This window comes from Seriola dumerili, unplaced genomic scaffold (assembly GCF_002260705.1).
Source record: "Seriola dumerili isolate Sdu_G_001 unplaced genomic scaffold, Sdu_1.0 BDQW01001845.1, whole genome shotgun sequence".
Taxonomy (NCBI): Eukaryota; Metazoa; Chordata; class Actinopteri; order Carangiformes; family Carangidae; genus Seriola; species Seriola dumerili.
In genome coordinates, this window is record NW_019176100.1 from 317881 (window position 1) to 388984 (window position 71104).

Here is a 71104-nt window from a genome sequence, read left to right on the forward strand (position 1 = left end):
GAGACATTGAAAGAGAGACATTGACATTGAACAAGTTATGGAAAGAGTTGGCACAACTGTAGATAATCATGTACCATCAGCTTAGAACATGTGAACTTTAAGTCACATTCTCTAGCAAATGTCATCTGTCATAAAGGAGCCTCAAAAGGTCTCTCACAACTCCTGTACCCATCACTTCATCACTAGCATCACAATTTAATGAACCTGAGATAAAGAAGTGTCCTGTCTTTTCACATCTACATTTGTAAATAAGATCAGATAGTCAAATGCATTGTACTTTTCCTGTTCCTTCTTGATGTGTTTTGGTGAGAGTTTTTATATGAAGAAATATTTAACATTTCACAGTGATACTTGCATGAATTATTTCAAAATAATAGCAATGATCTGTTTACTTCATTTTAAAAGCACTTCTCTGGAGAATATTAAATATTTTCAGGTTTTAGACCAAACAAGACATTTACTGAGGTCTCACTGGGCTCAAGGAAAATGTGAAGGACATGTTTCAGAGTTTTCTGATGTTTCATGGACCGAAAAATTAATCACTAGATTAGTTTGTGATGAAAATAATCATTAGTTGTAACGTAGTCACTAACCATCTAACTCCAAACGTCACTGGTTCGAGTCCAGCTTTGTTGTCTCTACCTCTCACTCTCCACTCATTTCCTGTCACCTCTTCACTGTTACTATCAAATAAAAGTACCAGAAAAATACCAGAAATAACACTTGCCTATTTACTGGGATATGGGTTTGGTATAAGATCTTGTTTATAAATGTATTCTATTTGAGTTAATTAATTTTAAGGATTTTATTTCATATTTATTGCCAGTTTTACTAGTCCTGTTGTTAACTGAATCACACTAAATCAGTCAGTTTAGAATGATATATGATAAAGAAACACAGCAAATCCTCCTATTTGAATTAGAAAATTTTTGGCATTGCTTTCACGATTTTTGCTGAACTGAATGTGAAAACTTCAAACGTCTTGTTTTATTCGACCAAAAGTCCATTAACCCCCAAAATATTTTTACAACGATATACGTCAAAGAAAAGCAGCAAATCCTCTCTTTTGAGAAAATGAAATCTCCACTTTTTTTGAATCGATTATCAAAATAACTGCCAATTATTTTTCCTACAATCAATGAGATCCATCCCTCAGTAAATTACTCGGATCTATATTTGGTGTTGTCAGCCAATAAAACAATGAACCGGTGTCAGGTGTCAGAATAAGACTTTTAATATGGGCTGTGTTCTCTCACTGTTGTGCGTAATGTGCTCACTAATAACTCCTGTCATCACACCTGAATTCCAGTGACAACAGTCAGTCACTACTGTCTGCCCAAAACATGTTTCTGTTTCCACTGAAAACACACTGACTGGAAATCCATCTCTGACCTGCTGGTCTCACCAGTGAAGAAGAAAATACTGCCTGGACACAGTTTTGTTCCAAGTGCCAAGTTTCAGGAGGACAGCTTGTTTACAATCTTCCATTATACAAGAATAGAAGCTGCAGTACTTGTCAGAACAGCCAAGCCTGTCTAGCTAATTACGGGGCAAGGGCACACATTGGACATGCTCCCTTTATGTGTCTGAGGAACCGACTGTTGACTGGATTATAACCATTGGCCTTGAGAATTACAGAGGATGTGCTTTACATGAGGAGGTAAGAAGCAGCAGCAGCACCCCCCCCCCCCCCCCCCCCCCCCCCCGCACCATGCTCCAACCACAATATGACAACAAACCAATCACATGCCACATCATCTGCTTTCATCTGGAGTAAGAACTAGGTCGCTCTTGATCAGGAGAATCGCCATATATCATTCTGCAGGTCCTGCTACATGCATTACATTACATTGCATTACATTACACAAGCCAAGTGGAGGAGCGATCATTTCTGACTGATGCTGATTTAAAGAGGTTTATCTCTCTCTCCCTTTGGCAGCACAAAAGTAATTATAACACTCTTTTTATGAACTGTATCTCCTCGTGGGACAGTCAGAAATACTACAATGCATATGTCTTGCTTCCCAAACACAATTTTAATCATATTGTACCAGAAATATACACAGTTTTGACCTGTTCTCAGTCATCAATTCACCAACAGTAGCCTACTTCATTACAGCCTAATCTTTTGGCTTCTGTAATCTAAAATGTCAGTGTATGGCGGCTGTGAGCGGACATAATGATGGACAGCTGCTGCTATCAGTAGTCCAGTGTTGTATCTTAGGCAGTTAAGTCTAGGCATTTTTATGTACTGCCAAGGTGACAAGGGATGACAGGAGTACTTCATACACTTAGCAATAGGTGGCTAGCTTTGGTACCCTGCTGAAATCAGCTGCTCAAAAAAACATACACCATAGAGTCAGTCATACCCTGACATGTTGAGTGAGAATCACAGCTTCAAATTTCACTGTACTGCAAGTTACATACCCCATTTTTGGTGAATTTAGTGGCTAAATTGGGTCGAAAATGCTCCTCTCGGTGGTCTCTTGAGGGCGGTGTGAACAGGCTGGAGGCTAGCTTCAGCTTTCTGATCCCCTCTCCCCTCCCCGAGTAGTAATAAGCCGCTCTGGTTGCTGTTGTGACTTCACGGCCGGCGGAGCCACGGTGCTGTTTTCAGTCCGACATGGCTTGGCTCGCTGTCGTCGTCGTTGTTGTTGTTATGCCCTTGGGTACATTTTGGTGGGGGTGTTGGCTTGGTTTCATCCGAGCAAACGTGTCGGTGCATGCATGATGACCGAGAACGGCACGGCAGCTCTTTAGTTGCTACCGTTAGCTAGCTAAATAAAACTCCTCAGTTATACCCAAGCGAGGATTAACGACCTAAACTCCGGCTGACAGGACAGGCAGTGTGATTTACGGCCAAATCAAACTCGGATTGGTGAAGCTGCCTTTTTTTTAAAGAAAAAAAAATTAAAATAAATAGAAAAACAAAGTTAAAATGTCAAAAGAGGCAAACGAAAGATAGCTTTAACGTTATCCATTCGTTGCTAACCTGCTGTCTGTTAACGGCTGCTGATGTGAGCTGTGAAATCTGACCGGATAAAGACGGTAAATGTACAGATACTTATCCTCAACCGAAAGGGAGGGAAACCGTTAACATTCACCCTTCAATCTCAATAAACCGACTGTTAATAAATCCCAGTTTCCGCTGGTCGCTGGATCGTCTTCATCGTCCGCTGTGCCATCAATTTCTCTCCCCTCCGACCAAGACCGTCCAAGATTAGCGAGTTTACCAGCCGCAAAATAAGTCCTTTACAGCGGACATCTTCTTGCAGGAGAGGGCTTCATCTCCTCTGCTTCTGGAGAAAATGCAGAGAACAGTCGGTGCATGCTCCAGGCTCCGGCATCACATCCTCCAAACAGATTATCTACCGACGGTTTACGTGCAAAATGTACGCCGGTTTCTCTCAGTCTTATTTCTCACTTGTAACGAAGCCTCAATTCGGATTCATGCGATGTCTGAATATGCTGCGGATGCTGATGCTCCCTCGGCCGGCTCATCCTCTCATCATCCCCAGCCTGTCTGGTCTCTGTCAGCCCCTCTCGGCTCTCATTCATCAGCTCCGTCCTCCGCCGCTCTCATGGGGTCGTTAATATAACGACGTCATCACGTTACCGGCTAACTTTTGACGTCATTGCCAATAAAGAGTGTCATCACATCCGGTGTGCAGCCAAGATAAAGTTGTATATTTTGCAACGAATCAGGAGTACAGGTCACTAAACTACACACATGGCCGGATTAACCTCCTAAGGGTCCCCAGGTTAAAAGTGGCTTGTTGCGCCCCCCCCACCCCCCACAACTGCAGCAAGATATAGATGGGACAGGTATCAAGCATAGAGACAAAATTACATCAAGAAAGTATTTTTACATTAAACAATATATACATTGTTAGTGTGTTTACATGAGGCATAATATTGCACTTCCTGTAGATGTACTGCTATGGCTTTCTTTAATTATATGGGTCATGGGTCACACCATCTATTATTGACAAACACTGCTAGCCCCCTTCCTTTCCTCTTACCAATCTCCTGCCGCAAACATTCCACCACATAAACACTAATGTAAAAATCTGGAAAGGTCTAGAAACGTTCATGAAACTTGAACTGTCACTGTGCACAGATTTCAAAGTTGAACACCAAAATGCCAAAAATGAAGGAAAGTTTCTGAACATGTTGAAGTTTGAATGGAGTTTCTACCTGAAAGTATGAATGAGTAGAAGGGGTTGAAAAATTCATGAAAAGTTGTGGGAAACTAGAGATTTTGAGAATTCTGTCTATTCATTTCAATGGGGAAAAATGTCAGAATAATTTTGGAAATTATGAAATATATCAAAAAACGGAATACATCTGATAATGTCCTAATTGAGCTGAACATTTTAAAGTTTGAATGGAGGTTTTATTTTGAAGCGTCTAGTAGGAGATATGAATCAAAAACCTGTTTGTGTCCAAAAGAACTGACAGCACAGGGTTAAAAGCAATGAAGCACAATCACACAATTAACATTAGCATAAATAAAAAATGTAACATAAAAAAAAAAGTAATGACTCAATCATTCTGGTTATTCTATTCATGAATCTATTGTCAAAATATGCCAGGCACTGGATGTCTGCCTGATGACAGCACAAAATTGAATCAGTATTGTTGATCAGCCACACAGGATCATGAAATGAGATTCTGTATGCCTGTTTATTTTTATTATGAACATGACAAATTTTCCATCCAAAGTCATCAGTCTGCTCCTCTATCAGCTGTCACAGAGTCCAATTTTGGAGTCAGGTACATAATGAATATAGATGTATAACTACAGATTCTGTGCAACTGATGATTGCCATCTTCTGGACAGTGGCTGATATGGCTGACTCACATGCACGGTTCAAATAGAAGCAAAATGGCAAGAAAGTGAACATTAATATTAAAGTTTGGATTTGTTGAATTAGCATAAGGAGACTTTACAGTAAAGATCTCAAATTTAGTAAATGTGCAAGAGAAGTTAAAAAAAATATTCGCAAACAATAAAGTGGATTTAAGGGAAACAAAACTGAAATTCAATGTGAATTTTGAAGTTAAATTTTAAATCTACAAGCTCATATATGTCATATGTTGTTGATATAAAATTTATATGTTAGATGTTTGTGGTAACTCCAGCTGACAAATACATCTAGTGGAGTAAAAGGTACAATATATTTCTCTGAATTGTAGTGTATTTAAGTAAATACTTAGTTATATTCCACCATTTAACTAAATTCTAAAGCAGAAATATGAGTGAATGACATTACAGATGCATTACAGATTTAATTGTTGTAACTGTTAAGGATTATCTATTTTAAGCTAATTAATTTATAATATTATGTTGAATTAATTGAAATTGAATTGAAGTCCACAAAGAATAAAGTGCATGTTTATTAGTCAAAGTCCATCACGTCCATTGAGCAGGGTTTTGATTTACAGACGGACTGTCAGACTGGTTTGCACGTGAGGACAACTTGTGCCCAGATACAACCTGTTGACTAAACCCTCCCCAACTCCTCCAGTCTTTCATTTCCCATGCAGCCTAGTATCCCTGTCACACTGCAAGACAGACACGAGCAGGTGTGAGGTTGACATTTTCATCGATGCGTGGCTCAGGAGCCAGGAAAACCAGATTTTTTTTTAGATGAAACATGCAGAAATTTAGAAAATGAAAGTAGCACATTAGCCCATAAGCATTTGTTTTTCAGGGGGAATAAAGGTAGAGGTGGTGGTGCTCACGCTTTGTTATTTATCTGTATTATTTCCTACAGGGACAACTGTTAATGCTTAATCAGGGATTTGTTTGATATTTTATCAGTTGTGAACAACTAAAGACCAAAGTGTACCAACTCTCTGCCTGTGACAGTCTTACAGACAACCTCTTGACACTGGATACGGTTGCCAGCAAAAAATTATATTTAGAACAAGACATTTACTTCATGCCGCTGCACTTCTTACAGTTAAAATTAGTCATCGGCTACGACTAATTAACCCAGATTAACCTGTTTTATTGTAAAAACCAAATGCAAGGGTTCAGCCGTCAGTGTGAACAGATGACAAATTAACCTCCGTACGTGTTGCAAATGCTTGAGGTGAAACACTGGAAGACTCGTTTTCTATTTCAAGATTACGCTGAGCATGAAAACTCAACTCGAGCACACTGGCTTAGAATGTGATCAACAGAGCAGCGCTGAGTTGTGGAAAGAGGCTGAAGCAAATTCATCGAGATATTACAACAATGGATGCTGTGACAGAAGACTTTGGACATTCAGACGCTGACGCTGAGATGAGAGTGCTGACACCTGAAGATATTACTGAGCCAAACCTTGATGCCAGCGATGACGTGGAGAACCTTCGTAACAGGTGCAAATCAGTAACTGTAATTCTTTATATCGTATATGACTGCAGCTCAGAGTCAAGGTTTTCTGTATAATAAGGTTTATTTTATAGTTTTCATGTCAGTAGTTGTTGAGCGAACTCTATTTACAAATAGCTCAGAGGCAACTATTTCACACACTGTAAAACTTAACAGCACGTCTTAATAAAAATCGTTAGTATGACTTGATCCTCAAAAAAAAATTTGGAGTCACTAATTTCCACTAATTTGACTTTAGTCAAAACTCAGTTGTTTTGTGTGTACTTACATTTTTGGAGCATTTTAAGTAATTCCAGTTTGTAGAGTTGACTTCAATATTGCTGCTAAAAATGACTTGCTGCTTTTTGTTTTTGTTTCAAGTTACAAAAACATTAGGATCTGTTCAAATAATTTCATGTTAAAAAAAATGACATTAATTACATTTTTAACAACTTAAGATAGTTGTAGTCTTGTCTATAATCAGTTGATCGATTTGCCAATCCACACAAAATTAATCAGCAAATATTTTCACATCTGTTTCTGTTTGTGGTCAGTTAATAAAAGACACTTAAAAAAAAAGGTCCCATTCACATTTATTCAAAGATTTAACAAAAATCCAATCACTGATTTGCAACATTGCTCCTAAAATCCTGACACAACAAGAGATTATTTTATGGTCACATGCCATGGTAGAAACAGTACAGAAAATTCATGTTGTCTTATAGAATCCTGTATATTTTACCAAACAATGAACAATATGTGTATCGATTGTCTTGTCTTTTTGACCCCTTTGACCCTTAATATTCAACCTCTCACACTGTGTAAGTGTCAACAGCACATACAAAGTCCATTTGCAAAGTATTAAAGTGTTACCTGTGCAGTATTTGTGTTTGTCTGTGCGGAGTGCAAGTAATTAAAATAATATTCTCTAGTTGATAGCCTGTAATACTTTGACCTATCTCTCAATTCTTTAACTTTCGCTGTGAATGAGATGACAATGAATGTCCTTTGAATCAAGCACCAAACTGTCCAACCAGTAACGCTCTTTTCTACTTCAATACAGCAAAATGTACAGTGCTGAATGTGGAAGACAGACAATCCAAAGCTGTTATATTTAAAAATGGATATGTTTTAATCTGAGCAATAAATCAGGCTGATCAGCCTTTAAAAATGCCATGAGTTTTACACAGACCAGTTAGCACTGACACCCATAAAGATGTTTTCACAAACAAGATCCATTTCATCGTGTGCACAAAATATATTGTTACTGCACCAGCCAGAGGAACCTGCAGCACATGCCAGCAAAAACACTGGAAAACATCAAGGCCAGTGGTGAGATCGGGAAGTTTTCAAAGGAAATGGTTGATAAAAATGTACAATCATCTGATGCCTGGCCAAACATATCAGGTCAGAGTCCCCTGAAACCAATGACAAGCACGCAAGTTGGCTTCAAGTGAATCTTCTCCTCTTTCCTCCTCCTCTCCTATACCAGAGGGAAACACCAACAAACTCATCACTGCTCTTCTCCTGAGGCTCTATAAACCTAAAAACTAGCTCAAACTGCTAAACTAGCTCATGTCAGTTTTAGCTAGATAAACTGCCAACTGACTGTAAATCAGATGAAGGCACACTGTGGCTGTGTGGAGGCTCTGTAGGTGTGCTTGTGCATAGGAATACAGTAGTTCAGCTATTGCTGTTTTCACAGGAAGATAAACCACTGAAAATATTCTACATGAAGTGTACATTAAAACGGATATTGGATTGTTTCAGTGGGTGTTTTTAAAAAGTGTCTAAATCACGTTTTTTCTCATGGCCCTGTGCACGATTAAAAAAATGAAGAAAACTTTAATTGTTTGAGTCAATTAACTTAAACCATTTAAGGCAATTAACTCATCAGGTTTTACAGTAAACGCAACAGCTCCCCATATAATGCAATACATTTCAACAGCACCACAAACTAGATTCTCCAAAATGATTGATTATGGCCTTCCTGCATGGGAACAATATCTGCGTAGTTTTATCTCACTGCCACATTGTTTGTGTGTTATTTTCAGTTTACGTGAGGCTGTCCACAATGACGATGTCCGACCTAAGATGCAGTGCCTGATGATGGACTCCTGCTTCTCCATGGTAACTATGCAAGGCGAGGACAGCGGGATCGCGTGGGAGACGACTCCTAGTCGCTGCAACACACCATGGGGATCTGAGGCTGGAAACTCAACAGCAGATCTCAGCTCTCCGGTTGTACTCCGGTCTGCAAAACCTGGGTCTGTTCCAGCAGGAAAGATAATCTTTGTCATGGATGAGGAGCTTATTTCAAGACGGAAGAAATCTAAAGAGCGGGTAACCAGTCAGAGGAGACAACGAGAAGTCCTTGTAGAAAGCTCGGAGAACATCTCAGGAAGGCCAGAATTAGTAGGATTCTCAGAGCCAAATGTGAAAACCGAAAGAGAGGGAGATGAAGAAGATCCAACTGAGCCTCTGGTAGATAAAGAACAACGGCTATTCAGATTAGTGTCTGAAGGCTCTGAAATCCTCAACATTGTTGTTCCTCCTAAACTGGCTACTGTGGATGAAGAGGAGAGCAAAGAAATGGTGGACAACTTATTTTATCTGGTGGAGAGCCCCGTCCCTAAAGCAAGTGAGGAGACCAATGATAACGAGCTGTGGATCTCAACAATTGCTCCAACGGTGTCAGTTGTAGCAGCAGATGAACAAATTAAGCATGTAATGGATCCACCAGGGGCGCCAGTGGCCAGACCTCCAGGCAGAGGAGCTACTGGAAATGTGGACTACTTTGAGGCGTTCGCCCTGATCGATGCCCAGGCTCCAGGAAGCCCTGCTGTGATCGCACAGGAACAAGTGGAACCCGAGGCAGAGAATACCGCCAGGAGCCAGGATACCGAGAGCCTGGTGCAGCCTACAGACGCCACCACCATAACAACTGTGGATAATGACAGGTCAGACACAGTCAGTCTAGAGGAAATCAACAGCGAGCTTCTAGATGAAGTCTTTTACGGTGGTACCGACAACTATGCCATGAAAAGTCTAGACACAGAGGTTAAAGGTGAAGTGGCTGAAGGTGTGCCCCTGAGGCTCCCTTCAAAACCAAGCGGCTCGACTTTATTTGGAAGCCAAGAGGACATCCTGACTCCGATCTTTCTACCTGACGGACCTCCCAAAATTATCGACCCCATTTTGCTGGAAGAGCCCAAAGCCATGGCCTTCCTTTACACCGACCTGTATGAGGAAGCAATCGGCAGTCGACAAAAAGAAGAGGATGCAGAAAGTATGACCTCTGAGAAGTCCTTCCACAGCAGGCATTCAGACCGGGAGGCCAGGGGATATTTAGAGAAATACGTCCTGATAGATGAGACACCCACGGTGGAGGTGGAAGCAAGGGATAAAGAAAAAGGCCAAGAGCAAGGTCTTCGGACATTACCTCAAGATTTGTATGATTTCGATTTACTGTCAAAGCCTGAAAAAGGTGAGATGCCAAACTCGGAGGAGGAAATCACAGACTTCTTCAGGTCCAGTGCCAATTCTTCTCCATGTGATGTGGAGCCTTTCCCTCGATCACCAGAAGAGGATAAAACACAGTCAGCAACAAAGAGTAAGAAGAGTAAGACAAAGAAAAGTGTCTCCATAAAGGTAAAAAAAGTGCCTGAAACCCCAGTAGATCCACTTAGCATCTCAAGCTTTGAGTTTCCATCAGAGGAATTAGACTGGGGAAGTACAGACGATCATCCAACAACCCTGGAAAAGAAAGATATAAGTGTGCATTCAGATCAGATACTGTGGGAACAAGATTCAGAAATGCAAAAGCCAGTTGCCCCTCCCAGAAGAAAAGCAACATCCTCTCCTAAGGCATGTCTGGACCTGACACCTCTGACTCCAGTTGATTTTATTACACAGGAAAAAGAAGAGGCTGGTGGAAAGGAGCAGAGGGAGGAGGAGAAGGAGACAGCGTCACCTGCAGAGACTGCCGACGAAGGAGATGGAGAAGAGACGATGCAGTCGTCCTCCAAAGTTTCCGAGGACGCGTTGGCTGCAAAAGAAGCCGAGTCGCCACAAACTGAAAGTGTAAAAGAAAGCAATGAAATAACAGCCAGAGACACAAAACCAGCTGAAGCTGAGGAGAGAGACGCTAAAACAGTAGAAGAAGAAGAAAGAAGTGAAACAGCTACAAAACAAAGTGAATCAGAAGACGTAGATATTAAATCATCAGAACCGGCTGAAACAGAGGTTAATCCGGAGAAACAAGGAGACAGTCCAGCTGCCTTACCAACTGAACCAGCTAAAGACAAAGTACAGTGTATAATACTTTAGAGTAGCTACAGTATTTTCAATAATTTTGATGTCAAGTGCCTTGCTGATGTGTCTTAAAAATCACATTAGAATTACCCTGCATTCAACTGAGGTTAAGTCTTAAAACTTCCAATAAGAAGACTGTAAAATATAGATTTATGTCTCAGTCTAGTTTTTATCATTTGAACCCTGTTGTACTCATGCTGCATGAATTCAATATTCAATGTCTTATCCAAAACAGACAACCACACTTATCTAGAGCTGCCAAATATTTGCAAATGTCAGCCTGTCAAAGGATATTTGTTGCTTTTCTTTGTCATTTATCATCGTAAACTGAATATTTGGGGTTTTTTTTTGGACTTTTGGTTTCTGAAAAACAAAACAGCTGGACATTTTTCTAATGTTAATCATAATATAATTGGCAGATTAGTTGATAATGAAAATATTATGAACTAGTGAAATATCCAGAGGATGATATGTTCATCTGTCTCCTCAGTTTAGACAGGTGGTAATAATGCATGAATCATGGTGTGTTTGAAGGGAGAGGTTTGGGTTATGAGTGTGAATAAAAGGGGGGAGAGTGCATGTGTTTGTGTGACGTTAAGCTATAAATAAGCCTCTCTTGCTGTTAACCTGACACCTCGACCCAACTAGAAGTCTGTGTACTATGTACTATGTACCTACTTGTAAACAGTCAAAAAAAATTGTGATAATTCACACAAATGTGCACTTTTATTTCTGATTGATTACCTATAGGCTACTTAAATAAGTACATTTGTTTAATCCAAAGATTACCATGACTGTTATGTATGCAAAATTAAACAAATATTTTAACTGTGTGTACCTGTTTCCACATTATCAACACCAAATATCAAGCACAAATACTGGATCATGATCTGGAATAGATGTTTTCCACTCAATCAATAGGAACTGTAGTTAAATATTTGTCTTTTTCAAATCAAAGTTTTACTGCTGGACACAAGATGTCTCCTACATCACAGAAAAGTCCAGTTTCTCAGAGTTTTTGAGTGGGGACTTTTAACAGGCTGGACACTGCAATGTTTGTGGTCAATAACGCGGGTTTATGTCAAGGATTATTTTCAGATATTGCTGCTTCCAGGCCTGAATCCAGAGGGTGACCTTGAAGACTGAAAACACACTCACAGATATTAAAACACACATGCACAAACATTTTGTAAATAAGACAGAAGTAAAAGGTGTAGTGCAGAGTGGTATTTTGTTTTGGCAAAGTAATAAGCTACGTTTTAGGGCTTTTGTTACCTGTGTTCCCCTCACTGAACCTCTGTTATCTTTTTAATGGACTTTGGCGACACCTAGTGGTACACACACACACACACACACATATATATATATATATATATGTGTGTGTGTGTGTGTGTGTGTGTGTGTGTGTGTGTGTGTGTGTGTGTGTGTGTGTGTGCATGTCCATATTTTCTAACCTTTTGAAAACACCTTCTATCCTCCACATCAACAGGTGGCAGCTGTGAGTTGATAACTTACCAGCAACTCACCAAAACGAGTCTCAAGGACTTAGAAATACACTCAATAGATTGGATATGCCAGTTGACCCAGCTGATATACATATGTATTTCCATGAATTGTCCCCAACTAAATTAAGCATTAGTGCAATTTTAGAAATCACATTCACTCAAGTGCTATTATTTCAAATTAGATAGGGACAACAGGACTACAAAATTGCATTTTGGGGCCTTAATTACAGCGACACTGTGTGGCCGATCGGGCTCATATTTCTTGGGAAGTGTGCACACATCATTTACTAGTTATTGGGCCAAGTTTCATGTTTGTAGCTCATTCCAGCTCAAACAGATTTGAGTTAAGTCTTAAAGTAATACAATATAAGGGTTCTGAACCCTAATTATTTGCAATTTGTGGTTCTCAGCCTGTCTAGTAAGGGAGTAATGCAACATAATGGAGGCCAACTGCCGTTAAACCCCAAAGAAGAAGAAGAAGCAGAAGAAGAAGAAGAAGAAGAAGAAGAAGAAGAAGCCGCTCTAGTTGGTCTATATCTGTGTCAGCACTTCCTGGTTGGCGCTGTGTTAGAGGTACTTGGATAAGTTAGCCTTCTGCTAACTCCGCAATGGACAATGTCCCCGGTTTTTGCTCCTCAGTCGCTCCTGAAGAAAACGGACCAGAAACCTGCGACAGCTCCTCCATGGAAGACGGACTCGTCGACGCTTTTGGAGACCTGGCCGCCCTCCCGGTCGAGGTCGGCGAGAGAAGACCGACGTGTTTACGGTGCCGGTGAGCTGAATTAAAGTGAAGCTAATGCTACATAGCTAGCCGACTTAGAGTGCTGCCTCCTTTCCTTGATGCTCTTCTAATAACTTGGCGTGCTTTAATGAGGGAAACAGGTTTATGTCGTTACAGAAAAGCTCAACGCCAGCTGAAACAGAGAGGGGGCTATAGGCTGGGAAGTAACGGGGATATCACAGCTTCACGTCTTCAACTTTCCTCCCATGTAGTCGCCCTCAGAAGGTGTGTCTCTGTCCTTTTCTTCCACCACAACCCCTGGAGGTCTCCACATGTCTGTACGTAGTGCAGCATCCCGCAGAGGTGAGTTATTAGAGGTTTAAAAAAAATGGTCGTACGTGCTTAATACCACCGGTGGAGGAAGATTTCAGACTCTTTTTTTTGTAGTAAAAGTCGCAATATCACAGTGTTGAAACACCCCCAAAGCCCCAGACTTACTCCCATTTCATTTGGGTCTACATGATTTGATTAACTACAGGTTAGTTTGAAATTTGCACCACTTGAAGTACAATATCAACCATGAAAGTCCTCCATTCTTCATGTCTTGTGGTTCTGGTCTTGTGTGTGAAATTCTAGTTTTAAGATCGTCATTGTGTTAGGCTATTCTGTGTGTATTTGTTATAATGTGTGTACATTCTGTGTGTTATGTAACGAACACACAGAAACACATGGGTCAGATTGTATTAGTACATCACAAGGAGTATCGTAAGGTTGCAACCAACATTTGTTTTCATTTATCAGTATCTCTGAAGATAACTTTCCTTATTAATCAATATGATTGTTAGGTGTGTAAACTGTTGAAAAAGAAATTTGCACTACTTGAAGTATGATAGCAACTTTGACAGTCCTCCATTCTTATGGTCCTGGTCTTGTAGATACTTGAAAAATTTAAATTTACACTTGTCCTAGGCAAGATTTGTGTTTTGTTTCATCAGCCTAAATCACAAAATCTTGTAGAGGGACCGTGAGCTCGTCGTTCTAAAGTAATGAAGACACAGAAACCTGGGGGTAGTATTATTCTATTACAAGGCTGCAAGTATTGTCAACAAGATGTATTGAAAGTACGTCACAATTACTGTTTTATTTATTTTCTATTTTTTTAAGTTCATGAAGTAAAAGTGACTGTGCATGAAGACTTGAAGAAAAGTTCATTTTAATATGTTTGTTGTTTTCACTTCAAAAATAAACATTTAATTTGCCCTTCCTGTGTAGACTCTATTGTATGCACAGTTAATCAAACATGCCAGCTGATTACAGTCACTAGCGCATCTTCATGAGAGACTTGTGGTTGTAATCAACTTCTCAAACCCCTGTTGTGCTTTCAGGAGAGCAGAGTACTTCGCACAGTGCCTCTACTCGCTGCTTGTTTGCCACAAGGAAAATGCAATGTCATAATTGGAAGGAGATTCAACGAGGAAAAGTAAGGAGTATTTTCTTTTTGTTAATTTGCTGATTTCTTAATATCACAACATCACTGTTACTAAATCCTCATATATATTTAGTTTATTTATCTCCGTCTCCTCTCCAATCAGGCACCCAGAGCTGGCTGCGGTGTGTCGGGACAGCAGGACGCTCATCTTGTACCCAGGCCCCAATTCCCAGAACCTGGAGGAGTTGGTGAAATACCAGGAAGTAGGAACTGTAAAACATAATGTCATCATCATAGACGGCACCTGGAGCCAGGCTAAAAACATGTTCCTCAAAAACAGCATGTTCCACCTCCCTAAACAGGTGTGTCTGACCGTGTTGTCATAATCAAGAGGATGAGGTTAGAGGTGAAACGAATGGGAAGTTTTGTTTTTTCTCCTGTGAACAACATGATATCTCAGTAAATTATAATATGAGACGCTGCATCCTGAGCCTCCAGAGAAATGTGTGGTGTCTCGTTGGACCATTTGATGAGAACGCCAGTCAGAGCTTCAGTGGCTGAGGGGACTGACATCTTGGATTTTATGCTCCGAGATGATTCACATTGCTTCTGGCTTTTGTTTTAGGGCAGACTCAATGTTTGTAGCTCAGAGATTTGGTAGTGTGAAACACTATTTGTTGAAGAGACCTAATGTTGGACATGGAGCCTCTGACAAAAACGGCAGATTGTGATGGCACAAACATAGCTGTTGGTGGCCTCACATGCAATGACTTCTTATGTGAAGCATCAGCAGCAGCAGCAGGAGATGTTCTGTCTGCATTAGCGGTGGAGAGGGAACAGTAAACAATGAGTCTGATAGCATAGGTTATAACTTTAAATCCATAAAAGCCATTGCCAACAGAGTGGGGAAAACCACACTTACATTATTGCTGATTTCTGCTTTGGTTGACCAGGTGCAGCTCAATAGGACTCTGTCCAGTCAGTACGTGATCCGCACACAGCCCTCCAACATCTGTCTGTCCACGCTGGAATGTGCTGCTGTCGCTCTGTCCATCCTGGAGCAGAATGACGACATCCAAGAGGTGATGTGGTGAAACAGTTACGATCGTTGTATGAGAGTGTGTGTCTCGCATGCTTTTGTTTGTCCCACAGATTGTACAGTGAACATAGAATTACTTATACAGCCAGTGTCCACTTTGTTAGGTACACCTCTAAAATCTAATGGAATCCAATACATGAGCTCAACTGTAAGTTCTGCCTTTACAAAGATGATAATGAACAGTTTTTCATTGACACTGACAGAGATGTATTGATTTAGCTATATGTTTATTGTTGATTACAGTGGTGTTTAATTGGACTAGAGGGGTTTCTGATTTGAGGGCGCCCCGGTAGACAAATGATTAAAACACATACCACATAATCACAGCAGTCCCTGAGATTTGTTATGTGATCCCTTGAGGCTGGGAACAAGCTATTGATTTAGCATTGTATTACTGTACCATTGTCAGACTCAACATGAGCCCTGTTATTTTTGGCCTGTATTTGTTTACATTTTGGCTAGTTGGCACCAGTGAAAATATACAGAATTAGCTATTAGAAGTTCCTGTTTGCACTGAACACACGGATTAAATGGTGGACTATTTTGATACTGGAGAAGACTTAAAAATGTGAGAAGTCTCGGGCAAGGTAAATCCATATTATGAAATACTTATTGTAACTGAATCTGCTGGCTCACAGAGGTTGCCATGGAAAATAAATACATTTCTTGTATTTTTCATCCCTCCTTCTTCTTCTTTTGTTCGTCCAGGTTCTGCTCAGGCCCCTGAAAGCCCTGTGCTCCTTCCAGCTGCAGCACGGTGCTCAGATTCATCACAGCAAGGAGCATCTACTGAAGAACGGCATGTACGACAAACCCATGCCCAAGAACAAACGCAAGATAAAGAGGATGGAGAAACTCGTCACTGACCACAACATCTGCCCAAGATGAAGGAGGGACTGAGCAGAGAAAAGAGGCTCCACTCATCTCTGTCACTGCACAGGACTGTAGCATCAGCTTGTAGCAGCATTGGGGAACAGCAGGCATGGAAACCATTGGACTTCTTGGGATTTTGTTTCTTTTTTATACATATATATATATATAAATATAAATGCTGGAAGCTGATAGGTGTAATTTATGTATTTGTTATTAATTTTAATGAAATTAATGACAAATTAAAGCTGTAGTTGAAGTGTCATAGTGTGACAATAAATCAGGTTTCATGGAAGGGCTGATTTCACTGTTGTTTTTTTAATAAACAGATTTTTTTAAATCCTGATAAATGAATTTCTAACAATGACACCCAGGTGATTTTACATGAAACTACCAAACACATATAACATAAGTGATTGCTGTTTAAAATTGTATTATACTGTATATAAGGTCCCTAATTTGGCTCAGCACTTTCAAATATACAATAATCAGAGTATCTGCAGGTGTTAAAGCCTTAATAAGGCATTTAATCCTATTTCCTCAAAATTACAAAAAAGTCTTAAAGTTAGTTTATTAAGTTGTTAAGTTCTCTTGCCTGCTGATTTTAACAAAAAATGATTTAATTAATTATACCATTAGGAATTATTATCCCTCTTCAGATGGTCTGGGCATGTCAACTACGCAGTGCTTCCCATCTGACACCTTTCAGTCCAGGAAGTGGCTCCTCTTGTGTGGTCCTTCACAAGATTCCTTCTAGTTTCACCTGTTTCAAAGTTTAAACAATCTTAAAGAGTTTTCCTTGCCTGCTTGGAACACAAATTGAATGAAAATAATGATTAAAAAAAAGAAAAGAAAATGTCTAAATAATGTCATTCATTTAAATGGTGAGGATCTGGGTGGGAATTCAAATTCTTTCGGATGAATTGAAATGTCATTTCAAATTCGCTCGAGCTTGACGTTTTGAAAAAGCGGCAGCTCCTACAGCCGCTACAAGCGAGTGTCACCCTGCCAGCCTGAGTGTTCAGCCACCAGCTCGTTAGTGCCAGGAAACAAATCACCAAATCACAGACACTGTCCTGCAAGTTCCCCTCTTTCATCCTGAATACAGACGAAACACATGCCCTATAGGGAAATGTATGCAATATTTAGCTCACTTTCCTCTCATTTGAGATAGCTGATGTTATATGTAATTGTTAACAGTGAATATGTAATAATGTTAAATCTAAAAGTAAATGTTAAATGTAAATCTAAATTAAATTAATTAAATTGAATAGTTCTAAAGTGTACTTAAGTACTATGGAAGCCTATAAGGGACAATATTCAAATGATAATGTAATTCCACATATGTGTGTGTTATTTAAGTAAAAATTAAAATGCATTAAACCAATTTGCATTTTAATTTTCATATACTTGTATGGGCAATCTAGGACGAAAAAATGAATTGTAATTTAACCTAATTTTGCAAATAGGCAAGCAATATTCAGGTCACAATGAAAATGAAAATGCTGCTTCTTTTTTTTTCAACAATTTGAGAATGAAAACTGCATTTGACATTTCATTTTCCAACTCTGAACCTGGTCTACAATGGACTATTTAAATGCAATTTACAAAAAATATCTATTGCATTTTCACTTACATGTCACCAAGCTATTTTGGGGTCAACCTGAAAATGAAAACGCAAACTGTCAGACCTCTCATCAAGGCGGGTCTCCAGTTAGGACGTCACTTCCTTGTCACCGGGGCAGCGGCTCATGACTGATACACACTTTAAAACAATGTGAAGGAGCAGATGAGTTGAATTTACATGACATAGGTGGAGAATGATTTTGTCATAAACAGCATCACTAATCTTGACACCTATTTTTGTCACACTATGCTGGAGGAGAGTTTGCAGATTTAATATTTAGAAGACAACATCTACATTTAAATCCAGGCCATAATAATATTTGCTGCTCTAACTGAGCAGACATGGATCCACAACAAGGCCAAGTAAACATCTTCACGACTCTGAACTGAATATTATAGAAGAACATTTACTCTAATGATATTAAATTTCTTTAAAGAATAGCATCATAGGATAAACAACAAGGACATGTACTGTAATATTATCAGACAGTATTTTATTTGATCTACTCCTGATCATCTGTTCTCATTCCCTCCTCTTTTCTTCACTCTCTCAGCTCCATCTCATCTGTCCCGGGAAATGTCCTGCTGACTGCTTCTGCCTCCCCAGAATAAACTGGTGAATATTTGGACGGACGAATTTTGTTCAGACGGGCAGGAGGTTTGTCTGAAAACTGCAAATCCAAAAGCGTAGAGAAAAAAATTAATTGATTCAAAGATGTTTGTTTCAAAGTTGTAAATATTAGGGAAGATACTCACTAATGCTTTTCATTTATTTGTAAATTAATTTACAAATGTATTCACAGATTAGTTTTTACTCGTGAAATTTATTTGTAGATCCGTTTTATATTTGCAAAACATTTTTGAGAGTTTACAAATGTATTTTTCGTATTTTGTAGAAGGTGTTTTATATTTACAGATCTACCTCCATACCCTCATTTCCCCTTATGGCTAGCCCAGCTTGCCAAAAGTAAATGATAATATAAATGGTTAATTCCCCAATACAGTACTAATGACACCAAGCTGAAGTTATAAATAATGTTATAATAAACTTCATATAAGATTCGGGGCTTTTAGGAAAGCATCCGGGGTAATGCTCAGATTCCTCGAGAAATTAAGGACCAGTCTTACCTATTCACTGCGTGATCTTGCCTCATCTAGCGCTTTGCTGCAACCTGACTACATTTCCCATGAGCCCTTTCACTCTCACGAAAATAACGCGTCACCAAAAAAAAAAAAAAAAAAAAAAAAAAAAAAAACATGGCGGACTAATGGTTGCATGGAGTCCGCTATTTATCACTCGTCGTCGATAAATGGAAGCTCGTTTCTCCAAGCAGGCGACACATTCTTGAACAGGTACGTTTTTGCAAGAGAAACAACACACGTAGACGCAACGTAACGACAACGGAAGCCGCTTCAGCTTCTCAACATTAACAACAGGACGTTTCCAACTCTGGACGACTCGCATTGCCCAAGTCGTGTCATGCGAGTTTGGTGGTTGTGTTTGAGTACTTCTCGACTTGCATTAGTGTCATGGGGCGTTTTTCTCTGCGTCTTGCACTCGTTTGAATAACGTGTCTTTGTGTTGTTAAACTTCCGGCGACATTTCCTTGTGTTTTTTGTTTCACGGTCAGACTTAACGGCTTCCCGGCTGTCAGCGCGACCGGTCCTGTCAGTCCCACCACTTGCTGAGGTGTGCACAATAGCACGTTACACAAATTAACGTATTCCTGCTATAAATGTTGGTGCTTTATCATCCACCTGTCCAACAATAACAACACAGGTTGGGGTTAGAAAATCTCCCTAGGTGTGTTTTCAAGACCCTTAATATCTGTATCAGGAGTTACAGTACTGTGCTTGGGATGTTTAGATTCTTATAGCACCAGGGATTCATTCTGCAGCATGCAAACAACCCCAAATATCTATACATATCTATCTATCTATCTATCTATCTATCTATCTATCTATCTATCTATCTATCTATCTATACATACATCCATAGTCTTGAGGAGCGCTGATGTCAGTATCATGGGGTCAGTCTGGGATTACATGCCTACAATTTAAATGCACAGAATAACTGACTAATTCTCCAAGATGTTTGGACCACCCCTACCTGTCAATTATTATTATTATTATTATTATTATTATTATCAACTCCATGACTAGATTCTGTTTTTGTTTTTCTTTACCACACTTTAAAGTATTCATGGCATTATTTTTAAAAGCCTGTAAATATCTGTAATTAATTCTCATCCAGAGACTGCATTTGTTCTTTTCTTTTAGATAATACAAAAAGCAACCAAAAAATGCAGATGTCAGTATTTGTAATGCAGAGGATTATTTTCATTCTTTTATTAGAATATCCTTTAAAACTGTAAGCGTGTATGATGTAGTCAAGAGCACTTCAGGCCATCGGTTTTCATTACTTTATTAACTGCAGTTAAGTTTGTTTTTATTTAAGACACCAAACCCTAACCTCAATATTTCACAATAAACATTTGATTGTTTAGTAATGAGCAGTGATACTTGATAGGATCAGATTCTACTGTTGGAATATTGATGCAGCTTTGACTTCCCGTATTTTTTCAGGGCAAAATGTTTCGTCGATCAAGATTTAGTTTTCGGCCCAATGTCAGTACGGCAGGGAGAACAGCAGCAGCAGCAGCAGCAGCAGCAGCAGCAGCAGCAGCTCAGGAAGCCTCTCCAGCAAATCAGGAGACCAGTGAGACACCCAGAGATGTCAGTGAGAGCAGCACGCCTCCTGCTGTGACAGATACCAAGACTGTTGTGACTCCATCAGAAAAACCTACAGCCCCTGGGTGAGTAATTAAACAGCTTTTAAACTACTACTTATGTTATGCATGACAAAAAACAACTATTCTTTCTACTCTTGCTACTGTTTTTAGAGATGGCAATGACCAAAACGGGGAAGGTACCAGCTCCTCAGCTGCAGTCCAGAGAAGGAAGCGGTTTTCTGTCAAGCCCAAAGTGGCCCCAGGGCGCACCTCCGCCCTTTCTCGGACACCAAAGTCTCCTGTCAAGGCGGTCTCTGAAACTCCCGTTGAAGTCCCCGTCTCAGACCTTGATAAGCCAACAACATCCAGCCAAACTGGTGCTGCAGCAGCCCCTCAAGGACTCCAGTCCCCCAAACGACGAAGGCCTTCAGGAGAGAGTAAGCAGCCCAAAGTGCAACCTCCACCCACCCCGATATCGTCCGACTCCCCAGGACCTTCAGCTGTCCCTCAGGCTGAGGAATCACCAGAACAAACCAACCTGCCAACAGACAGCGGCAAACAAGTAGAAAGCAAGTCAGGCAGTCGAGGAAAAGACGTTCCTGCCAGACCACCAGACAAAGTACCCCCCTCTCTACCAGACAAAGAAGCTGTTGAAATATCGGAGAAGGCCAAGACTCTTGTGTCATTAAAGAGTGGACTTTCACTGTCACCATCGGCGTTCTCCTTGAGTAGACTCCTGAATGACCCGTCTGACTTACAGAGACTGGCGAAGGCCCAAAAGCTCAGAGAGTTGCTCAAACAGGAGAGACACAAAGAAAAGGTGAGTTCAGATTATTCTGCGAGCATACTTATCCTCACTCTCACTGCTTTCTAAGTTTATTAACATATTGATTAGATGTATACTATTAGATATATATATTTTTGATTCATTCAATTAAAGGAGTGGTATAATTTGATGTTGTAGAAACTCAAGAAAGCTAAGACACGTCCAAAGGAATATACTTTAGATCCTGCCAAAATGACCATGAGGGACCTTATCCGTTACCTGCCACTGTCCAACCCCATGACGTAAGTGTGTCGTCAGCAATTTTGTCAAGCTTGTGTAACATTTAACCCTTACCTCCCACAGATAAGGTTTTCTATTGATTTCTCCCCGGTCTTATTTGACAAGAATTTATTTTTATTTTTTTGTTGTGGTTCTTTTTCTTACGTGACTGTAATTTGCCATTTTTCCAGATCTAGTTTAGAGGAGTCGGTTCAGGAGAATGAGACTGTGGTTCCACCTTCACCAGTAAGAGAAGAGTAAGTTTATTCCATCATCATTTTACAATCTCTTTCATTTAAAGCTTTATTGATATTGTACATAATGATACATACAGTATTAGCTTCATTTTGACTTTCCCTATTTATACCCGTAGTGCTTGCACACTAAACCCTTTCCTTTCTGCCTGATGTTTGCAATGCAATCCCTGCAGGTCTCCGGAGAGAGCGCAGGAACCCGAAGACCTCCCTAAAGTGGCGAGCCCGAGGGGGGAGGAGGAAGAGGAGGTGGCAGAGGAGGAGGACCAGGATGAATCGCTCATGGTTCCCCAGGTCAAAGTAGCAGAGGATGGCTCACTGATCATTGATGAAGAGAGGTCAGCGGACTTTTATAGGCCACAAAATGCTTTCTGTCATGTTTATCTGCTTCCCTTCGCTCGATTATTGTCTATTATATATGCTGACTAAAAATGTCTCCAAATGCATCCATACTGTCCTCCAGAGATGGGATGAATATGAACATTGCTACCTTATTGTGATGTTGGACATTATTGGTAGTTTCATATATCCTTTCTACTTCAGCTTGACGGTGGAAGTCCAGCGGGCGAAAGGACCAAACCCAGCAAAGGATCGAGACCCTATCTTTGAGCGTGGGTCCACTACAACTTACTCGAGCTTCAGGAAAGGGACCTATTCAAAACCCTGGTCCAGTGAAGGTGAGTTAACATACACCCTGAATTACAATATCTTTACAACACACATTTTGCTCTGATGCCTTCCTGTATATATTTGTTTTTTTCTGGTTTTATCAGAGACAGACATGTTCTTCCTGGCAGTTAGTATGGTGGGGACAGACTTTTCCATGATTTGTCAACTGTTTCCTCACAGAGCTCGATCAGAGATAAAGGTCAGTGGTGACGACAGATATACGTACATATATTCATGTATGTGTGAGAATGAAGAATCATCTCACTGCTCAGTAGATATATACTGTATATAAAAAAAATATCTGTTTGTGTTAATTTCACTGATTTAAACTTCCAGAACAAATTCAAAAAAGAAGAACGAGAGAACGCCTGGAGGATTGATAAAGCTTTCAGTAAGTATTTATTAGGACTTTGTTTAATTAGTTAGATATGACATTAAATTGTGTATTGTGTGTATTTTGATGTAACATCTACTTACTACCGATCGTTTTGTAGGAGAGAGGCGCAAGCTGGACATAGAGTATTTTTCTAAGTTGCTAGAAAAAGTTCTGGAGTTTCAGAAAAACAGGAAGAAACTGAAGAAACTCACTGAGAAGAACTCTCCCAAGAAGCACAAGAGAAAGGCAAAGGGTGACTATCTTTCCATGTTTTTATCAAGTCTAATACTCAGTGAGTTGTATTACTTCTTCATAACTTACTGTCCGAGTTTGTCTCGATTCAGAAAACTTTGTGTGTGTTCTCGTTCCTTCCGCAGGTAAAAAAGCTGCAAAGAAACTGAGTGATGTGGAGGAGGAAGATGAGGAAGATGAGAATGAAGTCCCTGACTTGGAGGATGAGGAGGAGGGAGAGAAAGAGAACGAGGATCTCTGTAATGAAGGAGGAACCCCTGTTGCTAAGCCTAAGAGGCAACGCAAAAGAAAGACTAAACAGGCTGCCATGAACGAGGAGCCAAAAGAGAAGAAAAAGAAAACAGGTGAACAGAGCAGTGAACAAGGTACGTTACTTCATGAGAATGTTCTTGATTCTTAGAAACCTTGGTAGATTCAGCCAATATATAATAATAACTGGTTTAAAAGAGTTACCCCTGTTTCTGCATGTGTGCTCTGCCCTTGTTGATTGCTGTTTGCAGCTTAATGTTGTGTCTTTTATGCTCAGGTGAGGCCTGCACACCTGAGAACACTGAGGCAGCGCTCCCCGAAGACCGTACAAGTCCAGACATGTAATGAACCTTTCAAAATGTTGTTTTAAGTAAAGGAAGCACATTTATGCATCTTAAGTTGGAATTAAAATACTCTGTTTTTACCTAATTATCAGGTCTGAAAAGACTGACAGTGTGGATGCATCCAAGGACACCGCAATCAAGCCAGCTAAACTCTCACGAGGCAGAGCACCAAAGCCACTGCTGCCTTTGGGCAGGAAGTGGGGTAAAAAGGCCCCACCACCCTCCACAAAGGCCAAAGACACTGCATCAGATAAAGGGGACGAGAGTGTGAGCGATGGAGCCTCAAAAGAACAGGTTATTATTTCAGAGTCAACAGATCTTTCTACACATTGTTATTTGACCTTACTAAAAGTTATGCAAACCTTTTTAGGAGAATAAAGATTCATCACCGTCAAGACAAGCCAATAAGAGGAAGTCAGCCAATGCTGACATTTCCTCTGAAGAAGAGGATGCCGCTGTCCAACATCCGAGACCTACCAGGTACAAAATATTTCATGTCTTCATTGAAAGACTCCCATTTTTACATTTTTAACCGGAAACATTCCCATTCCCAGTTCCCAAAGAAACGACTTTATAATATATATAACACTTGATATGATATAATAAGATATGAGTGGCTCATTATTGTGTGATTGTGTTGTGTAGGTATGGGAGAGTGCCCAAACCCATCAATCCCTTGAATTACCCCGCCAAAGAAGATGCACACACCTCTGCAACTGACCCCACTCCCAGCTCACCAGAGGGATCCACTGCTTCTGCTGCCAAGCCTAAACCCAAATGCTCAGCCAAGAGGGGAAGATCATCAAAACAAAAATCAACCCAAGAGTCCAAAAAGCCCAAACTAGTGACCCTCAGGGCCACTCGGTTAGATTACAGTGATGACGAGGATGAAAAGCAGCGAGATCATGAAGAGATTGAGGAGGAGGAGGAGGAGCAGCCTGCATGTAGCCCCAGTAAAGACAGCATTGCCCCTGTGTTCGTGCCTGCCAGCCTGCGCTCCCCACAGCCTGTGATTTCAGAGGTGGAAGAGACTATGGAGGAGGTATGAGAAACATCATGTCTTGCACAGATGCACAACATCCATTGATTTTATTTTAATTTTTTCACATAATTCTTATAACATGCGTTTTCTTGCATTCGTTTTTTTCTTTGTTGCATGGTTTTTGCAATCCATAATTCCCACCCTCCATTCTGACTCCCCCCTCCATCCCACCCGTGTAGCTTGATATCTTGGCCAATATGCCTGATGTGTTGGGCATCTCCCAAGATGCACTTTGCCCCGATGCCTCTTGCGAGCGGGCACAAAATGAGACAGGCACAACTGAACCATGTGAACATCAATTGGACCTGCTGGTTGTAAGTGTCCTATGTCTAAAATTTAGTACCAGTGAAATTAAATTACAGTTACATTTTGATATTATTTCTGAGATCTAATCTTAAAGCTCTGATCTGTATTGTTTTATCTACATTGATAAAATCTTATAATCTTATTCTTCTCTTACGATGTCTCCCTCTTTTCAGTTTTTGTGCATGTGTTTTGTTTGTGGTTGGATCATTCCCAGCTCAGTTTAGTTTTTGCAGTTTTTGATTAAAGAAAAAACAACAAATTTGAGTTTGAACAATGATGCACGCAGCCTTGGTATTTCATATTTTACTGAGCTGGGGCTGTGTGTTCAGATGTAATCAGCTGAAATGCAACTTGGACTATTGCAATATATGTTTTCCATGTACATTGCATCTTTTCACAACTTCTGGTTTATATGTGAAGCCTTTACTTAAAATATATTTGTTTCCCTTTGCAGGATGTTATAGACTTCCTTTCTTCAGAACACACAGAAGGTATGTCGGAGAGGCCATCTGAGCAGCTGCAGTGGATTACTTATATTTTGAGATTTTTATTTCATTTAAATATACATTTTTTTGGGTGGTATGTTTGTTTCAGTATCAGAGGACGAGAGCTACAATGAGGCTGCTCAAACCCTGTTGACCATTGGCAACCTGACTCACCTGCCTCAGTCAGTACAGAATCAACTAGACACACAAGATCACATAACAGGTTAGAGACACAGACGCAACAAGATTTCTCTGGTTCTTCTTTGACATTTGTTTTAGATTAAATTATGCTAATTTTAAAATGTGCCATTGTGTTAAATTGCAGGGACAACATCAGTCAGTGTGATAGAAACCACACAACACCTAGAAGAAGAAACTGCACCAAAGCCCGCTGCACTGCAAGAGGAAAACAGTGCCACTCCTCTTATGTCTGGTCATGGAGTCACAGAAACACCAGAGACTGTTGCTACTGTGGATCCACAATACAGCACAACAGACGGGGATGATTTTTCCACTATTAAAACCAGTGATCAGATATGTGTCGCGCAGAGCACTGTTTCTGATATGGACCCTAGTCCTCAATTACAGTCAGGTCCGGAGAGCTCAAAGAAAGATTCTCCACAGACGAGGAGAGGACGCTTATCTAAGGTGAAACCTAAACCTAACCTTGGACGAGCCTCAAGGACCGCACAAGCCAAATCCCCACCAGACACATCAACAGCACAGATAGCTGAAGACAGCAATACAGAAGGAGCCGATATTCAAGTCACTGACTCCCTATCAGCTCCTGAAGAAACAGCCCCTAAGATACCAGAGTATTCTCCAACGTTGTTAATAGGTGACACCGTCAGTCAGGTAGAGTCAGGTGCAACAACATCAGATCAGAGCGCCTCAGAAAACCAGAGTCAATGCAGAGACGCCAACCCAACTCCAATCTCCAAAGTCCATGACAAACCAATTACAGGGGTTGAACTGGAAGCAACTTGTGGCACCTCTCTTGAAAACCCAAGTCAAAGCACTGGTCCTCCATCCTTTGATTTGGGCTCTACTCTTACACCCACAGAAGAACTGTCTACAACTGAGGGGGGAAGGACAGATGATGGACTTGTTGGTCAGGTATACTTTGTTACAGCAACATCAGATCAGAGCACCTCAGAAAACCAGAACCTTTCTGAAGACCTTTTTGAAGAAAGTAAAACTCATGGTGAAACGACTGAGAGTAGTAATAACCTGGTGACATCCGACTCAGTCCCAGTCCAAGAGAGCAGTGATCAACCTGCTACATGTGTTACACCTGTAGATGATTTACCCGTCAGTCAGAAATCAGAGAGTGAAGTCGCATCTACATCTACATGCCAGTCCAGAAGGAGTCGGCTGCAAAAAGTCAAACCTAAACCAAACCTACCAAAGACATCGAGAACTGCTCGGTCGACAACTCAACCCACAAAAGATCCTTTAGAGAAAGACTCCAGCCCAACTCCAATCTCCAAAGTCCCTGACAAACCAATACCTGGGGTTGAACCAGAAGCAACTTGTGGGACCTCTCCTGAAAACCCAAGTCAAAGCACTGGTCCTGCTTCATTTGACTTGGGCTCTACTCTTACACCCACAGATGAACTGTCTACAACTGAGGAGAGTAGGACAGATGATGGACTTGTTGGTCAGGTATACTCTGTTACAGCAACATCAGATCAGAGCACCTCAGAAAACCAGAACCTTTCTGAAGACCTTTTTGAACCCAGTAGCAGAGACACAGGGTCGACCTCTGAGTCGACAGGTGAAAAAGGGACAGCTCATGGTGAAACGACTGAGAGTAGTAATAACCTGGTGACATCCGACTCAGCCGTCAGAGAATCTCAAGTTGAGGAAGACACAGCCCCAGTCCAATGGAGGAGTGATCAACCTGCTACATGTGTTACACCTGTAGAGGATTTACCCGTCAGTCAGAAATCAGAGAGTGTAGTCACATCTACTTGCCAGACTAGGAAAGGACGATTTCAAAAAGTCAAACCCAAACCAAACCTAATACAAACAACAAGAACTGCACAGTCTAAACCTCAAACCACAAAAGACCCCGTGACGCATATGCAGCTTGTGGAGAGACCCCCAAGCCCAATTTCAAAGTCTGGATCAACTGACAGTACAATAGCAGAGGTAGAAGAACAGCCAATTTGCAGTATCACACTTCCTATAAAACCAAGTCAAAGTACTGACACTGCTTCAGTTTCAGTACCATCGTTGGAATTGTGCATGACTGATAAACCGGCAGAGGAATCGCCCTCAACTGTGGCACAAAAGACGGATGTTGGACTAAACTCAAGCTCAGAGAGTTCAAAACCAACTGTACCTCAAAGAAGACGACACTTTCCCAAGGTCAAACCCAATTTAGGATCGTCCACCAGAACTACACAGACAAAATTGCAGCCAAAGAATATCGGTAAACCCGCTGAACAACAATATACGGACACCTCTTCGCATGTAACCTCTGATGATGCTCTGGCAACATCTTTGGTTGCTGAGAATCAGTCAGTGTTGACAGACTCCGTTCCTGAAAATAAAAGCAGTGAGAAGTCAAGTTTTGAAAGGGACTCCGCAGGGGACAAAATGTCAAATAATGACGGGGTCGAGGCTGGGCCTTCTTCACGTGGGGATGTGTCCACTAGAGTTTCAGAGTCAAATATCCAACCACCAGATGATCCAGCTGCAGTTTCAGACGTTCAGTCTTCAGAAGAGGGCTCCACAGAGTCAAAAATAAATCCTGTATTGGCTGCTGGCGCCTCCTCCATACCAGATCCAAAAGAAAGCAGCCCTCAGCCACGTTCAGAGAGTGACTCTGAGGTAAAAAGTCAAGATGCAGCCCAACAATATTCAGAAACCAGGGAAACTAATCAAACATCAAACGACGAATCTCAATCTCCCCAAAGGTAAGACATGAGTCATATTTTCCTGAGTCTGTGTCAACATTTTGTCCTCTAAAAGGAAACTGACAATGTAAATACTGTTGTCTTATTTACAACCTTATGTTTGAAAGGAATTATGAGTAGAAGTTTCTCTTGTAACTTTTTATTTCCCCTCTTAAAGCGCTAACGATGCAGATGCAAAAGCCCCTCAAACTCCCAGAGGCAGGCTTATTAAACCCAAACCAAACCTGGGATGCAGCAGTGGAACTCCACAAGTCCAGAGCACAACACAAGCAGAAGCAGGTCTGACACCCCTAAAATAAAAGTTACCATATCTCCATGAATGCTGAGCAGATTTTTGAGGATTACTACTACTAATGATTCTTCTTCTTCTTCTTCTTCAACTAATGGCACAGATTCTGGTAGTCACTCAGAAGATGTGCATGCTTCAGTTTCTCACGAACCTGTGTGTGAGCTCCAACCTGACATTCAGGAACCAGTAGAGGGAGCTGTTGAACCACATAGTAGCCAAGAGTCCTCTCTAAATGATTCTGGGTCCTTGCTTGGCTGTTTAACAGAAATCATTGAACAACTGAGTCAGCATGACTCCCCTAGAAATGATGCTGGATCCTCTCTGGGTTGTGTGACACAAGCACAGGACCATTCCTCTCAGGTAATATATTAAATAACACAGAACAACATTTCTTTATCATGTATCATCCATGTTATATTGTATAGATACTTGTACTCCAAAGGGTGCCTCTGCAGTTGACAGTGGTTATGTGAAAATATGAAATTAGTAGAAATGTAATTACATAAATGTGTTGATACAATTGCATGAAAGCATTATTGAAGGCTAACAGCATCCACTTTTAAATGATTAATAGCTGTAAACGACATCCAGTTTAAAATAATTACAGGTAGTTTCATGGGGGTAGGGGTACTTGAATTAATCTGACGGGGCTGTGGGGCTGCATCTGACGAGAAAGGTTGGGAACCACGGCTCTACAGTAAAGTACCAGCGAAACACTACACAAAGTCATTGCACTGATTAACAGAACTTTGAACAAGCATGGAGTGTAATCGTGGTCAAGAAGCCCTTACCACATTCAAGGATTCATCCTGAAATGTTTTTCTCTCTTTCTTTCAATCCTAGAGCACATCAACATTGAGTATAGACGGGACCCAAAGTCGTCCAAGTCTCACCATATTTCCAGAGAGTAAGTCAAACATACATCAGATGATTAGCTCTGTTATTTGCACACAGTATATGTGCCATGAATTTGGTGAAAACCTCTCTCGTCCCCCGCTCCTCAGTGCTGTCGGAGCAGGTGCCTTCAGATCCAGACGAACCGTTTTTCATCCTCTCACTGACTGAGATCCCAGTCTGCTCATCAGGGCAGGTGGTGGACAGTGCAGCCGAGCCCCTCCCTTATCTCCCTGCAGCAGATGCATCGATAGAGCACCACAGGTTTGTGCCTGCCTTTTATCAGCTAGTCATCCAGGTGAGCATGGAGCTTATTTTGTTTGGTATCTGATTCTGCAACCTCCTTCACCCCTCAGCAGTGTTCCCGGAGAGAGTTTGGCATCAGCGGGAGAGGGGTCTCTCTCTGATGTCCCTGTGCTCATGTGCACGGAGGAGAGTGGTGAAGTGGGTCACGTCGGTGTAAAAGATGCTGGGCCGGACCCAGCTGCATATATAGTGAGTGAATTTGTAAGGAACCACTTGTATCTGCAGTGCGATAAAATGTCTGTATTTGTCACACATTTTCTTTTTTTTCTTTTTTTTAACTCACACCAGGATTCGATCACGGAGAATCCAGTGGATCCACATGGTAGAGTGATTACATTATTAATATGTTAGACATTATATAAATTAGTGGTTCATGTTGTATTACTCATAGTTGATGTTGGTTTTGTGTGTTTTTGGAACAGAGAGTACCACAGGTCAGCCACCTGAATCACCAGAGACTGCAGAGAAAGATAAAGAGACTGAAATCTCCCCCACCAAGCAGAGACCAACTAGAAGAAGAGGTATGCCAAGGATAAACACATGCTCATCACATGCACTCTCAGTAAACTGGACAAATCTATTTCATCATACACCTGTCTCTCTTTGAACCAGCCAAAGTGCAGGTTAAGCCCAATGCTACAAGGAAGAAACACGCCGGCAAGAGCCTTGCTACAAACACCGACCGGGACTCCGAACTTCCCGGGGCTTCCACGCAGCCGGACGCCTCTGATGCAACCGCAAAAGGAGATGACGAGGTTGACGCTGAGCCACAGAAAAGAAGCGGTAACATTAAAAAGGAGGGTCCGGCGGGTGAGAAGGACCCTGAGGATCGCAGCTCTGGAGTGCAAACTCGTACTACAAAGACAAGGGCGACCAGCGTCGGGAATAGGTGAGGAAAAGAAATGAAATATAATTGAAAGGTCTGTGCTTTTATCAACATCTTGAATCATACTGCCATCAACCCATTTTTAAACAAAACTAAGGAGTCTCCAGCCTTGCCAGCAGCTTTGTGAGGCTGTACTTAAATGCTAACTGCTATCTGCATGCTAACATGCTTACAATGACTGATGATTGTCAGCAGGTAATGCTCACTCTTAGTTTAGCGATTTAGCAAGCAACATTTGCTAATTTGCAGAAGCACAGTAGAGGCTGATGGGATTCTCATTATCAAAATAAAATGTGTGACCTCATGGTGACAATAGACAAGAAATGAACAACATGATAATGCAGCATGGCTGAAAAAAACTATCATTTTTTATTTTCCACTTCCTGGCAGAAAACTAAATATTTCCTTTTCTTTCCACTCGGACACGAACAGCGCTGCCCCTTCAAATGATCCTTCACCAGGCGAAGCAGCTTCCAGGGGCCCTAAGGTCAAAACTCCTCGCACAACGAGAAAACACTCTACTCCAGCGACACCTGTAGCCTCAACATCACACAATTTCGCTTCCACACACAATCAGACACAGCTGCCAGACGACACCCACTCACCCTCTACCACTTCATTAGCACTAACACAGGTGGATATTGAACTGACACCTGAACACAACCGACTATGCTCAGACTCGACTCCTAGCACTTCCCGGTCCACAGATGAGGTAAGGAGGACATGCAGGCGACAGCGATGGCAGGAGAGTCGTCTTAATTAAAAGAGTTTTTACACACGCACAAGGAGTTAATTACAGCTGATCCTTTGTTCTTCCTCGTTGCAGGTTTCAGCTTCCCAGGGAAGTTACTGCGTGGAGAGCAGCTCTACAGAGGAGGAGCCCACCAGTGTGTCTCAGTACTTCTTAACTGACATTTTTACAGAGGTGGAAGAGGGATGAAAAGCCACAGCGAGGTGGAGTAAGATCTGCCAGTGGCTTAATTTTTCGTTGTTTTCTCTGTAAAGGTTAATTTATAACAAAAAAAGCAGTTTTTTTGTTTTGTTTTGTTTTGTTTTGTTTGTTTTGTTGTCGGTTGTAATAAAGTGAAGCTAAATTTCCTGTTCTGACAAACACATTTTCATTTTCACTTTAACGAGCGCTTGTCAAAGTGAAAATGTGTTTGTCACATTAATAACAAACACTGTTCAATCACTAGTTTGACTGAAGGAGGTGGCAGCTTTTTCCCAATAGTCCCATCACTTTTCAAGCCTCAGATCTTAATTTGTTTATTAACCAGCTGTGACTATGTAAATATTGTACATTGCAAACTGGATTTTGTTTTTTATTTTTCCTCCCGTATTGGTTCAGTTTTAACACAACATGAGTGTCAGGAAGAAAAACACAACCACATTAGTCGACAGCATGCACAGTCATACATTTAAATATATTACCTTTTCAATGGCTCTTCTGTGAATTTCTCTCCTAATTTTGAATCATTTATTCTAACAACATTTTTCTTTTAATTTGTTTTTGATGGAAAAATTATGTCTTAAAATTGGCTTTTCATTTATAAAACAACGACATCAGATACGGAATATAATTTAGTCACATTGCATCAATATGTTATTAAAATTCACGCCGTTGAGAGCAGAGGTAGTCAAAGGTTACTCAAGGAAAATAACTAGACATTTTGTTATATTGTATATAGTGTAGATCAGTTGAACGCACCAAGATGTCCTTGTACAGATATGCAGCGATCAGATTGTTATGTTTGATACTTGAAACAAAAACACATCATGTGTGTCCTTAAATGTTTCATTTACTCATTTAAAGTAAAACATTTGAATTCTCCATGATCTGAATAAAACGTTTTGCTCCACCACCGCTGGATTCAGTCTTTATCACAACGATGACTGTACACGATCTCCAATACCGCAACTCATGACCTCACAGATTAGTGGAATCACATCTCTCTGACTCAGTCACTAAAAATGGTACATTACTGTTTGCTGTATGTAAAAGTATTTTTGAAGCACTCCTGTGTACTTTCTATTTAATAAACTGTAGAAACTGAAGTACTGTGTGTTTTGTGAGAATCACTGTATGTTTTAAGCATTCACAAGTGCGGGTGATGGAGCTGCCGGAATAAAAGACTATAAGGTTTGAGACTCCTCTAATCCCTCATGCTGCAACCTCTTGTAGTGAGGCTTAAGTCTGTTTTGATCTCTCTGTTGAGTAACTAACTGCTCTGTCTGCAGGTCCACTATAACACTCTTGTAGTCAGCTGTAGGATTAGTCAGCCCACTCACTGCGCTGCACTGCACCTGCTGACTGCACAGCGAGCGGAGCAGACCTCTGAGACGCTGAGGAGAATCAACATGAATGATAACCAGGTTAGTGACAGTTGTATTTCTGATTAACAGAAGTATTTGTGGTTCAGTATGGACAAATATGATTATAATGTTTTATTTTGCTTAAAGGCGGGTCTGATACATGACCTTTCTAAGTTTTAAATGTAACTCATTTTTCATGTCCACAAAAAAAAAAGGATGTTAATATTTAATGGTGCTCGTGGTTCATTAATAGAATCCATTTAAATGCATACTCTGTTTCTGTGGAAAAACTAATCTTATAAATAATAGAACATATTTAATAACAAATAACCAATAGTTAATCTCCTTCACCATTCTTTTTTCACTATAAGAAAAAACGAGAACAAATTAACTTTCCTAAGTCTGTAGAGTGAAATAAAAGTTATGTAATTATTTGGAAACTGTGCATAACAAAATCACAACATACCAACAAGGCTTAGGCTCTGAAAACACGACTGAATTATGTAACAACCCTCTGATCCCTAAAGCTATACTTCTCCTAACATGTACTGTATGGCTTAGTGCACGGTAAACCTCAGAAATATCTGGTACTGACCAACAAACAAGACTTTGTGATGATGTCCATTGTGAAACAAGTCTTAAGATTTTTTCTTTTACATGACATCATGTTGAGGGTGTGCTCAACATATGAACGTTTAATGTCATAAGTCATAATATGAAGTGTATAAGTCATTCACAGGGCCACAGTGTACTAAAATGTTTTAGCTATTTACAGCTTGTCAACAAAAATAAAGATTTCAATCATCATTACAATGTCCGTTACAGTGTCCATATAGTAAAATAATAAATGCAACATCCCTCTCAACTTTACACTCTTGTGGAAAGTTCATTAGGAAACATGCTACTAGGTGGATTATCAATAAATACCTCTTACCAAGAAATTCCAAACACTGCACATGGACTGTGGAATAGTTTTCCCGCTGCTCCCTTTTTACAGTCTTGCTCTTTCTTTCTTTCATCCACTGAAGAATAAGAAAATATATAGCTGCAAAGAAAAGCTAACACCATCTCTTTGCTCTGTGGTCGAACCAAGTCTCTGGTGTCTGACAGCTGGACTCCATCCAGGGATTAATGTGACACACTAATTTAACTCAGAGTGGTAAACACTGGGTCGAGTTCCCATGTGAAAGGCCTGGGTCAGTGTGTTTGAAGCTGGTGCCAGCAGAAACAGCAGGGTGTTTGAAAGTTATAAGGCTGATTAATAGTGACCACCGCCTAATGTCATTGGTTAGTCATGTTTATTACTGTATATCATCAGCTGCAAGGGGAAGTTAGAATTACTAATCACACTCCCTCACATTATGACACATCAGATTACTAGAACTAAGGTCTTCAGCCGTGCTAGCTACTCCAAGAGGCTGTACGGGTGCTAGTAATGCTAACAATGCTAACATTCTCATGATAACGTTGTTAATACGCTGATGTTCTGCAGGCATGACGTTTACCACGTTCACCATCTCAGTTTAGCGTGTTAGCATGCTAATTAGCACTGAGCACAAAGTAAAGCTGACGCTGACGGGAATTAGTTTAGCAGGTATTCGTTCACCAGCTGTAATTGGGCGAGGTTACTTCTTTCTTTTTTTCTTCCTGAGGTGAACATGAATATTTATATTAAATTCCACGGCAATCTGTCCAATAGTTGTCAACAACATTTCCAGAAATGGAAACCTCGTGGTGGTGCTGAAAGAAAATTCAGGGGAAGACCAAAGTCAGTACAGACGTCATGGGGAACATGAATGTCTGTTCAGATTTTGACGCCAATCGATCCAATGGATGTTGAAATATTTCAGTCTGGACCCAGGGCTACGCTGCTAGCTTAGCTTTGACAGTTTGACTGATTTATTAATCGTAATAATTCTCACTACCATCCTCCAAACCCTGAGCTGTATGTCCACCTTTCTGTTTGATCAAAAGAATGTGAATATTGACAGTTTTGGTTAAAATAATGTTGTTTTCTCCCCCCCCCTCCACACACACACACACACACACACACACTTATCTTGGGCAGGACACAGAGGTGCTGCAGCAGATTGAGAGGGAGGTGCGAATGCGGGAGGGGGCCAGTAAGCTCCTGGCTGCCTGTTCCCAGAGAGAACAGGCCCTGGAGGCCTCGAAGAGCCTGCAAACCTGCAATGCCCGAATCCTGGCCTTGCTCAGCCAACTCCAGAGGATGAGGAAAGCTCAAATCCTGCAGAGAGTGGGACGCAGGTCAGCTGGAGTGCAAAGGGCATTTTGTATGTATGGGTAAATAGATAATAGATGCAGCGGAGAGGGATGTGAGGTTACACAGCAACAACAGCAAATGCAAGTCAAGTGTTTGTGGATACTGTCTGCTACCAGCCACTGCAGGATAGACGATAAAGCTTTTTTCAACTGTCGAGTCCTTTAATTCAACACAGATATCTGCTCTGATGTGAGGGGCTGCCTGGTTTATTGTGTCTCTAATTTATAGGTAAAATTACACACATGTACACAGAGGTTACACACGCAGGCTAACGGTGGAAACTTTACTTTTGAATGATCTTTGTGAAAGATAAAATGTTGAGTTTTGTTGAGACTGCATCAGTGTTCTGTTGCACTGTACTGCCTGTATGGACGGTTGGTAAATGACCTACGTCTTTAACTGCAGGCCGTCTGAAGACACGGTGCCATGTGCGGGAAAAGTGGCCCTTTCAGGTGAGTGTCAACAAAAACACCTTGCCACAAATTTATATCATATCTCCTAACTAGACTTTGCTCTCTGTAGACCTGCGAATCCCTCTCATGTGGAAAGACTCAGAGTACTTCAAAAACAAAGGAGGTGAGTGAGAGGAGTGGGAGAGGACTGATAAATGCAAATGTCTCCATTAAGTTTAATATTGATAAAAAGAGAAAGAAATCTGTGAAAATATAAGTTTGATAGCGCTGATCATAATGCAAAGTCTTTGTTTTTACAGTTTGTACTCTTGTTTCTTGCTTGCAGAGCTGCATCGCTGCGCCGTGTTCTGCCTGCTCCAGTGTGGCACAGAGATCTACGACACCGACCTGGTGATGGTGGACAGGACTTTAACCGACATCTGTTTTGAAGACACTGTAATATTGTACGTCAATCTCTGTTTAAGGCTCTTTTCTTTTTTTTTTAGATACTCAGTTTTGTCCTTTCCAAATTTAAAGATCTCTCTGTGTGTGTATGTGTGTGTGTGTGTGTGTGTGTGTGTGTGTGAGAACAGCAATGAGGTGGGTCCAGGGTTTCAGCTTCGTGTTGAGCTGTACAGCAGTTGTGCGGTCGTGGAGTTCTCCCCGGGGGCTCTAGGACCCAGGAGAGTGAGTCTTCTTGGGGGATCTATTGGATGCTCCTCCGGGAAAAAGATCCGAGCCGCCTTCGAGTCAGCAGCTGTTTGTGGATCCGTTTCCAGCGGAGGAAACGTAGGACCTGGAAGTGTGTCCCCGCCTTTAAGCCCTGATCTGTCAACACTGTGAGGATGACGGTTCTCCCTCAAACACACAATAAAAGGGGAATATTTTATGGCTCAGAAAACAGTCAAATTGATTTTGCCCAATGCTTTCTGTCTGAAGGGGGCCAAAGTACAACCTGCTGGCTCACACAACACTGACAATCGAACACGTGCAGGAAGGTTTCAAGACGCATGATTTGTTGCTATCAGCAACAGGTGAGTTACAAATCCTCTCCTTTCCTCACCTGTCTTCTTGTCTCCTCTACTTGTCTCTTTTACTTTTTTGTCCCCTCTCCTCTTCTCTTCTTGTCTTTTCTTCTTTCCCCTCCTCATCTCCTCATCTCATCTCCTCCTCTCCTCTATTTTTCTTATTTCCTTTCCTATTTGTCTTCCTCCTCTCCTCTTTTTGTCTCCTTCATCTCCTCTCCTCTCCTCCTGAAAACTAATGCTTCATCTCTTTTGTTTTCCAGAGGACAGTCCCTTCTGGTTGCCTCTGTTTGGCAACATGTGCTGTCGCCTGGTTGCTCAACCTCTGTGTATGGTTCAGCCGGCCATGAGTGGTCAACTCAGGGTTAAGGTGACTAGATTTTTGATATATTTTCCCATATTGTGGTGATTTCATCACATTATCATTCACAGGACTACTTTACTCCTTGCTCTCATTCAGCTCGGAGAGGACCTTAATTGCTCGAGAAACGTCTTCGGCGTCCTCAGGGGGCGAAGTCTTCTCTGCTATCAGAGTCAAGAGGACCTGGAGTCTGAGGACAAGCCATTACTTGCAGTCCCCATCAGAAAGGTTGGTACTAAAGCAAAGCCTCATGAATAAAGAGATGGATTCATTTAGGGTTTTGTCCATGTTGATTACAATAACATGCCGAGGCCACCGGAGTGCACAGGTAAATTAATGAAAAATTCCCCAGGAGAGGAAACCTGTTGTAATGGTGGAAACATCTGAAGATTGGAAGATTTTTTTATGCATTTTAAACCTGATTCATTTCTGTTACACTCTGTTAGACGTATTATACAGGAGTCCAAAAAAGTTATTTAACCCCAAACTAAATGATACTCAGGTGCATTTGAGGTGTTCTTTGACCATCATTCTAGATTTAATAGACACAAAACAATGGTGCAAATACAATGGAGGAAAGTCACTGAGTTCACTGAGTGGACTGCTGTATTTAAAGGTCAGTTTCTGGTGTTTTACTTGAAGGTTTGATATCCATTACAGTTATAGTCACTAGTTACTTCTCACGTTTAGTCTCACAATTAAGGAAAGTAATTAAAGAGGCAAGGTAAAAACATGTGAACACTTTGGGTTGAACTGTTTGTTCTGAATTAATTGGTTACAAAAAATAGGATCAATTACCGTCAATCAAATTGTGCTGTGGTTAATGGCACAATAATGATTATTATCTTTTTGTTTTTATTGAACACACCCATCGAATGTTCACAATGCTGGTGGAAAAATTAAGTGAACCCTTAAATTTGATTTCAAAACTGGTCAAGCCACTTTCGGAAACAATAGCTTCAAACAAAGAAAATTCCTCCTGATCACTGCACATGTCTGATCAGCAGCTACTGGAAAAGCTGCTGATCAGACATGTGCAGTGATCAGGAGGAATTTAAAACCATTCCTACTACAGAGCTTTTTTTGTTGATGTCATTAGCCGAGGGGGTTTGCATACTTTTCCAACCAGTGAATGTTTGAATGATTCAGTATGGACCAGAACAACACAACAGTTTGTGCGTTTATTAGTTTAAATACACATTGTGTTTGTTCATTACTTTCTCTTAGATGAAGAGCCGATGATATTTTAAGACAAATTTATACATAAATGCAGAAAATTACAATTCTCTGGAGTAAAGTCTTGAGTAGGGAGCGTTTGAAACTAGTTCTTTCAAGCTCACTTTGAACATGTGGTGCAGCTGACAATGCTAAGCACTTGCTAACTTGCTAACACATACATGCACGCTATCATGCATTTAGCGTGTGCATGTGCAAGTGAACAATAAATAACATACAACGCAAACTCCCTTCTGTTGGTTGAGGAGGACCATCCCGCTTTTTATTTTATTTTGTTAAATGACCTGATGATATATGAAGCAGTTAAAATGTAAAAAGGAAGTAGGGTCACATTCAAACCTATTCCCACAGATTATTTATTTGTAAAAGATTGTTTTGTTTATTTTTTTTATCAGCAGCAGATTCACTATGAGCTTCTGTTAAACTACAGTGGAATCTGTTGGAGGAACTTGTTCATAGACATGTAAGCGGTTGATATCTCATTAGGCTAACCAAAGCGTTTTTTATTATATAATGTCTCAGCTATGTGTTACAGGGACATCAATCACTCACTTTGATACTTTGCATATGTGTGTGTTTGTTTGTTTGTTTGTTTTTCTGTCAGGATTCCCTCGTTCGTGCTTTTGAAGGAGACGCCCTCCCCCCTCCCCGGAGTATATACATCAGCACACAGTGTCCAGGACACGATGTAGCCTGCACGCTCGCCACGCACATACCTGAAGACACGCAGCGCTGGACTGACGCCCTCCGGCAGCACGTCTTTAACATGAGTGAGGCCTGCATGAACAACACAGATGTTTGTTATCTCAACGACCGAGAGCACTTATACTATATACCTTCCTTTTCTGTACCAGCTGCCTTAAACTACATTTAAGTAGGGCAGGGTTTGAAGTGAAAATTACAAGGTGGTTTTGTCTGCCCCATTTTTTCTGTCAATGAAATTATGTATGAATTTAGGCCTCAGGCCAAAGAAGCAGTGATAATTACAAAACTATAACTGCTGCCTTTTTAATACAAGGAAGCACTCATACTACTGGTTCATACTAGTTCTTACAAATGTGTTATTGTAATTACAAGACAGTTTTAAGGTGGTACTGTTCAACATCTGCATTAAAACACACACAGGGATGTCCACCTTCGTCCACACCTGCACCCTGATTCCACCGAATTTGAAATTAGACAAACTGGTTTGGCTTGAGTCAGGCACGTAATGTGTGTGAGTTACTCTTACTCTGCTTTGAAGGATATAGGCTGTTTGTTTTTTTGTTTTTTTACCTTTGAGACACTCTAGCTGTTTCTCCCTGTTTTCCAGATTTTATGCTAAGCAAAGCTAATCAACTTTAACGAGTAAATCCTCTCGTGCGGCCCAAGCTGGTGGTTTCTCACACAAACAGCAGGACTGACCAGATGCTTCAGTATCCCGTAAGAAATATACTCGAAGCATGAGGCCACCTTAACGCTCTCCGTAATCGTCTTTTCCGTAATCAAACACTGTGATGTTGACTCTTCAAAATTGCCTGTTTGGAATTCTGAAGAAGTTCCAGTGGCAGTCTTGTTCTACATGTTTGTTTATCTGCACACGCTCGTCTGATGTTATCGCAAGTGCAACAAACTGCAGTTTCAAATTGTGACCTTTTCTGACTGTTGTGCCAAGTTATCATACAAGACTTTAACTATTCCATGACAACAGGAACGGTTGCATGCTTTACATCTTAACTAAATTTGTCGAAGTCTTGAGAAAACAAAGCTGAACAGTGTTATCTCTGTGCCTTTAACTGGAACTCAGCCAAGTCTCTATATATGCAAAATATAACTGCTGATACCCGCAAGACGGCATTCTTTAATGACATGCCATCAGGGACATTTTCATGTCATTTTATATATAGTGAGAAATTATTTTTCTCATGTCTTAATGAGACCATGTTTAACTGTCTGTACTACCTGTTCTGAACAAAATATAATTATCTTTTTGCAGGTGGGTGTCAAACGAAAGAAATATGTATCTAACAACCGCTCCCTTCTCTCTCCAGTCACATTAACCTACATTTGTGGCATGGTATTGTGATATTGTGTTTTGATGTCTCCATTGTGTTGCAGTATATACACCTAATATTTATTATAACGACACCCGAATGTTATCTTGAAATTTCGGCCCAAGGCAATTTTGTGCGGCCTCGCCTTATGACAATCAGACATTTCAGAGTTTCCCAATTTTGTACATTGTAACAAAGCTAAACGTTACAGGTTGGCTTTGAGTCACACAGACAGTGGCAGTAGTTTCATTCAATGAAAGTTCTCCCACCACATGTTGCAGAACAGTAAAATTTGGTGGAAAAATGCTAAATCCGCCCCATTATAACTCAAAAGACAAAAACAAAACAAGCCAACAAAAATATCACGGTGGTGTTGTGACACGCAGCTGCGCATATTGAGGAAATTATTCAGCATGTAAGTGATATAATCCCTCTCTGGCTTCCCAACACTGTATTTGTTGGAACTGCAACAACACAATCTGTAGGAGTAATTAGGGCTTGGCAGGCAATATGTTGTTGTTTTTTTTATTTCTGGCCACTTGAGGGAAAGAGAGACGAGCTGTGAAAACACTGATGTATTGTCACTTTTTTTTTTAGGTGATGTGCTGAACTTGTTGGGTAAATTATTTATCCAGCAGTGATGGACATAGCGTTCAGTTGGAGTTGTGTTTCTTTCCACCTGATGACTCCAGTACTCACTTTTCTTTTAACCCTCTCCACCAACTCCTGCAGGAAATATCTGGCTCTTAAGCTGTTTAATGCTTCACTATATTCACCAGCTTGTCGCCAACTTTACAGGTGTGACGTTTGGCGCTGGGCAAGTAGCGTTCAACTGTCAAAAATGATGCTCATGTGAGTGATGCAAAACAGTCAGATTGTTGACCGTGCAACCCAAACACTGATAAAGACATCAATTAAGTTGCGGAGATATTAATGACACTACTGAGGCATGTCTCGTCCTGAACCCTAGCTCCATTATAGTTTTTAATTGGACCACATACCATCAGCCTGTTCACAGATAATACCATGCAGCAATCATCCGCCTGGCTGGTGGCCACGGCTGAATTGAACAAAAGGTCACCGTGGGAACAGATACGTCGACATGGCTTTTTAAGATTTAGGGTAAAAAGGTGAACGACGAGGGAAAATGTTGAGTTCGAGAATGAGAATATTAGAGGGGGGTTTCTCACGGTGCATATTTATGGAAATCGGCTCAGAGGAAGAGACATTATATTCTCAGGTGCCCCAGTGCAACGGTAATTAGTCTTAGGTGTCCAAAGTTTTATACGGATAACAATAACTTGAGGAAATTGTCAACCTGCCACATTAAATCACACAGTCTTGTCATCTCCTAAATATGCAAACATCTCAGGGACCTCCTATACTACTTTGGTATAGAATTAAAAAACTTGTTGTCAGTTTATTTATTTTTTTACAGGGGTGTGTTAATGAGAATAATTCTCAGAGGGAGCAGGGGGTCACATCTTCATCAGTGCTTAAAGAAAGCACATTTATTTCCTTCAATACTGCAGTTCTCTCTGACAGTGTTATTCATATACATAACGAATATAAATGCATACTCCCTCCGTGCACCCGATGCCTTGTAACTATCATGCAGACTTCCTGATCAGACAAACAATTAGTGTGACACTGGTTTCAGATCTGTTGTTGTTAAACAAGCAAAGTTAGTGAATCCAAAAGGCACATACGTTAACTTTTCTAATTGTCTTCTATATGCTTCCTTTGACAGTTAATCTTATCAGTGAGGAACAAATTATTTAATCAGCTTTAAGTCTTGCAGTTGCCTCCCTCCCCAGCCTTTTGACTGAGTGAGTGAGGCAAAGAGAGGGTAGATAGTTTGCATTTCTTTCATTAATTTCCTCTACTTGTTCAAGTCCCTGCCACAAGGGTGTGTCTCTTAGTCTGCCAATGCAAAATGAATTAAATACTGTGCACCTCGGGGCTATTATTGTAACTTATTTATGCCTCAGTGAATTAAAATAAACCTTTGATAAGGGAGTGTTTACAGGGATCATTTGAATTTTGTTGCAATCATTTTTGTTGTAAGTGAATACATGTTTGTCTGTGCACTTATCATTTTACTTTGGAGAGAAATGATCTTTGCAAACTCCAAAGAAGAGGAAAAATGGCACTAAAACTGATTATATTCACTGAAGTCACCAAATCTATTGAGCTGATAATAGTGCAGTAACTGTCTTATGAAATTATGTGGGGGTTAATTCTTTGTATTTGTTCTCTTCAGTTATTCTCAATACATTTCCCATCACGGTCCTTCCTTAATTTGAATCAATTCTTAACTAAATGAGTCCAGCTCATTAAATGTCCAGCTGTCTGCGTGCAGCGCTCACTCATGCTCAGTTTTCCTTTGCGAAGTTGAGAAAAACAGTTCAAGGCTGAGTCAGATTTAAAGCTGCGGGGCTGCGAATTGTCCTCAAAGACGCTGGCACAAGACAAACACAAATAGTTACTCTGATAATGAGGTCGTCAAGCGTTATGTTTGAATACCTGGAAAGGTATAGCATGTGGTTTGACGTGTTAAACGAGAATCTCACAATTCGACGGCTCATTGAGAGACAGAAGCAGACGGTACATTAATTGCTGACAAACTGCTCATACTATTTGTTGCAGGCCAGTGGAAGCAGTGCTGCGATCACCTCATGAAGATTGAAATGCCGAGCCCCAGGAAATCCATCGCAGCGAAGCAGGGATCACTATACCATGAAATAGGTAGTGTAACACACAGAGTGACACCTGCATCAAATACTCACACTGATATCAAAGGAAGACTTAAAGGACTTTACCTGAAGTTTTGGTGGTTTATTTTTTACTTGTGTCAAGGTCACATAAAAAAATTAAAATAAAAAAACGCAGTGAAAACTTTTCATATTAATCTGCTCTTACACACAGCAGATACTCCACTACATTAACAGTCTTTAACAGTCATGTTTGACTCCACCAACCAGTCAGATATTCCCTATTAGTTCTGCTCTGTTCTACTCCTGAGGGAAATGTCTAGATCGCAGTCTGACCTCCTGGTGCACGTCTGGCCTCACCAAGGTCCAGGTTAAAAACCAAAGCAGACAGGGCCTTTGCTGGCAGGATCCCTGAACTCTGAACCAACCTACCAGAGGAGATCATTTCCTCCTCCGTCCTCATTTCATCTCACTTCTTAAAAGACACATTTTTATAATAATTTTTAATTTAATTTACATTTTACTTTAATTTGTTTGGATGTTTTGAATTTGACTCGTGTGATATTATTACTGTCTTTAGTTTAAATGTTGCACTATGCTCCCCAGCTATTTGCTAACTCTGTGAGCAATGTAATGCAGATTTTTAGAGCTTTTTGTCACCGAAAACAGCGACTGAGGCCAAAAAAAACCATCTCTATTAGAGCAGTGAGAGTGGATCTAAACGTCAAAGCTGAGGACTGGAAAACACCAATAATGATGTGAAAGAGGGGAATTTACTTATCCATGGATATATCAGAATGCCACGGTCAACTAGCACCTGTCGCTCTAAACATTAAATGCGGCGCCTCTTTTGTGCAGGCTTTGTCTTCTGCTGCGGAAACACTGAAGTCTGGCCTGAAAGTGGCAGGACAGGTTTTGAGCAAATCACAGGATCTAAAAGAGATAAATGACACTGCCCAACAATGTCCCAGGACAACAAGCCAGACACTGTTGACGTTAACACCTGCAGACAGAAACCCATCTGTCATGCTGATCAGAAAATATACTTACTAAACTCTATAGCAGCAGCAACCGCGGAGAACGAACGTGTTAACACCTAAGATGTGGGTGTGTTGTTTGAATAACATTTTTCTTTCTTTAAGAACATTCCATCCATTAAGAGGGACAGAAATTCTCAGAAGGAAGAGATGAAAATAAGGAAATAAGAATCTGTCTCCGAATCCCCCCCCCCCTGTCATCGGACAAAAATTTCAGTCACAAAGGGAAATGTTTCAAATATGTGATCCAGAGTTTGATATGTTTTAACAGTAAATCGAAGGCTTCCGTATTGTGATTTTCCTTTCTCTTATTTTTATTTTTTGTAAGTAACACCCTCCTCTCCCTGGGAGGGCCTAGTGGTTCCAGACTTATCCTTAGAGATCCGCACCTTGCTCTCCTCCTACTACAAGAAAAGGTAAGCTTTCAGTCACAGAGCACACGCTTCTCACCAAGTACATCTTCTCTTTACGCTCGGGCAACATGATTTATTATCTTCCGGGCGAAATTAATACATGCTACTAATGCTCATCGTGCCATACATAATTACTGGTTTGTTGTGGCAGTCCCATCAAGGCTGGCAATAAAAGCTGTGCAACACCAAACAGGACATGCTTCTGACTCTTGTACGGTATGGAAATGACAGACTTGTTTAGAGGAACAAAAATGTGTGTTGGAATTTCACCCTCCTGCACTGATAAAAACAAAAACAAACAGTGTTGAGTGAAGAAGCAACTTCCTGCCCATATTATCCTTCAGATAACAATGAATATTTTTGCAATATGATGTATAACGCATGCTGTTTCAGTCTGCTTTATATTAGTAGTTGTATTAGGTGTGAACTGCTCTGTGAAAGTATTTGCATATTGTGCATGAGTCAAGTGTTGTAATTATATATTAGGGTTGAATTTCTTGTTCATTCAGTTATCATGGAGAAAGCAATAATGAACTATGACACAGGTCACAAACTATTCTTTAGTTTCACCCAGTGAGGCCACATGACTTAACAGATGACATCATGGCTTAGCGAGACAAATATCACCTTGACTCAAACACATAATGGTCCTCTTATACTTTGTGGGCTGTGTCATCAAACACTGATAATTTGACTTCTTAGGATGGCAAACACCCAAACTTACAAGTTTAAGTCTGTACACAATGCACCCGGGTGTGAAATGCTACAGATATTGTTCAGCGGTGTGATGGTTTGTGTACAGACGTTGGTCAAAAGATGTCCCGGAGGAACAGGTTGTGCTGGAGACTTTTGATAGTTGATATATGTGAAGTAACAAGCTAAGAAGAAGACTGGGTCAAGCTTTTACAATGCTGCCTTTGTGTAACGTTGGAAATGTTGTTTTTCTCCATTATTCTAGGAATGAATCAGCCCTCTATACCGTGTGCATAACTATACTATAAATGGCAGTAGGTTGGACACCAGCTAAATGCCAGCTAGACACCTGCTGACGTGCTGTGATTTTCCATAGGTGTAGTGTAGTGATGCTAAAAGTGGAGCAATGTTTTCTCTTTTCCTGGTTTTAGCCTCGTCTTGCGGCGACATTTTGCACCAGTTGCAGCTGGTCGATCTCTGGTTTACGCCAGTGTAGTGATCCAGTCGTGAGGAGGCACCGGCACGTAAAACAACTGCTGCCTTTCTTTTTTAAAAACATAAAACGCATCAAATGTCAGATGATGAAAACAAGACTCGACGAGCTTATTACTACAGTTTTTTCTTTGTTTGTTTTTTTTTTTACCACAGGTTTGATGTTTTTAAATACGGCATCAGTGCATAACTTCATCTACTGCCTGCAGTTTTCTGGGCATGTGACAAGGAAGTCTAATTTTATAGCGTTCTCTGTTTGAGAAGCTGCACTTAAGTCTGGTCAAATGAGAATGCAGCAGTCTCCAGCATCTGCATTCAACAAGAGGTCGTTTGAGACTCTGAGAGTTGCAGTTTCTGTGCCGTGATTTTCTCCTATAATCAGGCAGAGTTTTTTTTTTTTTTTTTTTTTTCCAACACTGTTGTCTGACAGGACTTTCACAAGCTGTGATGAGACTGACTTTTCTCACAGATTTTGGCAGTAAAAGGAAGCTCGGAAACTTGTCTGAAGTTGCAGGCAGAGGAGTCAAGGCCAGGTTTTGAAAGAAGAGGCTGGAGACAGGCAGTCTTGAAGTTGTCAGGGACACAGACATCAGACAGAGAAATGTTCACTGAGACCCCCAAACTTCTAATAAAAATTTGTGTTTCAAGTGTAGTACGATTTCCGCTGGTAACAAGGGAGAGAGGGCAGAAAATGGGACGACTGGGGAAGGGGATGTCGAGTGGACATGTTGGATTAAAATCCAGTGGTTTTGAACGGCCTTCAACAATATTGAAAAGAATTTGCTTGTTAGCAGTAATTAAATCTGAAAAATATTTGCGTGTCACACTCTTCACAAGTTTATTGTATGATGTCAGCAGTATCTTCATCTGTTGATAGCTGCTGATAGTTTGAGTCGAGTGTTTTTCCACCAGCGCTCCACCCTCTTGCTCTGTCTTTAAAGAAAGGCAGATGAGTCACTGCTGAGTTTCTAACTGTCAGTGATTTGCAGTCAGAGTTTGATGTAATCTCCGATCTCTACAAAACAAACAAACAAACTACTAACGATGAATTTCTCTTTGATGCTTGAAATGCATTTAATATAATTAGCGAGAGCATTTGTGAACTGGGTATTGCGTTGCTAATGAGAGGTTTTGAAAGTGCGAGCAGCGTAATCGTACCATCCATTCATCAATGGATGATTAGCCTTAATGCTAAAATGTGTAAACCCCACACCTTACCCAAAATACTGCATTGTTTTATATAAGTTTGCTTACTGGTGATACATTTAAAAATACGTATTAAATGTGAAATACCTGTCCAGGTACTCACGTCCTTGTCACAGTGATCGGGCAAATAATGTGTGAAGTATGTTCTGATGCATAAAGGGACCATATCCTCATACCAGCTGATACGCTGATTAGAAATTGGCAGCCTCCCAGTTCGGGCTGTGGTTTTCACACATGAATAGTTTCAGATGTCAAGAATATGTGAAGTGTTTTGCTGTTATCAACTGGAATTTTAATTGTGGTGTGTGTTTCAGAGAAACTTGCAGTGCCAATATCCCTGCCTTGCAGATAATTTCACACAGCTCATTAGACACCAAAACAGAAATACATGTCAACCGATAAAGCGAGAGCACCGGCATCTTTTTGAATAACCTTGCACTACATTTCTCTGTTTTTTTTTTGTTTTTGTTTTTTTTCACAGTTATTGATGACCCTGCCACAGTTGCGAAGGAGGAGTGAGAGGCTCGTCTGTGTGGTTACCATGCCTGGTCAAGAAAACGAGCATGGACATGATAAATGGTGCTATTTGAAAATCTGCAGAGGACACATCCAAACTTACTGGAACATCAGTTATTTTTCATTCCTCTAGCTCTGCTCCATGAATCTTAACTGTTTACCCAGTCCGCAATATTAGTGGAAAAAGGAATGAAAAATGAATAGCGTGAGTCTGAAATCCCAACGTGTGCTCATTGTAAAATCCAGAAAAATCTAATTACACCATTGTTTAGTAATACAGGACATTTAAAGAGAAACCAACACATCTACCAAGTGACCAATGATAATGATTCTGTACATTGATGTGGACATTTTTCAAAAAATTTCACACACACCTCTGGTGTCAAGTGTATAATCAAACCAAATCAAACCCAAATGAATCAACACATTGACACCCAACGCCCATTGATGCCCGTAATCATGTTGATTGTCCAACCCATATTTGTTACTATACTATTATTAGATGATTACATGAATACTCAGCATCCATGGGTCGGACCTCACCTGTCAACATCATCAAGCACACACCTGCACAGTTTGGTGACTGCATCTTGTTCTGTTGAGCCGCTGTCAGTGCAACAGACAGACAGACAGACAGACAGACAGACAGACAGACAGACAGACAGACAGACAGACAGACAGACAGACAGACAGACAGACAGACAGACAGACAGACAGACAGAGACAGATAAAAACACCTGCCAAAGTGCCAAAACCACCTCTGTGGTATTTCCCGCTACAGTACATTTCTCCACATTGTGCCATGATGAGGCACACACACACACACACACACACACACACACACACACACACACACACACACACACACACACACACACAGGGAATCAACCTGCTATCACTCTCAGATTGATTGGCAGGTCATTCAATCCAGGGACTAATGCGATATATCATTTGTATTTAATGTTTCCTGATGCTATTTAAGGTTTATTCAAATTAATAGTGTAGTAATGTATATTTAAATTTGTAGTTTGACAGCCAGGCAGTCACACTGACACTGAACCCACAGAAGCAGTTTGGCCTGCTTTGTGCCTTTTGGCTGAGTCTGGCAGCACCAGTCACAGGATCCAGCAGTGGGTTCGCCCCGACACAATGATGGGCACGGACCTTGTAGCCACGCCTCCTGGAAGCAGTTTCAACTTCATACATCATATGTAGCTTCCTGTGGTTTTACCTCACACAAACAGCTACCTCTCAGCAATGTAAAGGAAGGCGGAGCAATTAAAAGTCAGTAAGTGACTTTTAACAACAAAGGTGTTTTGTTTCGATTAATTTTCTGAATCTTCAGCTCGTTCAGATTCAGTCCAATAGTGACACGCCGCCCTGTAATGTTCAAGTATCCAGATCACCATCCCACAACTTTTCACGACCCGCAACATCCCACCCACACACAGTGCCTGATAAACTTGACTAGGCCAAAAAAAAACAAATAAATTAAAACATTTTTGAGTCTTTGACATCATAAATCTGGAATAGTTGAAGGGATTTGAACACTTTCAAAATACTGTCTACTCATTTTTATCGTCTTATTTATTTAAAATGACTGATAACTCCATAAACACACACACCACTGTATACTCTGTCAGGTGCTTCTTAAATTTGCTGATTATTATTCTTAAATTTGAGCCAATGAAATGTGAACAATGTCCGACTATTCAACCTTTGCTCGGAAATGTGTAGGCCTACAACATGCAAGCGCCATATTGTGTAATGCCTGTGGTCTGGTGCATATGCTGAGCTGTCTCTGTGACTTGTGGAACTAAAGTGCTCTTGTGTAACTCAAAACAAAAGTATTTCTTGCTGTTGATAACCAAATAGCTCAGGGAATTAGGAAACTTGGCCACAGAACAGCAGTAAAATTCTTGCCTTAACACGTTCATACTGGATTCCTCAAATCTTCACTATCAGTTTTTTTTTCCCCAAGCATTTTTAAACCTCAACGATGCATCTAATGCAATAAAAAGTCGGTATCAAGGTGAACAACGCAAACAACAAAGGGACGGTGGAATCAGTTTCTAAGCCGATGGTTTAGTCAGTATCGTCCTTCTGTTAATGGTTTAAAGCTCTATTCAAATTAAATATATTTTTAGAATGGTTAAACATAATAGATATCACTCCTTTGTGTTGTTAATAACTAAATTTTTCATCCAATAGCTAATCACTGTCTTCAGTTACAGTAATGGGCGTGTCGGTTCTCCAAGTTTTTTGTCACACCTAAACATTCCTCACATTACACATCTGTGAGAATCTGCGAGTGCTAATTACAGCAATAACAGCAACAACAACAACAACAACAACAACATAAAAACAGCCTGCTTATGTAAGCTCCACACATGCAGGTATGACAAAACAAATTAAACACAAAGATTACTGAAGCACAATGGACGAGTCGTCTCTTTTCAACTTAACACACTTTCCGGTGCTTTCACACAGTGAGTGTATGAAACGATAAAGGCCAGAAGCGGCAGATACCAGGTTTGAATTTGAGCGTTCAGAACCAAGGATTCTCTGTGCTTATTAAGACAAACAACACACACTCCCTTCCCTCAGGAGACTGAATATTTGCCAGTGATTTACCGCATGGAGGAAACTACTAGTGTTATATAATATTTTTTACTGGTTATTTAACGAGTGGGAAAAAAAAACAAACCGGTGCAACTTGACAGACAGGTGTGCACAGCCTATTAAAAAAAAATTATACTGGAAGATTGTGGTGTTAATAAAATAACGATGCCATTCTGACAATCTTTACCACACCTCTTACTCATTATAGCTTCAGGCCACCAACTGGTTTCAAGGCATGAAAATGAAGCAGTGGCAGTTACGCTTGAGACACGTCTACGTATGAATTACACAGTTTGACAAAAAGTAATAAACTGTTTGAATGGATTCATGTTAAAACACTTAGTAATAACGTAGTAATAACGTGAGGACAACGGGATGACAAATGAGTCGTGAAACATTCATTTATTTATGTGAATTTATTTAGATTTACATTATAATTAGCATAAAAACTTTAAAATGTACATTTACATATATAGTTAAGACATTTCTGTACAAAAATAATAAAAAGGCACATTGTACTTAAATCAAGCTCAGTTTCTGGTGAATTATTATTATCAATTAAATTATAATTTTTTTGTTAATTTGACACGTTGTCATTTTGATTATATACATATTACAGAACTTAGAGAAGATGCGGGACAGGAAAAAGCTTTAATGTGGTGTTGGAGCGTCAGTGTTCATGAACTGATCTTTCACGACGAGCTGGAGATGATTTTCTTCAGCTTCATCACCTCTTCAGTGGTGAGCTGCAACAGAGACGCGGAGCTGGAATTCACCATTAGCACAGAGGAGGGCCCGACCTCTGACCTCTCCTTCCCTCCCCTGGGTGCATCTTCACAGTAGGACTTAGTGGCTGTAAAGTCTTGCTGAAGCGTGAGGGGACTAGAGTCAGTTTTCACATGGGCCACTGTGTCGTAGGCATCCCAGTAGTTTTGGGGTTTGCAGCTGTAATTCCTAATAAAATCCTGCTGGTCAACTGGACAGACGTCCCGGCTGGATGCGTTTTTCAGAATGCCACCTGAAGGCTTGTAGCTGGTGAAATGATTTTGGCTCGTGTCGCGGTGATTACCACTCGTCTGGATGGTTGCTGTGGGGCTCGGCGCGTCCCTGTGCCTCAGCCGTAGGTCCTCGGCGGCCGGGCTCCAGTGTTGGGGACTGGTGTGGATGGACCGGTTGGTGGGGTCGGAGCAGTTCCTCTGTCCAGACTGTTCCTCCTCTGTGGGGAGGGCATGTAGCTGCTTAGCTCCGTGCATCGTGGCTGAGGACCCATAAAGCCTGAGCCAGCTGTGAAGTACGGACAGTGGTATCTGGATTTCCATCTTGCCTCCGTTGGCTTGAGGGAGGCTGGGCAGAATGTGACTGAGATTGAACCCCCTTCCCTCTGGACTGCCCTCCCTCTCCTCTTTGGGCCAGATTGTAAAGTCTGTTTTTGGAGAGCTGGGTTTTCGTGCCGTCGCTGTGGCGCCTTCATCTGTCCTCGGCGTCGGAGCAGAGTCGCGCTCGGGGCTGCTTGAGGCTGTAATGGCTTTGACATCAATGACATATGCCTCCCTTGCTTTCGCAGGATATGGATACGCTGTGACTTCAGCGTCTGCCTCACCGTCCTGCGTCTCACATCCTTCACTTCTCACCACCTCTGGGCGACGAGGGGTGTACAGAGGGAAGGGTTTGTTCAAAAACTTTGGGTTCTTGCTGGATGAAGGTGGAGCGAAAGATGACACGGGGTTTCTGTTGGTCTCCTGACTTGGTGCTTTAACGCTAAGGTTCAGGGGCTCCGCCAATCCAGATGAGGTCTTGTATTGTTCTGCCAGGTGGCGCAGGTGCTCCAGCGGCTCTTTAACCCTGTCCGTTGGGCTCAGGTTAGGCGGATGGAAAGTGAAATTGGACTCGGGGGCAGAAATCCTGGGGGATGTCAGCGCTGAGGAGGAGATGGGGACGTACGGGGGCAGGACTTTGTGGCTCAGGGGGTAGTAGGGAGGGTAGTGCAGCGGTGGAGGGAAGATGCTCCCATGTGGCTCTGACTGGAGGTTGTTGGGGCTCTGTTGGAAACACGAGTGTTCGGTCAGAGGCTGAAGGAATAGTTTGACATTTTGGCAAATAACTCTTTGCTTTGTTGCTAAGCTAACAAGCTGCTGCTTCAGCTACATGTTTACCATTCAGACATGAGAGCGGCATTGATCTTCTTATCTAATTCTTGGCATGAAAGCAAATCTATCGTTCAGTGCACTCTACAAGAATAAGTTGCTCAGAAAAATAAATCTAGATTTGAAAAATCTATTATTATTTAACTGTAATCGCATTTGTGTTTCTGCAGAAGTGCTGTGCAGCTTTTCTTTGTATTGTGTATAAAGTAAAACCAACCTGGTGCATCCGTATCGATAACAGTTTGCGTTTGGCCGGTCTCTGGCCGTCATTGTCCTCTTTGGTGTAGTCGGCGTAGAGGAAGTGCTTTGACTGATGTTGAGGAACGGCACTCATTAATATGCCTTTCATATTGCATTCATACGGCAGCAGCAGCCTGCAAGAGTAACGCATAGATGAAATTAAAACCGTTAAGGAAACAAACCGTCCACTCCCGCCCTGACTAATGTAAGACGTGTCGTTAAAACTCACTTCTCGTAGTGTCTGCGCGTGCACGTGGCTGCGCTGGTGCTTCGAGGGTTTCCTCCCAGCCTGTTGTAAACTTGCTTCCACATCTGCTGAGCAGTCACCTGGAGGAGTGCAGCACATGGTTTACTTATAATTGCATAATTATGAATTATTTATAAGACGATTATTTATTTTATTCCATGTTTATTGGTACAGGGATAAATACATAGCATGGACCAATGTCACACCCCACAGCATTTACAGCTAATTTGCAATGCACGTCACTACGTCACCTTTGTATAAACGTGATTAAATGTAAATATAAGAGGTGTTCACCCTTATAAATAATAACTTATTAAACAAATAAATTATTAAGTAAGTTAAGTTACAAATATAGTAATAGTAAAACGTAAAATCCGAAATGTTTGATTACCTGGTGGTATCCACCCAAGTCTCTGACGGTCTTGAACATCACAAATAAATCAACTGAAAAATAGTGGAAAAATACACACAATCAAATACACTTCAAAAGTTGAATTTTGGGTTAGTGGAACTTTGAATCTGCTGGTATCACGATTACTGAGGCCAAAGATTATTCAGTTCACAAGAAACACAACAAATCCTCACATTTGAAAATCTGGAATTAGAGAAAATTTGGCTTTAAAAATATTTAAATTACGAATTGATTATTAGATAGCATGAACTAATTAATTATTTGACTTAAATACTGAAGTCTATTAGTAAAGAATGCTGAATGACATCTTTTGCTATGTGTGTGTTTCTTCAGACCTGTTCGACCTCAGAGCTCGTGTTTTAAAACGTGATAAAAAAAAAATGAATACTGTTTAGTAGAAGTACTTTGTTTGAAGCCCAGGTGCGGGATCCTCTCTATCGGTGTGTCTCTCTTCCTCATGAACAGGTAGAGATCTTTAAGGAACTGGTCCTCCGTGACGTCCTCCGCCAGCTCTTTGCCCCTCTCCTCTCGGGTCTCTCCGTGTGCCATGTCCGCGTGTGCCTGACAGACGGGGAAGGTTCACATGTAACACAACTGTGATAACACGACCCACTTGCACAAACACACACACACACACACTCTAAACTTGAGCTACTCCGGGAACAATGCCGCACTGTTTTAAGGTCCCATGCATCATCGTGACTGATGATCATCACACATGTCCAGGTTTCGTCCATATATCAAATTATACACACATGTTTATACACAGCTCAGTGGAGTCAGTCTTGTCCCTTAAAGACAATGTCCCATTGATATGAGACTCTTATACTCCCTGTAACATGTCAATATACACATGCTCACTTAGAATATATTATATTATAAATCATATTCATGCTTTTTAAACACGTGAATATAATGATATTAATAAGGACATTAAGCAAACACTTGCCTGATTTTTATGCTATTACTTTTTGTGCGTATTAAAACAATAAGAGTTAGAAGAGAGTTACTGCAGGTCAACTGCATGTTACCCAAAAATAACGAGCGACAGCAGCAAGTGACCAGACACTAGTGAATCCTGGCACCATAGTTATTTTTTCTTTAAATTCTACTTAAGGAAATGTCACCATGTTCTGGATCGTATCAGAAATACGGTTCCTCACCTGTGTTGTTTCCATTGAGAGAAGGATGGATCATATTATCTCATTGCCCTGGTGATCAGAGAACAAGCTACTCTATTGTGTACGTTGCTGTTCCCTCCGGTGAAGTACGACAGACTAGAAATCACTGCTGCGAGTCATCAACGTCATGTCAGTCCCACACCTGGCCTGACACAGGTGGGGGGGTGGGGGGGGGGGGGGTTCACTCTAACGTTTTCCTGCTGAGATTCATCAAACCAGTTCGACCTGCTCTCAAGTATGTTCCTTAAAAAAAAAAAAAGAAAAGAAAAAAGATGCACTGACAAGGTCCACACGATATTGGCAGAATTACAAGGAAACCGGTGGGACTGTGTGTCGAGTAACAGGAAGTCTGTTTGAATAGTTCAGGGGTTCACAAACAAGGACGAATGAGGGTCAAAAGAAGAGAATCAGTCTCTGTTCATTCATAAATAGATGAATTTCAAATAGGAACAGCAGATTTTTTTTTCACTGCAAACACAACAGCATAGAAAAATGTAATCGTTAATGTGACTGTGGGTGTCATGATTCTGTATCATAATGCTGTCATACATGCCATACAAAGGTAGGGCCCATAATTTTTGGTAATTGTGGTTTGGAAATTATCAGTGATGAAAAACAAGTTTCCACGTGGTCCAGATTTTATTTTACAAACATTTATTTACAGTTGTATTGGTGTTAAAAGAAAGAAGAAAAGAAAAAATGTCGTTGTTTAATGATCTGAAATGTAAAATATTTTTTTCAGTCATCACTTATCAGACACTACGTGTTGGTTCTAGCCTCCTGAGACAGTTGATGTCTGCCATACCTCTCTGTGGAGAGGTGCATCTCATGAATGTGAGATTTTCGATCACTATCCACCAGTTGGACCGAGCGGTTGGGACACATTGCATAAGAGCGAGTTAATTCTTTTAGTTTGAATGCATCTTTCAAAACAAATAATGTGCGTCACACAAAGAAAAAAAGTAAAAAAAAAAAAAAATTAGAATAAATAAACAAGGGTGGTGCTTTATAACACTAACAGAAAAGAATCAATATCAAACAGGAACTGCTGCTGAATTATTGTTGAATAGTGACTGTGGTCATTGAGAATGAATTCTTGGATGCCACAGTGTGTGTTTCTGTAGGAATATGACACCTGTCTGTCATGAAGCCTGAAGTCTGTCCTCTGACAGACAGCATTGTTCAGATGTAGTTCTCTGGGTGTGGCATTGCTCTTATCAAAACACAACGCGATGTTTGTGTATTCACTGTATTAAAGTTGCAAGGGCACAAATATAGAAACCTGGCATGGCAGTTGGAAGAGAGTTGGTGGAATTTAAAAGTCAATTAATCCTCTTTCCTCTCGGGATTACTGGCATTATTATGTTGTGAAATGCTCCTGTGGTGATGATGGATGTTTTTCAGATTTGTCTCATTTGATTTCACCTACGAACAGTACACATACTGAAACAGCACAGCAACGCAGTAATTTCCCCATGGATAATACGTAAAATATGAATATATGGAAGAAGTTGAATCCTGATGCATGTACAGGAACTCAAAGGTGGTTTGGTTTTGACTTTCTGCTTGGAAGAAACTGCTCCATGAGTCGCTGCCGTCAAGGTAAAGAGGTCCAGAAGATAAAGGGAGAAGAGATGAATGGAAAAAAAATGGAAAAAAATAGACTATAGGTGGGGAGAAGAAGTAGAAGAAGAAACAGACCTGGAGAAGCAGAAGCTTTGGAAGATAACCGCTTGATTTGTTGAATTCATATTGCGAAAGCTTTCATATTATCTTCAGATAAACCCAGGCCCCTATGAGGAGGAGGGAAGATTACAGCAAGTTAAACCTGTTGTCATCTTGATATAGGCACCTGACTGCTGTGGACGTGTCTTTTGAAATACAATGTATAGATCTCTTCGCGGCCCGTATGAACACAAGGAAAGATGACATCAAGCATGTTCATATGGGCACCTGAACCTATGTGTGAACCCTTCCTTGAATACACAATGTACTAAGCCCCGCCCTGTACAGTATACACTGAAGCTACTTTACATATTTTTGGCACTGGCGCAAGTTCAGTGTATGACAGGGCTGTTTTTATTGGACATTACCTTCAATTCCACCCATTAATTATGCAGCTCGTCAGGCTGTAGCCGTATAGGCAGTGCTGGGGTATGGCCCATCGTCACGGTCCCACCTAGAAATACCTGGACCTTTGACGTACAACATACTGTCTGCAAACTTACTAAACTATTATTATTATTCAATATTTTTAAGTTGTACAATATGAAATTAACCACAAAAAAAGACTATTTTTAAATCTCTTTCCCACCGTCCCAGCCGTGCCACACACTAATGTTGATCCCACCTCCAGCTAGTGCAGGTAAGTGGGTGTAAAAATGGCGGTTAGCACATCACACCAAGGAAGCTGTGCTTGTTAATTTCCCGCGCTTTAAATAACTGTATCTTTTTGTTAGAGAAGCAGAGACTTTTAGCCAGTCTATTGCTCCCTTTGAAGAAATACACTACTAGATTAGGTCTAATATATAGTATGGGCTTAATTATATTGGCTGCTGCTACTTTTCTTTATGCCTTATTGTGTTGAAGCAGAAGGTTTTTAAACATTAAGCAGAAAAACAGTATTTTATTATGTCTATAAAAAGATTATATAGTTAGTATTTATGTTGAAATGTTTTTTGTTCTTTTAAATCCAAGGTTGATTTTGTGTTTTAGAGATTTTTGTTGCTTGGTGACAAAAGAGACAGTCAGATTAAATAACCAAGATGAACCGTGTTTTTCTTTTCTGATTCAGTTTACTGAGTGAATGCATCAGTCCTCTGGCCCAAAGCTTGACAACGACGTTGTGTGAGCAGATATACCCTCTGCGCCTGCAGCCCCACCCAAGTCAAAACACCACATGTGACATGCTACAGTATTTCCTCTGAAGTACCTCACTCCTGGCAGGTAAAACACCCACCAGCCAGAGGAGGGACCTCAGCAAAGGAGTGTAATTCAGAAGGTATGAGCAGCATAACTAACACATTTCATAGAGTTGCAACAGCCTCCAGAGGAACACCACGTCTGACTGGGCCACACACAAGACAAAACAACAGTATTGTTGGAATCCGCTCTACTCTTTTTTTCCTCATTGTAAAATATGTTATTTATGAAAATATCTGCTGCTGGTTGGTCTGAAGAAAACCATCATTGTATTTATGCATTGTTTCTCTGTGATTGAAAAATCCGAGGTCATCTCCAAAACACAACACAGACATCCAGCCACGGTCAGATCCTTACAAGTGACAGCCGGAAAAAAAAAGCCATTTTCTGTGACTATAAGATACAAAAGTAAAGGGATGGCAGGTTGCTGTCTGTTTCAGAATCACAATACACACATTTACTTGGCAGCAAGTGCAAAGGAAGATGTGTCCTTGAATTGTCTTCCTCAATTCGAGTAAGTCTGCTGAGTAAAAAACAGGCCTTTAACATCATGTAGTCACAGTGATATTTCCACCATGATATGAAATCCACATGCGCTGTGTGGAAACCGACAGGGTTTCTCTTTATCAGTGTCTATGATACACACGGTCCGTTGAATTAGGGCAACTAAATCCTTCTAAAATCGAAAATTTGATACTACAATACCTCATCTCCTCACTGAGTCATCACCGCAGTGAGTCAACGCGCATTGGCAATCACAAGTATGAGACCCTTCAGGTTTACTCGCTGAAGAGGAATTTCTGGGAGTAAGATGACACTTCTTATCAGATGAAACAAAAGAATCACGACAAATTTAAAAATAGGTATGTATTTGTTTTGTTGTAAAAACATTTCAACACTAAAATGTGACTTAAAAATTACAATTTACATTAAAAAGAAATCCTCTTCCTCTCTGATATTTAACAGACAGCTCTTTACCAAAAGGTGGAATCACACGTCCCGCTGCAGAAAGATCCCCTTCGTTACCCTCAGCAAAGAAAATCTTACAGGAATATTCTCAGCAAATTATTATTATAATACCATTTTATCTTATATACTGCACATGTCATGTATCTGTTGTTTAACAAATACTCCCAAAGTGAAATCCATGCACTTGAATTATGAACCGGTACATGACAGGCCATGTGCACACGTTCATTAATAATTGCACATTGAAAGTTCAGCTATTTGCTCCATCTCTATCTGATGCCAACATGTGTATAGCGGGGAGATATGTATACACATAATGTGTAAATACATTAAATCATTTCTTTAAGTGTAATAAAATATGCTGTGCTGCAGCCAACCAGTAATTAATACATAAATATTATTAATCCAGGTTAAACTACATCCATTGTGGAGACATCTTGTCATGTCACAGCAGGAGAAGAACAGGTGTACCTAATTACATTAGTGATGGCATCCCTGCAGCTGACACACCTGAGTTCAATGTATCATCTACTTATCATATTAGTTGCACCTGTGCTTCTCCAGCTGTGACACGTGTGTGCAGTGAGAATTTACAGTGAATGGAAATGGTATGAATTATATGTAATGATGTCAATTATGGTTTTCTTTGTTGTTTAATTAATACTGTGATCATATGCAACACTCTAGATGGGAAGGTGTGTCCGTGACATCAAAGGAATGCATGAGAATAATAGTTGCAGTTGGTTTTATAAGGAGTTTTTTTATAATGATCCAGAGGAGAAAAAAATAGACTCTGATGTCATATTTCAGCTTGGCATTAGTAGTAGAAAAAGAAAACAAATAACAGCAATGTAACCCTGTAAGAGTGCATAAGAGATCAAACACGGATAAGTCTAAATCACATGGATCAAGTTCAGAAATCTGTTTATTTAACTGTGCATGAATCACTGGAATAAATATTACATGTGAGTGAGTCTAGGTACATTTATTTTAAGATTTAGCTTCACAGGTTCTCAGTGGAGGTTTACACTTAATATTTTTTCTTTCCTCACACAGTGATAAAACACAAAAACACAACACTGAAGTCAGCTGTGATAAAAATGTAATAATAATAATATTAATAATAAAAAACACAGACATCTCATCCTAAAACAGATGAATCACACAGCAGAAAGTGAACTTTGGGCATTATTTTTAGAAAGAGCAGTTCATCACTTCTCATGAGGCGTCTCTTCATCACACAGTTCCAACATTGTTCTTATTGCAGGAGCACAGAAGTAGCTGCCTCACACAGAGGCGACAGCATCCCTGAGAAGAATGTAGTTTTCCAGCTGCTAACACAGGCTGGGTAATGAGCAGGTTGCTTATTGACTGTATTTTATCATGCTATGACAGGTAATGTAACGTAAGTAATTGCTGACACTCAAATAGCCGATCGTGTAAACAGCTGATACATGCACATGCACACCTGTCTTCATACCGCAGAGTTGCACCAGTTCAGTTGTCCTGTGTGAGACAGATGTGGGAGGATCACAAGATCCTGAGAAACTTTATTGACCTCAAATTCAACTCACATCTACAACTCAATAACAACAAAGCCTCTTGGGTAATATAGACCACCATGATGGGTTTTAAGCTACTTTGCACGATGTGAAATACACTGTTAGGGCACCTGCTTTTACCCCGTGGTGTTTCTGCTGTGTCCTCTCCTCCCCTCCTTTGTGTTGCCCCCCCCCCCCATCAGTCCACCTGCACACCTGTTCCTGATCAGCTCATCAACTCACCATGACTCTGCAGGATAAAAAGACCAGCTCTTCACTCCACTCCACTCCTCACCAGAGTTTACCCATGAGGTAAGATGCTTTGGCTTGTTTTCTGTCATACCTCGCTAATGGCTGTTTACCTGTGCCTCCGGTCCACCCCCGTCCCGTCCCGTCCCGTCCCATCCCGTCCTGTCCCGTCCCGTGTCTTGCCTCGCCCTAGCTCACAGATTCAGCTGCAAAAGCAAGCTCCTGATCCTGTTACCTCTCTTGCCACCCGCCTCATTCTCAACCATTGATCCTGGTCTCTGTTTCTGGCTCAGCTGCCTGTCCCGCTCCCCAGCCGAATCAGCCCGTACCCCGACCCAAACACCTAAATAATTCACTACAAATGATCTCTTTTCTGCTGTGAACGTCTGCCTGAATACTACAGCTCGGTCCAAATCCTTAATTCATACTTAACAGTAACATTACATCCACCTCTTTTAGATTTCGCCTGTAGTAATACCAGATTTGGTGCACAGCCTCGTGGGACTAAACTACACAATCTTACTACAAATGGGCAAGTTCAGTCCAAAAACATGGCCGCCATCAATCAACACCATGTCACATAGTGGGCTTTAGCAGGAACACTCAAAGTCCTCGATGTATCACACCAAGTTTTGTTAACATCCATACACAACTACTGTTCTCTGAAGTATCAACGATTTAAAGTGAGTTTTGACATATAAATAATGCTGAAAAGTAATTGCAATACATATTTTTAAATACATGTAAGAAAAATTCTTCCCATGTCTGAGTGTAAATTCACCAACATGAGCCTTTGATATTATTGGGGAATACCAGTCAGCTTTGATTAAAGGCAATCAGACGTGAGTAGTCCTCGCTGATGGTCCTTCATGATGGTCTTATCTTGTCTCTGTATTTCGTTAAAGCATTCGACTCTCTTGAACGCTCCTTTTTTTTTATTTTTTATTCAAAGCTCTGAAAACACTTTTGCTTTCAGCCATATGCAATGTTTTATGAATACAAAGCTCCCTAATCCACAATAAACTGGAACAGGAAATGTGTGTCCCAACCCCACAATATGTAGTTTCACATACCAAACAAACTATTTGAGGTGTGACGTTCCCCTACCAATCTTTTATTGTTTCCCTTTGCTGCTCGCGGCTTCAGTATAGGGCGATTGACCTGCTTCCTTCTGTTGAGTTCAACAAGGTTTGAACCCCCGAGTTGCCACGTGTGGTAAGTAAGTCAAATAGACTTATACAGCCTTTTTCAAGGATACAACTGCACCTTTTCGGTCCTATAGCCAATGATTGTGTGCCTGAATGCATCTGCACACAGGGATCTTTATGTTTAAATCAGCTTCACACAACGACGTTCACTGAATGAGACAATATGCTCATAACTTTTGATTTGTATCACACATCAACGGGCCATTTTTCCTCAGACATAAGAAACAATTTGCCTTATATTACTTTTTTCTTTGTCTTTAAAATGTTATCTGATTAATGTTCTCAGTGCTTTCCTCTAACTCTCAGTAACCGTCTTCCTGTTCCTCAACTTTGCTCTTTCTCCACGGTTGAACCTGTTGAACAATGAAGGCTTGTTCAGCGCTGAGCGATCGAAAGCACATAGATCGTGTAGCTGATAAATGACAAATGGTACTTGTTGATGACACTCTTATTTCCTGATGAAAAAGGCAACTTCATACAAAATAGACATTTGGAATTACCTCAGGGGGGAAAAAAAATCTTTTTCGCAATACTTATGTTGTTAAAATGACTTGATATCATTTGAGATTTTGAAGGAAAATAAAAAGGTAAATAAAGGGATCACTGTTGTGTGAAAACAAAATCATGTTTTCTCTTTCTGTCCTTTTATATTGATGTGCGCCTTGTCCTGCAACATAATCAAATTAGCATTACGTGTTGAAATAGACCTACTTGCCTTGTTTGTCAAACAAAATGTATTATAAGTGTTTAAATATATTTCTGCCTTTCATGCATCAGATTGCTGATCACGTATTCAGATGCCTACGAAACTGAGCTGCTCCCATAATGGAAGATTTGAGATTCACTCAAGGGTGTGGTCTCCCGTTCTGCTCCTTCTGCAATACACTGAAACTCCACGACAAGCTTCAGTGACCAGGACAAAAAAAAAAAAAGGTGTAAGTGTCCCTCAGCAGACGTGGGCCTCGTTGTTTAATTATTTTAATTATGTTTTGTACTGCGATTGGGGAGCACAGTGTTTCTGAACAGTAGTTTTGGGATTTGTCACATGAAGGGAAAGAGAAATTACATAATTATGTATCTGGACAGCTTTAATAATGTTCACATGCAGGCGTCTTAAAATCCTGTGCTTTTAATATTTCGAGCTGTGGGAATAGTTCCTTTTCATCTCTCCTCAACATAACTGTCCTTCACTACAGAGGCGGTGAAGTTGAAAAAAAAAAAAAAAAAAGTGTTTTAAGTTTTCAGATAGAGAGGTTGTAAGGATTTTCATTTCATCCCTTTTTTAAGGCTGAATATGTTACCTCCAAAAAAATCATTGCCATAGAGCCGACATACCTTGAAAATGTGCTGCACTCTGCCTTTGGCTAATGGTTATGAAATGTGCTCTTTTAGCTTTCCTGTCCATTTGACTAGCTAGTATTTAGATCATTTACAGTTGTTTTGTTAGTGTCTGTCCGTCTACTATCAATATTCACATTGAAACCATTATGAATTACAATTTTATACGTTAAAATGTAGTTTAACGACAATGTATCACATGAATTCCTCTATTTGTAAAAGCTGCGATGGTGGTTACTGCTACTCTGCTAAGCTAATTAGCACTAGCATAGTGGATTTAGCAACTAGCCTCTTTTAGTAATATAGAATAACAGTTGGTTCACAAAATAGCTGTTTGGTTTTTTTTTAATTTCAATTACATTCAACAAAAAGAGGATAAATTTTAGCTAACGTTAGCCGTGGCTATCTCACCACTTGATATAGCATAGCTTGCTTTACCTGTTTAGCTGACTGTTGGTGGAGCCTGGCCAACAATGCAAATGAAACATATGTCACAACAATTATACATTTCTGTAGCGTAATCATTTTTATATGCTGAAACAGAAATTAAAATTCGGCTAATGGTTTTTTAGATTTTTTTTTTTTGTACCCTTAAACAGCATGCCAAAAATTAAGCTCACTTCATGAGAATATCAGTATCATCAGCTGCAACACGTGTCCCAATAGTAGATTAATTACTTTATTTATAGTTTGAGGGAATTTGAGAATTAATCAAATCACTGCTTGAGTTAGGCTCAAACTTTATTATCAAATATGCAAGTATAGAGCCAATCAAACATTTTTCACATTCGCATTTTCACTATTGTGACTTGTTTGTTTATGAAAAGATTCATAGCATTTACAAAGACTACTGCTGCACGTTTACTAATCAGCCTTTTATCGTTTTGTTCTTTTTCACTGGCTGAAGAAAATGACAGGCTTGCATGTGTGGGTGGGGTACAGACAGGACAATGGAGCGTAACCACAGTCAAGCATGGTGACATCATTATCAGATAGAGGCGTGTAGTGTTCCATATAATCTACAGAAATAGAACAACACTGTGTGGTATGTTATGTTGGTATTGGTATTCACATGCGCCATTTACAGAATCAGATATATGTGTAACAGGCCTGCGCAGACGCTTGTTGTTTCAGTGGTTTATGAAAACAAAGAACGAGCGACTGATGTTGACAAAGGATAGTTGTGACAGTGTCTTGGCACTGGTGCACACGCAGTATGCAACAGGGGAATTTCTGTGGAGAGGAATGAGTCTCTGAACAGGCCACAAATGCATGATGATCCACAAATAAAAACAAGATTTTACAAATGAATAAATGTCAGTGGTGTAAATTAGACTTCAACTTCAAGTTCATTCATCTAAAAACTTATTTTTGAAAAGCTTCCTGTAATTATAGATGATAAAAATATTTGAAGCGAACAGATTTTCTCATTTTGCTACCGCACTAATTGAAAACATAAGTGTAAAAAAGAACTGTGTTACTTGAGCTCTTATACCTGTTGCTTTGTAATAAATCACTGATATGCAGCAAAAATTTCTGCACGATACATATCTACTAAATTGTGCTCCACAGTTGACCTTGAGCTAGAATGACAACGCCTCAGTAAAAGGGATGATAAGAGCCTCCCCTTCAAAGTTTGCACAGGACCTCGCACCCCTCCTGCGATGACTCTGATTGCACAAATATGTGTAACATGTGTATCCCCAGGTGCATGAGGAAAAACTAAATCAGGACGCTCCTTTACAAGCATTGCTCCATATTACTAATAGTAGTAGTAAATAGGAAACTTGGCAACAGCTACTTTTCCCTGGGTCGGTATTAAAACGCTGACAATGAAATTATGTCATAACCACGATGACCCTGGGTGAGCAGGCCTCTTGCTGCAGGAGCCTGATGGGTGGAGTCCGGTCGTCGGGGAGATTCAGCTCACCTGGTTTGGCTGCACTATATAAACTGTTGGCAGTCAGCCAGGCTCTCTCTCTCTCTCTCTCCCCTCTGGTATCCACTTTGTTTTGTTCGTCTTTAGATTAATTTCCTTTTCAGTTGTGTGCAATTAACTTATTTTTAAGTTATAACTCATGAGTGGTCTTCTCCCTCCTTTGTCCAGCCTTGAAAATGAAAATGAAAATAATCGGGACAATTTAAATAAATTAACAGGAAGAACAAAACAACAAAAACATCCAAAAAAAATAAAATCTACAAGAACCTTTTTATCTTCTACTTAAAGATTCTTGTGATATAAAGATGAGATGTAAAGGATGGAGAACTGAGATGTGGATCTACATGTTGCTGGGGTTTTTTTTCCCCATAGCATTAGTAATGCTGTCAGTAATACTGCCAGTGTCGGGCTGCGGCACTTGTGGATTTTACACATTTTTAGAAAGCAAGAGACTGACCAGCTGAGAGTGACTTGTGACTTACACATAAACCGCCACTCGGAGCTAAAAAAGAAAAGGGTGTTAACACGTTTAACCTATCTGAAACACCTGACTGTGTGTGTGAGGCAGAGACAGGAAAACCGCACAGCAGGTGATAATCAGGGTAATCACCTAGAATGCATTTAACTCAAAGCTTCCTGGAGCATTTAATGTGTTTACTGTGGCAGTATCTCAGCACAGGACCTTAGTGTAGCACTTCACAATGAAACTTTCACTGTCCGTGCAACATGATAACCCTGTTGCATTGCAAGACGGTGGAGACGGTGGCATTTAGTGCACCTGGGAAATTACAGTGAGGTGAAGACAATGAGCCCTTTTTTTGTTTCAATTTTCTTTTCATTTTCACCTTTTTGTCATTAAGCCTGTGTATACACCTGTGCAGACAGTTGCTGGATGAACCTGTTGCCCAGGATTGTAATGTGATTTGTTCTAAGGGTAAGTACTGAGTGAAGGACAGATTTTTGTTTAGATAGTGATATATCTGAGGGGGTGTGCGTAGCATTGTCGTTACTCATGACTGAACATGAATTAAACTTCGAGCCAGGCAAATTCATTAGAATTTACTTAAATAAACTTTGTCCCACACACTGGTTAAACCATGACTAAATATCAGTTTAGTTTTAATTGAGCACATGCACTGAATTAGTCAAGAGAGACGCAGAAAAACACAACACTCACAACAAGTTCATCACTTCACCACACGGTGGAGCTGCGGCTCAAGCTTTCATATTGCTCATTCTCTGCTGCACTGACACGCCTGTGAGACATGACATTTAAGATTAGGGCTGGATGTGACATATAATATTCCACATGTTTAATCTTAATTGAAAACCTGCCACCGGTGCGTGTGCATGTTTTGTCTTTATATTTCATAGTGCGCCCTGTATATGTTGGTAGTTATCTGAGGTAGGCAACACACAAACGTGTCAACCATAGAGAGGGTTCTTATTACTCATGCAACAGTTCATGTTGCTGATTTTATTTTCTGGTCATAGATAACATTTTGGATTTCTGTCGTCTTTATTTCCTGCCCCGGCATCCGACTCCAGTGCATAGGAAATGGAAGAGCATATCTGGCTTAACTAAGCAGTTATGCTGCTGTTTCAAATCAACAGACCTTGTTATGCCTTGTTAACTTTTTCCCCTGAAAACATGGTTGAATCTCGCTTTTGTTGTTTTTTTGCTGTGACATCTTTAACTGCTGCTGCTGCTGCTGCTGCTGCTTCCTCTGCTTCTCTTGTGGAAGTCAACAGGAAGGTAAATTATAATTTCAGAGGCAAATGGTTAGATTGACACTAGATATGTTTGGTGAACTGCTTGCAAAGGTCACGCCAAAGAGAGACTCCAAATGTCAAACACCCGTCTCTGAAGTTTAAGCCTTTGTAAGATCTGACGGATTGATATTCTGTTCCAGACTCGAAAAATGTCATTACTGATATTTTGATGCAGAATATATTTTTGCTTCTCCGATAATGCTAATTGTGCACTGATGGTCATCTGTGGAAGACACTGCTTCAGTGATATGATCCTGATGCGTACATGTGAGTTTGTGCTTTGTTCTGTAAATTGTATCGGGAGCGTTATTTTGCGCAAACACCCCTGACCTTTTTTTGTCCTTAGTGCCCTTTCAAACCAAGATCGAATCTCAAACAGCGATAACCACCTGAGGCTCTAAAAACCAGAAGGGGCATATTAACAGTTTGGAGGATGTAATGTAGCAAATGTCACTATTTGCATGTCAGTGATTCTCTAAGGAAAGCTACTGCTCACAAACCAAACCAATAAATCTACATTCTTGAAGGTTTTTTCACTCGAACACGCAACAACCTTTTTCATGTTTTTGTAACATTTTCTCCAAGGACGTGTCTTATTGAGGTGATACAGTGATCCTTAAGATACAAATGATTAAACACAGGTAAGTAGATGCCATCTGCAAGCTGAAACAATCTTTAAATTAGGTCCAGAGAGAGCATGCAAGGAGCATGCTGGGAAACTAGAGAAGCAAATGGGTTTGGAAGAGGTATGCACTGTTGAAGTTCCAAATCAAAAAGATTGATTTTATTTTAAAGCCTTTGTCTGTAGAAAGAGTTTCTGAAGGTAGTAAAATGAAAAGAAAGTCCTGGTGTGTTGTTTTCATTCTGGGTGTCTCAGAGGGAAAGAGAGAGAGAGAGAGCGGGGCGAGGCCGTCTGCCACAGCGTCCTCTTTGATGTCGCCACCGAGGGGCGCCAAAGTTGGAAATTTACATATTTTCCACACATAGTGAAGATCATGAAAAGTTCGCTCGGTAACACTTACGGCATGATGCGGTGAAATGGTGACAGTAGAGCAGGTATGATAAATACGAAGCTGGGAGCAAGGAGATGGTTAGCTTAGTTTAGCTTAGCTTAGCATAACATAAAGACTTGAAACAGGGGGGAAACACCCAGCTCTGTCCTAAACTGAAGAAATCAATTTACCAGTAATTCTGTGTTTGCATGTGTTTAATCTTTGTTTAGTCTCTGCTGCCTGGCAAACTCAATGTGACAACAAGGAAGTCACTGCGCTGCTATAAACGGTCCGACACATAAACCAAACAAAACACAGCCTGTCGTTTCTGCTCTTCGGTTTTTGTTTGCATTAAACAAACGACATGCAACGTGTTAATGAGCAGAGGCGCATCGTCAGGGGACGCAAACAAGGCAAATGCTTGGGGACCCAAGGGGAAAAGCCCCCCCCCCCCCATGGCCCCTCATATTGGCACATTTTGTAATGACAACTATAAATCCCCTTAAACCTCCTGTACAGACATTAAACAGTGCACTGCTGCTGCCCCCAAAACCCCTGTAAGAGCTAGCATCTACCCATTAGATGCATGTAAGGCATTCAGGGAACATCTGTAAATTGTAGCATGGGGTCTTCTCAAATGGGCTTCTTTTCTTGGAGCCCCCTAGCGTCTAGGATCGCCATTGTTAATGAACGAGCTTGACAGGTTCTGGTAGGTGGGCTGTCCCCCCTGCTGTCTGACTGCTAGGCTAAGCTAACAGTCCCCTGGCTCCAGCTTCATATTTAATGAACAGATATGGGAGTGGTATTGATCTTTTCGCCTAAGTCTCGGCAAAATAATGACTAAGCATATTTTCCTGAACTGTTGAATCATCACTTTCAGGTCTGGGAATCTGAAAATGTCCTGGAATAAAATTCAGGAGCGGGATTTTAAGCTTGATGAAGCTTGATGCACAAATTTATTTTTATTCAGGACATAACCTATGGTTAAATCATTATACTGTATTTACCTTGCATTAATTCTGTGTAGCGTATGCATAGTGCTGAATCTGTGTAGATTTTGTGCAACAGTTTCCCTATAAAAAAGAAATGCATGTGATTATTGCCAAAGCTCTCTGTAAGCCACAGTATTAGACACTTCTGCAGACATTAATTTTTTACAAACCATTTTTTTAATTTGGCAAACACCAAGCAACACTTGTAACAGGGTTTATAAGTGACGGGAGCACACAAGAAGACAAGCTGTAACACTTTGAAGAATGTGACACAAATATCTGAGTTTTTATAGAGACATTATCGACAGCGTCTTTAACAATGCTTTTATTGATTTACAACATGCGTCTGTATTTGGGTGTGTGCAGGAAGAAAAGTGTGCTTCCGGCTGAGGAGCCCTGCCAAAGTGGCATTCATGCTTCTTTTTAAATGGAAAGAAATTGGGCTGGATAAAAGTGAGTGTGAATGCTTTTTGATTTGATGGTGATTTGAAATATTCCTCCGCCTTAGACAGAAATAAACAAGTCCCCCTTTCAAATGCCTCTTCAACTTAAACTACCTTTTTGTTTAGCTGTGTTTTGGTTTTTTTTCCTCTCTGAGCTGATATTCTTTTGTCAGAAATGCAACATGAAAGAAAATGTTTTGTGCTTCACGCAGAAATGAGAGAACTCACCAGAGTTAAGTGAAAATGAGTTCAAAAGCAGGTGCCATCATTTCCTCAGAAACAGTTCCTGCCTATGACGAGGTGCCATCAGAGATGCCTCTGTGATCGCTGATGTGTGTTTTCCAAAAGGTGATGTTAATTAAAGCGATATGTGAAACAGCATATAGGTGTTAAAAGATATAGGTGTTAGGCAGGAATGTTACCTACTGCAACATCGTTGTTAAAAAAGACATGAGCTCATGCATCTTCATTGGTTGTCATGTTGGAAAGTTTGAACCTTTCCTCCTCCTCCTCCTCTTCCTTCTGCTTCTCTTGCACTTCTCCTTCTAAATGGCGTCCAATCATTAGCTGGTACATCAGCACACCCACCACTGCGCCCAAGAAGGGGGCACAGATGGGCACGAAGAACCAGTAGGTGTTTGCACTGTAAGAGAAAAATTAAAGAAAAAAAAAAAAAAACAAGGTGCAAGGTGTTGTTTCAGAATCTCTATTCAATGTATTTTACTGACTACAGACTTAAATAAAGTATTTGTGTGCGTGTCAGAAGTGGCAAAGATGCAGTGTTGTAGGTCTGAAAGCATGTGAGTCATGTCAGTAATGCAGGTAACATACTTATATGTAAATCATGATATGGTTTAACATGTTTAAAGAAACATTTCAAGGCTAATCAGCCTTTAAAAACAGTTAAATAATGTCTTCTGCGGCTCTGGAGGGAGCTGTGTTCGTGAAGGACAAAAATATATCTAAATGTGTAATTCTGTTTTGTAATACAGAAATATTTGCTTTGGGTTTTATTTAAAATTTCTAAACTTCTAATTTCTTATGTGGTGTTTGGTGGGAATTGTGAGAAAACAGATTTTCGTGGCATAAAGAAAAGTTCTGGTTATTTTCATCGATGTGTCTCAGCCCAAAAATCAAACGTAGCCACGGTGGCTTGCTGTTAGCCAGCTCCTCTGCTCCACCCAGACTCCCTCCACTTTGAGCACATTTGAATTATCGGCTCTGGTAACTGACAGGTGAAAGGTGGTAAATGCTAAAATCATCACATCCGATCTTTATTACATCCCTTAACAGACTTGAATATTGTTTTACTCACGTGAAAACCTCTCCACCCCAGCCTGCAAGAGCCGTGAAGATGCGCGGGCCCAGGTCCCTGGCTGGGTTGACAGCATACCCGGAGTTGAAGCCCATTGACAGGCCGATGACCAACACCACAAAGCCGACAGTGAAGGCCTCCAGACCTCGAGGGACTGGGTTGTTGTGTGGATCAACTATGGCCAGGATGCACACGATCAATGCAGCTGTTCCAATAATCTGGGACAGAGAGCAGGTGCAGTGAATCGATTCATACTTTAAATAGTTCGATGTGATCCTCAATTTCTTTCATCAGACACAAAATAGTTCTGCTGTTGCATGAGCAATCAAAAGATGTTAAATACTCACACACACCTCAATATTGCACATTTATTTGTCTTGTGATTCCTGTGTGGTTTAATCACCTTTTCTTTTTTTCTTTTAATTTGTGATATTCAGAGTGGATTTATTCTAAAACAGTTGACAGACTCTGAGACTGAGAAAGACTGAGAAACATCTTAGACAACGTAGAACTTCATATAACTTCCACTGTCCACTGAAGTATCCCGGCGTCAGTGGACAGCGGAGGCGGCTCAAGGAGAGCCCGGCCGAACAGTCAGCTTTCACAGCATATGGATGGATATGTTATAGATTACTGCACATGCTGCGACATGTCAAGGATCTGTACGAGTGCTGCAGCAGCGAGTAGCCAGCAGAGGCAGCACTGCTAAATAATGTAACAGAGCTGCAAAAAGAGAGAGACTGCATGGCCGACACCAGCACAGAGGAAGTCCCATTTCAGTGACAACAGGGGTCTTGGAAATTTTCCTCAAAGATAAAGTGAAAAACAAAACCAGTCAAGAGAAGAGAAGCTGTTTAGTAAGTGAGTGTGTGGCAGAAATA

At 40.6% G+C, this 71104-nt stretch overlaps 6 protein-coding genes across 7 annotated transcripts in view; 3 read left to right on the forward strand and 3 right to left on the reverse strand.

Annotated features, from left to right (window-relative positions):
* The window catches only part of homer1 (homer scaffolding protein 1), a 20166-nt gene extending 17586 nt beyond the window's left edge, over nucleotides 1–2580 (reverse strand). Inside the window, exon 1 of the mRNA XM_022768799.1 lies at nucleotides 2428–2580. Coding sequence (XP_022624520.1) covers nucleotides 2428–2432 — 5 coding nt within the window. The 5' untranslated portion in view covers nucleotides 2433–2580. The remainder of the gene's footprint in view (nucleotides 1–2427) is intronic.
* Nucleotides 2581–12755: 10175 nt separating this feature from the next.
* Nucleotides 12756–16580, forward strand: dtwd2 (DTW domain containing 2). 2 transcript variants are annotated; one of them, XM_022768807.1, is made up of 6 exons: nucleotides 12756–12955; nucleotides 13177–13267; nucleotides 14290–14384; nucleotides 14497–14695; nucleotides 15287–15415; nucleotides 16141–16580. In XM_022768807.1, the coding sequence occupies exons 1-6, from the start codon at nucleotides 12792–12794 to the stop codon at nucleotides 16318–16320; spliced, it is 858 nt and encodes a 285-aa protein (XP_022624528.1). In that variant the 5' UTR covers nucleotides 12756–12791; the 3' UTR covers nucleotides 16321–16580. The 2 variants fall into 2 exon arrangements, with proteins under 2 accessions (XP_022624528.1, XP_022624529.1); XM_022768808.1 differs by having other exon boundaries at nucleotides 14497–14596.
* A 2624-nt stretch (nucleotides 16581–19204) lies between these two features.
* Nucleotides 19205–33030, forward strand: bdp1 (B double prime 1, subunit of RNA polymerase III transcription initiation factor IIIB). Its single transcript, XM_022768815.1, has 28 exons — nucleotides 19205–19281; nucleotides 20832–21480; nucleotides 21625–21728; nucleotides 21897–21962; nucleotides 22136–22297; nucleotides 22503–22636; nucleotides 22733–22827; nucleotides 22965–23019; nucleotides 23123–23257; nucleotides 23382–23609; nucleotides 23783–23846; nucleotides 23942–24143; nucleotides 24223–24329; nucleotides 24495–24891; nucleotides 25071–25205; nucleotides 25652–25688; nucleotides 25792–25905; nucleotides 26008–28606; nucleotides 28764–28885; nucleotides 28999–29255; nucleotides 29739–29802; nucleotides 29900–30053; nucleotides 30146–30284; nucleotides 30384–30417; nucleotides 30518–30616; nucleotides 30708–30984; nucleotides 31414–31693; nucleotides 31808–33030. The coding sequence occupies exons 1-28, from the start codon at nucleotides 19205–19207 to the stop codon at nucleotides 31919–31921; spliced, it is 6900 nt and encodes a 2299-aa protein (XP_022624536.1). The 3' UTR covers nucleotides 31922–33030.
* Nucleotides 33031–33339: 309 nt separating this feature from the next.
* LOC111239046 (rhotekin-like) lies at nucleotides 33340–45992 on the forward strand. The gene is made up of 13 exons (XM_022768817.1): nucleotides 33340–33354; nucleotides 35363–35562; nucleotides 35984–36030; nucleotides 36101–36154; nucleotides 36317–36434; nucleotides 36564–36809; nucleotides 36910–37004; nucleotides 37259–37365; nucleotides 37456–37584; nucleotides 39197–39362; nucleotides 43275–43373; nucleotides 44705–44792; nucleotides 45914–45992. Exons 1-13 carry the CDS (start codon nucleotides 33340–33342, stop codon nucleotides 45990–45992), a joined length of 1443 nt encoding a protein of 480 aa, XP_022624538.1.
* A 4827-nt stretch (nucleotides 45993–50819) lies between these two features.
* On the reverse strand, nucleotides 50820–54648 carry LOC111239041. Its single transcript, XM_022768810.1, has 6 exons — nucleotides 54525–54648; nucleotides 53766–53922; nucleotides 53341–53393; nucleotides 52932–53029; nucleotides 52680–52836; nucleotides 50820–52357 (listed from the first exon to the last, which is right to left on the reverse strand). The coding sequence occupies exons 1-6, from the start codon at nucleotides 54537–54539 to the stop codon at nucleotides 51011–51013; spliced, it is 1827 nt and encodes a 608-aa protein (XP_022624531.1). The 5' UTR covers nucleotides 54540–54648; the 3' UTR covers nucleotides 50820–51010.
* Nucleotides 54649–69364: 14716 nt separating this feature from the next.
* The window catches only part of LOC111239029 (aquaporin-3-like), an 8031-nt gene continuing 6291 nt past the window's right edge, over nucleotides 69365–71104 (reverse strand). Inside the window, exons 5-6 of the mRNA XM_022768793.1 lie at nucleotides 70224–70441; nucleotides 69365–69551 (exon numbers count right to left, since the gene is read on the reverse strand). Coding sequence (XP_022624514.1) covers nucleotides 69365–69551; nucleotides 70224–70441 — 405 coding nt within the window. The remainder of the gene's footprint in view (nucleotides 69552–70223; nucleotides 70442–71104) is intronic.

Excerpts from the sequence above, each read along its gene's own strand:
- LOC111239041 (XM_022768810.1), bottom strand. Across the intron at positions 53,030-53,340 it reads ACTTGGGTGGATACCACCAG|GTGACTGCTCAGCAGATGTG; the intron begins GTAATCAAACAT and ends GCACTCCTCCAG. Across the intron at positions 52,358-52,679 it reads TATCGATACGGATGCACCAG|AGCCCCAACAACCTCCAGTC; the intron begins GTTGGTTTTACT and ends TGTTTCCAACAG.
- bdp1 (XM_022768815.1), top strand. The coding sequence starts at position 19,205 with ATGGAGTCCGCTATTTATCACTCGTCGTCGATAAATGGAAGCTCGTTT. Across the intron at positions 25,689-25,791 it reads TTCTTCAGAACACACAGAAG|TATCAGAGGACGAGAGCTAC; the intron begins GTATGTCGGAGA and ends TGTTTGTTTCAG. Across the intron at positions 30,285-30,383 it reads CGGACCCAGCTGCATATATA|GATTCGATCACGGAGAATCC; the intron begins GTGAGTGAATTT and ends AACTCACACCAG.
- LOC111239046 (XM_022768817.1), top strand. Across the intron at positions 36,435-36,563 it reads TTTGAAGACACTGTAATATT|CAATGAGGTGGGTCCAGGGT; the intron begins GTACGTCAATCT and ends GTGTGAGAACAG. Across the intron at positions 37,366-37,455 it reads GTGGTCAACTCAGGGTTAAG|CTCGGAGAGGACCTTAATTG; the intron begins GTGACTAGATTT and ends GCTCTCATTCAG.
- dtwd2 (XM_022768807.1), top strand. The coding sequence starts at position 12,792 with ATGGACAATGTCCCCGGTTTTTGCTCCTCAGTCGCTCCTGAAGAAAAC. Across the intron at positions 13,268-14,289 it reads TAGTGCAGCATCCCGCAGAG|GAGAGCAGAGTACTTCGCAC; the intron begins GTGAGTTATTAG and ends TTGTGCTTTCAG. Across the intron at positions 14,696-15,286 it reads TGTTCCACCTCCCTAAACAG|GTGCAGCTCAATAGGACTCT; the intron begins GTGTGTCTGACC and ends TTGGTTGACCAG.